This window comes from Rhinopithecus bieti, unplaced genomic scaffold (genome assembly GCF_001698545.2).
Source record: "Rhinopithecus bieti isolate Rb0 unplaced genomic scaffold, ASM169854v2 scaffold_19482, whole genome shotgun sequence".
Classification (NCBI taxonomy): Eukaryota; Metazoa; Chordata; class Mammalia; order Primates; family Cercopithecidae; genus Rhinopithecus; species Rhinopithecus bieti.
This window is the reverse complement of record NW_016809768.1, coordinates 866,763-928,370: the sequence shown is the minus strand read 5'-3', so window position 1 is coordinate 928,370 and position 61,608 is coordinate 866,763. Positions and strand designations below refer to the sequence as shown.

Genomic DNA, 61,608 nt, shown 5'->3' with positions numbered 1-61,608 from the left:
CGGGTTCCCGCCATTCTCCTGCCTCAGCCTCCCCAGTAGCTGGGACTACAGGCGCCACCACCCCGCCCGGCTAGTTTTTTTTTGTATTTTTTAGTAGAGACGGGGTTTCACCGTGTTAGCCAGGATGGTCTCGATCTCCTGACCTCGTGATCCGCCCGTCTCGGCCTCCCAAAGTGCTGGGATTACAGGCTTGAGCCACCGCGCCCGGCCAATTTTTTGTATTTTTAGTAGAGACAGGGTTTCACCGTGTTAGCCAGGATGGCCTCAATCTCCTGACCTCGTGATCCGCCCGCCTTGGCCTCCCAAAGTACTGGGATTACAGGCGTGAGTCACCACGCCCGGCCCTCAATACTATTTTTTGACAAAGAAGACTGACCCATGAAAGGCCGACCCTGTGGAGCTGATTCTACTAAGCATGCCTACTAAGATGGTGCTCAGCCCATCACTTCCACCTGATATCTCAGGCAGTTCCTTGGATCAATGGACTTTTTATTTATGACCTCAGAGGAGAGGGGCAAACTTGAACTTCCTTCATAGACCACCCCCTCCACCCAGTACTCTCCTTTCCCCTCTAATCATCCCTCCTTCTTTATCAACTTCATGGTGTGTGTGTGTATGTTTAATCTATCTACATACAGGTAGGAAGTGTCATCTTTTGGGGTCAGCTAAAACCCTTTTGGGTACTGATGAAGCTCCAGGCACATTCACCTTTGCCCACAGCTTCTGAGTGCCGGCTCTTCAGAGGCACCTAATGCAGCTTCAGGCCTTGAGGCCTCTCCAGTGTGAGCCATGCCTCCTGCACCCCGGATTCTGGAGGAGGGGGTCAAGTTTCTGGGCAGGCCCCATGGAAGCCTCACTCATCTGGCTCCAGGTGTACAGGAAGCATCCCCTCTGTCCCAGGCAGGAGAGTGGGGCAGACAGCAGGCCGACAACTCTCCCTCAAGGAGCCACCTCACCCTCTTTGCCCCCTGACCTGGCCTCAGATCACACAGGTTCCGGCTCAGGATAATGCTGGGAAAAGACACTTCATGTCACATCATGTCACTCCAGTGATCTGTTCTCTCCTCTACCTTAGGAAATGTATTCTCGGCTTGGTTGTGTTGTTCTCAGCTAAAACTCTGAGACAGAAAATTCTCATTTTAACACCCTATGATTGGCATGGATATCAACTAAGTGTTAAGAGCAGATGGTAAAAGAAGGTTTAGAGTTTCACATCGTTTTTGCATAATTAAATTAAATATTTATAGACATCCCCTAAAAAAGAGGTGTTAACATGGTGTGGGTAGTGGAGTTATGAGCGATTTCTCTGTATGTGACAATTACTTTTCACAATGGACACCTTTAGAATGACATACAGACGTGAAAATGTGGTTTTTTAAAACATGAACATAAAACACAGAAAAGGCTACAATGCTATTAAGGCTACACTACTCCACCTTGAGTGATTTCCTTTGAAAGGAAAATGATTCTCACGAATTCCCATGGTTGACAAATTCTTTCATCATAATGTTACTTAAATATGTACAAATATAAAACTAGCTATAAAAGCCGTATTCACTAGCAATGTGCATTTACAGGGGGAACAAAAGAAAGGCCCTAACTTAAAAACTAATAGAATTTAAATCAACGATACTCATTTGATATGACAGATTGCATTATCTGGCTAAAACAAAATTGCTAGTTCTGAGTTGATTAGAAAACGATGTGTTGGTAGCTTTCTGTTGACTTGTCACTGCCTGGAATGTGTTTTTATGTTCAGCTTGGTGGACCACTGTTTGCATCACCAATATTATCATTGTCATAATTTACGCTTTTTATTTTTTACATATTCTCCTAGTTATGTTTAACTGCCAATACACTTCTGTTGACAGGCCAATCATTTAAAAATATATTCCAAAATGCAATCACGAAAATAAAATATGTCATTGAATGAAAACTTCCTTGTGGGCCATCTCCTGCTACATTGACTGCAAACTGACTGTTGCAATTGCTTCTGATGAGGTTAGGACCCGGCAGACACATCCCTGGGAGGGGAGCGTGTTGGGCTGACGGCGGAGGCCCAGGTCCTCTTGGCTCCACCGCCAGTGTGAGGGGAGGTCTCAGTTCACCCAGCATGCTTTTCTGTCTAACCTCTGCTACCTTTATTGCTTAGGTAAAACATGACTTCATTTGGCCTTGTTGATGCAGCAGTATCACCTTAACATTAAGTATGCCTCTGCTGCTATTAATCCAGGACAATTAAAGAAAGCATCCATTTGCAATACTAGGTCTTTTAAATTCTGTCAGATCAAAGTCTTCGCTCACTAAGTAACTTAAGAAAGTGAAGTCTTAGTCTATAAAAATGCTCTATCAGTGATCTAGGAGAAATGTTTGCCCTCACAGCTGGTTAAAGAATTCAACGTGACACAATGAGAAACGGGGAAGGATGCTGCTCTTAGGACCTGGTACATTTTTTAAAACCACAGGGCACTGAAGTGGAGGCAAATGTAAGTGTGACCTTGAAATAACATGACAAAAGTCGTTGTCCTGATAATTCCAAGAAGGCCTATGATCATTTTTTCAGTAATCATCAAAATGGAAAACATAATACAAAATTCTCACGGAGAACTTGCCAATAGATGTGAAATTTGCACAGAATTAATGTTTTAAGCAACACAGTCCAGTCATTTGACTGTCCCTGGTGTTGCCTGGCTGGTGGAGAGGTCACTTCAGTCTCCGCCCCCATCTTCACATGGTGGCTTCCCTGTGTGTGTCTTTAACTCGATCACATCTGCAATGACCCTATTTCCAACTAAGGTCATTGTGTTAGTCTGTTTGTGCTGCTCTAAAAATTATCTGAGACTGGGCATTGTATAAAAAACAGAAATGTGTTTCTTCTAGTCTTTGCTGGGAAGTCCAAGGTGAAGATGCTGGCAGGTCCAGTGTGTGGTGAGAGTCCATTCCTCACAGATAATGCAGCCTCGGTGTCCTCATATAGGGGAAGAAGCAGGAGGGGCAAAAAGGGTTGAGCTCCCTCAGTGAAGCCCTTTTATACAGGCATCTACTTCCCTTTACCTCCTAAAGACCCTATTTCTTTGTATCGTTACATTGGGGATTAAGTTTCGACAGAAGCATTCAAACCACAGCAGTCACATTCACGGGTTCCACGTGGACGTGAACTTTGCGGGGGACACTATTCAACCCAGGACAAAAGTCCACACGTACTTCCTGAGCACCTGCTTAACGTATGAGAAACAATTGTGTCTCTTGATTTCCCAAATTTCATATTCCAGTGTGAAAGTATAAGGACACATACTCATACTATCTGGGCATGAAGGTCAGCTCTGTTCTCAAATTATTAAAGAATATATTATCACTCTAAAAGCATGCTACTTTGAGGGAAAAAGAGAAGAACTATTCATTCATTTCTCATTCAATTAGCATTTTTAAACACTAAGATACATGCTTTGCATGTATTTTGTGGGGAAAGATTTAAGTATACCTAAGACAAGGTTGTTGGCTCTTAAACCACTGATGAATCCAGTCTTGTCCCAGACCTGGCCCTCATCTCTGCTACAAAGCAGCAATAGCCCATTCCAACTCCAGGAGGAGACTTTCCCTTTCATCCTCCCACTCTAGGGCAGCAGGAACTTTTTGCAAAGAAAGCAGGAAAGATAGCGAGCAGAGAGCTGCTTTGTCTTTGGGACTGGTTTGCAAATAGAACCTCTCAAAGCAAACTCTTCCCCTGGAAAGTTTAGGATTTCTCCATGGGACAGAAAAATAAGCCTTCCTATTGTCAGATAGATAAGGCAGTGAAACGGTTTTCCTTCTCAAAAAGGAGTGTCCCTCCTTTGCCATCAGAAGACTGTCAACATTGTCTTAAGCAGGTGAGATGAAATTTTAACAAGAGGGAGAAATCGATCAAAGAGAATGTTTTCCACTTCGGGTGAAACTTGCATAACATTCCCACAATTTATGAGGTGTGCCTTGTCCGTGTGTCTCCTCTATCATATTAATCACTTAATGTTTTCTGTAAGTTGACTCATTTAAAATTTAAATACTTTTCCCATCCTAGGCAGTAATATCCATGGGAAAAAACTGATTGAATGCTCCATTTATATTTTTCAAATTCGAATTAAATACATAACTAAAAAATAAAAAATATTCATCCATCTGTCATGTAAAATCCTCCCAGCTAGCACCCATGGGATATGGCTGCACATGAGAAATACTGATTTAATGTAAGCTGAATGGCGATGAGTTCCCACAATGAGCAGTGATGACTCTGGACCCAACAGGAAGAGAATGTGGTCATAGGAGAGGAGGATGCCAAAGGCAGTTAGTGTGGCAGTCAACCACACAGAACTCCGCAGCCCTGCAGACCTGGCTTTGGTTCCAGCTTCACTACTGAACACAGAGCCTATCTTGTTTACGCCTCAGTTTCCTTTTACACACACTTGGAATACTATCTCCTAACTCACTGTGTTACTGTGAATGTTGACATTCACTCACTCACAGACATTTATTGAATGCCTTTTATGGGGTACCAGGAACTGTGCTTGGGTCCTAGTTCCAAGCAAGAACCCCAGTCCATGCCATATGCATGTTTCAGCAATCATCTCTAAGTTACTTGTTTAGTAAATCTCTGTATATACACTGTTATCCATATGCAATGTAGTTACTTTCAATCAATGTCCTTATTTCTCGTTTTCCAATTAAAGAACTGCAGAATACCTGGGCATGCATGGATCCTACCATGATCAGATGCTAATTGTAATGCAGACTAATTTCTGCCTGCATGGAGCTTCCCACCTGCTAGGGGAAAAGAGACATCAATTAAGTAATTTCAAAAGTGCATATATAATTACAAAGTGGGAAGAGTCCCAGGAATAGAGATGGCATTGAAGAATGTAACACAAAGAGTCCTAACCTGGGTTAAGAAATCAATGAGATAATGCATATGAAGTACTGTGAAATAGCCCATTGTCCATGTTAAGCTGGCGATGATGATAAAACTGAAACAAGAGTTGGAATTCCCAGTGTCTGATCCAGGCTAGGCTGAAGGCATTGCCAGTGGTCTAAGGAAGAACCCCACTCAGTCTATCTGCATGCATGATTAGTCATCTCAATTTGAAGTTACTTGTTCATAAAATCACTCCATATACATGGCCATGTACAGTACAGTTGAAATTTATTTTAATTATTGTCTTTATTTCTACTTTTTCAATGAAAGAACCACTTTGTGATATGGTCTATACAAGAATGCCTGGACAGTGCAGACTGTACAGATGATTAAGTCACTACACTAATGCTCAGTGAGGACTGACCCCAATAGAGGATTTAGGTCATGTAGCAACAGATGGTACATTCTCATCAAAACCTAGAGTGCCTCATCAACTGTCCAATGGAACACTGTGGAGTTTGCTGGAGATATTCCAAATGAATGCACATTACACGCTTCCGTCTCCGTTTATCTCACGCAGTTGTAGGGTGATTAATCTGATAATGTAATAGTGATTTAAAATATTTACTTTTACCATGACATATCATTTATTCAACTGTACTTCAAAGCATCACCTGGATGCTCCCATGTTGCTGCCGTAATCATGCAAATGTAAACATTTGGATTGTGATTGGATGACCTAATTACTTTGACATTTGTCATTTATTTTTTAATTTCTCTTTCTTTTACAAAGGCACGGGAAATGCAGTACTTGCCAAAAAATCACTGCGTACATCCAAAGGGGGAATTTATAATATTTAATGACTTCAGATTTTCCTGCTGCTGAGTCCACATTCTCCACTGTCAGCAGCAGAGCCAAGACAGGAAATCACAGAGGAATCTTTGATATCAAAGAAAAGCAACTTGAATGGCAGGGAGGGAGATAATGGGTATCGGTTTCTTAGAAAAGACAGGAGTGACATAAACTAGGACATGGAGGGTGGAAAGGAAGCCTGGCCTCACCTGGCATGCCAGAACTCAATGTTTACTTTATAATAATGTCAAATAAGCATCTCTGATATCAGACACCCTACAATTGTGCACTTTCTTTTTCCTGGGATATGCTTAGTTCCTTTACAAGAAGATGAAAGTGAACCAACTTTTATAGGAAAGAAATCTGAAAACCTAACAACCTGCCCTTTCAATGAAATAATCAAAGTAACATTTTTGGTTTAATACATTTTCCCAAAGAAATCTGACAATATGATGCTTACACAGTTTTCTTGACACTTTTTTTCAGTGTTCATTATTTGAATGATGCTGTTAAGAAGCCGACCAAGGCCCAGGAAACACACGCAATTTATATAACTTGCATAAAGGGAATTTGTGTTAATGAGACTTGAGAACTCCAGGAAGATCTGCTTCCTCTTAGAAAACTGTGCTGTGTTCTCCTTCATTCACGTGTTCAATTACTGAACTAACATTTGGGAAAATAGGTTAGTCTGGCTGGAGATGATGTTTTGTGGATCTCCTGCCCTTTCTCTCAAACTTCCTAGAGCCACCTCGGCTCTCCTCACGCCACTGTTACCACCTCTGCCTTCAGGGTGACTCAGACATCTTTGCTTACCTGGCAGCAGGCAACAGCCTCTAAGAAGGGAAATGCTCACATGGGCAAGAAATGCCAATTGATGCCGGGTAATAAAAGAAGTTTCAAAAGCGCAAAGGAAAACATTCAAAAGAATTCCCACTGAAGCTCCCCGGGCCAAAGAACTTTGGTATATAACATTACAACACCGAGCAGAGACCTGATTTGCAGAAGGACCATCATGACTCCTAAGAACAAGCTAGATTGGGCTTTGTTTCCACCATGTTCCATTTCAAAGTTTCCTAGAAGATTATACTGTGTCAAGGTTTTTTCAGAAAAATTCGGTGCAGTGATCTCATAGTTTTTCTCATGTGAAGCAATACGCCCCCAAGGATGTCAGATAACAGAGGCATCATGGAAGTTTATCCTAAGAAGTTAATGACGGGGCGGGCTGCTACTCATTCCTAGAATACTTGCATCGACTCGTGAAAACCAGAAACAGAGAAGAAATCCTCCACATATGGTGGGGCGAGCAGAAGTTCTTTGGAACAGGTGGAGTAGCATTTCAGCATCCCCAGAAGGGACCTGCATGAGGAGCATTTCAAGCATGACCTGAGAGGAGCTATGTAGGAGAAGGGGGATTGATTAGGATGTTCATAAAAACAGCCTGCTGCAAAGGGCAGGCCAAGGGTAGTTCCCTAAGGAAAACAGGAAGACTGTTACCAACAGGAGTGGGGAAGCAAGGGGAGAGCAGATGCTCCCCACAAAGATGGTGCATTTTCTAGAACATCCTTTCCCCTCCTGGAAGACTCTCGTCTGAGTGCTACACCTGAGTCCCACAGCCTTTCGAGGGGGGAGAAAGGGAGATGTCTCAGTTATGCAGAGGACAGGGCAAAGGGAGCCTGTCTCCATAGCATCGCTGTCCCAACAGCAAGCACGGCAAATCTCCAGGGTCCAGTGTCCTGCAAGATTGAACTTGAGGGGAGAGCGCCTGGAGCATTTGGTTTACACAAGAATGTCTAGGAGACATTATTGGAGGTCAATGTCCCGTCCAAATTCCTCCACCTGTAGAGGAAGCAAGGCCGCAGCACGGATGATGTGAGACAGAAAAGCTCTCCGCAAGAAGCCTGTCCCCAGCTCATGTGCTCACACTTACTGAATAGGCCTCACAGCTCTGTCTAAAGCTCTCACTTACTTTTGAGGAGATAAAAGCCATCAAAAGCCAGGAACTTAAAACATGTTTGAAGAGTCACCTTTACCATGTGGCCTCTTGGGGGTGTTTTGAAACCCTCAGTCAGCTCACTAATTTCAGAGAAAAAGGCCTGGGAATTCACTGCATATTTCTTGTTAAGTGGAGTCAGTACCTGAGGACAAGAGGGAGGTGCTTCCTTCCCCCAAGGATTCAGACGGAGAGAAAATCCTCTGAGGCTTGGGGAAAGAGAGGGTCTAGAAATCCGGCCTGGGTCCTCCTGGGAGCGTCCATGGTGTCGTTGCTCAGGGGCTATTTGTAATCTCAGCAATGCAGCAACAGAGATTGTAACCACAGTTACGAAGACTGCTCTTGAGTCTGAAAGAAACTGTGAGGCAATGGAGAAGTCGATAGACCTGGTGGCCTTTATCCAAGGCTTTCCAAGAACGAGAGATGTTAAATAAGGCAGACACCAACGCTGGGGCTACTCATTAGCTGCTTTCTATTAAGAATTGTTCACCATGTCCACCGAGATTCTTCCTGAAACCATGTTCACTTCCCCACTTCCATATCCCTCTCATTCCCAGGTCCACTAATCCTGAGAAGGAGGTTCCAGCTAGCAACCTCTAACATGGAAATATCACTTATGAAAAAATTAACCAATTGCTATTCTGGTTTATTTTATCCACTTATTCTAGCAATATTTGGAATCACTTCTTATATTCCAGGCACTGTGCTACCGTTTGATGGTATCCAAATTTGAATGAGATACAACACCATTTCTAAATGTCTCTAGCATTATAGAGACATTGAGAAAATGCTGTGGCACTGCAGTCACATGCTAGAAGAGCAGAGAAGAAAGCTACCTAACTCTATTGGTTGGGTGGTGGTCTTGGCTGAGGTTGGATTCCTGGAGGAGGTTTTGTCTAGGCTGAGTCTTTAATGTACCTCATCTTTTAATAGGTAATAGATAGATGAATGGCAGAGGGAACATGAAAAAGCATAGAGGTGTGATTTAACATGGTATGTTTGAGAAACCTCAAGAATTTTTGTGTTGTTGAAGTGAAGAGTTTGAGGCAGTGAGTCGTGAGAAATAAGGATAGAAAAATTTATACAGGAGCCAGAAGTTTGAGTGCAGGAGCTTTCAAAAAGGCTGTGTGAACCCCCTAGGTATGGAGGTTCTATGGTAATAAGCCAGGGGGAAGAAATTAATACATGGCCATTAGGAGTAAAATTTAAACTTTACTGAAAGACATAAAAGAATCCCTGAACAAATGACAGACCTGCATGATTATGAAAGAGAAGGCACGATGTCACAAATACGTCATTCCTCCCCTAATCAATCCAATGCAATTCTCACTTACAGTCCTGGTGGGCTTTTCTTTGTGAAACTTGAGAAACTGATTCTAAAATTCACTTTTGATGAAAAACTAAGACAGAGGGTATTATGGGCTGAATTGCATTCCCTCGAATTTCCTGTGTTCAAGTTCTAACCCCTAATACCTCAGAATGTAACTGCATTTGGAGATAGGGTCTTTGCAGAAGTTAAGTTAAAATTGTGGTCATGATGGGGTGGGGCTAATCCAATATTAATGAATTTTATAAGAGAAATTCACAAACAGAATACAGAGAGGAGATGATGTAAAGACACAGGGAGAAGGCCATCTACAAGCTAAGAAGAGAGGCCTGGAACAGATCCTACCTTCATGGCCCTCAGAAAAAAAGCCAACCCAGCCAACACCTTGATCTTGAACTTCTAGCCTCCACAACTGTGAGAAAATAAACGACTGCTGTTTAGAAATTTCTGTTTTTTATGGCAGCCCTACTACAATAGGGTTTATAATGGCAGCCCTAGCAAACTGATTCAGAGGGTCTTGTGCAATTGCTATTGTGAAACTATACAATTTAAACAGCCTAATATTAGTCCCATGATAGACAAAGAGACCAGTGCAACAGAACAGAACATCCAGAAACAGGCCCATTAGAAAAGCAAACATTTTAATCTGATAATACCAGTGCTCACGCTTTCCAGACACTTGGTATGTACCTTGGCAAAAACGGAAGATACACATCCCTTGTTACCCAACAATTCTCCCTTTGGATGCCTATTCTAGAAAAACTCTCATGTGAACAAAAAGTAATGTGTGTATGATGCTCATTTCAGTGCTGTCCAACAAACAACAACAACGAAAACCACCTAAATGTCCATCAATAGAAAAACGGAGGGGCAAATTTTAATATAGTCACTTGATGGAATTGCTTTTCAAATCTGAAAAAAGTCTTTATTCACCTTTGTTTTGAAAATATTTTCATTGGGTACAGAATTCAAGATTGGCCATTTTTTCTTTCAGTACTTTTAAAATGCAGCTCCAATGGCTTCTCACTTGCATTGTTTCTTCTGAGAAATCTGCTGTCACCCTTATCTTCCCTCCTCTTTATTTTGTCTGTCTTTTCCTTTTGTCTTTTTTTGTATGACTGCTTTTAAGATGTTCTCTTAGTCAATGGTTTTAGGCAATTTGGTTAGTATGTGCTTTGGTGTCATTTACTTAAGGTTCTCTGAGCTTATCGGATCTATGGGTTTATAATGTTCATCAAATTTGGAAAATTTTGGCCATTATCTATTTAAATGTTTTTTCTGCCCCCTTCCATTTGGTGATTCCAATTACATATATATTAAACCACCTGACATGATTTCACAGCTTACTGATGTTCTGGAGTTTTTTTTTTCTGTACTTTTCCCTCTGTTTCATTTTAGATAGTTTCTATTACTAGATCTTAAAATTTACCAAGCTTTTCTTCCGCAGTGTCTAATATGTTGCTAATCCTATAATTTATTTTTTGTCTTATACGTTGTATTTTTTCATCTCTAGGAGTTTGTCTTGTGTCATTTTTATATCTCCCATGCTTCTATTTAACTTTTTGAACATATGGAATACAGTTATTATACTGATATTTTAATGTCCTTGTCTGCTAATTTTAACATTGGTGCCAGTTCTGGGTCAATTTTGATGGACTGACCTCTCCATTAAGGGTTATATTCTTCTGCTTCTCTGAATGCCTGGTATTGAGTATTGAAAGCTGCTGTAGTCCTTTCAATATTATTGAGGCTTTATTCTGGGATGTAATTAAGTTACTGGAAATGGATTGATCCTTTTGAGTCTGGCTTTTAAGATCGTCTAGGTAGGACCACAGCAATGCTGACTCTATTTCTACTTATTCTCCACTGATTAAGGGAAGCCTCTCTGTGTATTCAAACCAAATGTCCTGTGAATCATGAAGCTCTTCAGTCTAGCTAATAGAAACAGGCGCTGTTCTCAGGCCCTGGTCAGCTCCAGTTACTTCCAGTCTTTTTGGGTGGTTCTTTCCCCAAAGTTGGGAGGTTTCCATGTGATCATGAGTACTCACCAGAACCCTCAGTGGTGACCCTCCACACCCTCTGCCTGCCTCCCGATCATTCTTTCTGTACAGCGCTCTCCTTGCTGGCATTCTGTCCTGTGAGCTCCTGCCTCCTGGATTTCTCTATACTCTCAGTTCTGTCTCCTCAACTCAGGGACTCCACTGAGCTCTGCCTGGGTTCCCCCTTCTCTGAATAGGAGCCTAGAAACACTATCAAGGAAGACAGGCTGAGCAACTGGAGGCCTCATTATTGTTCATTTGCTATCACAGAGAGTTCACTGCCCTTCATTGTTTGATCTCCAGTGACTTGAAAACATTATATCACATATTTTGTCTGTGTTTTGATTGTTTTGGGGAGGAAGGTAAATAAAATCCCCATCACTTCATTTTGTCTGGAAAAGCAAGTGCATTTGATAGAATATTGCAGCTTTCATAAATGAACTAGATTATTAGGATTATATGCAGTAACACAGATCTTGAAATTAAATATTGAGTAAAAATAATCCAATTTGAAGAAAAGTGTATTCTGTCTGAAACAGTTTACTTAATTTCAAAACATGCAAAGGTATGCTGTATACCAGTTTTATATAGAGAAACATAAACATATGTATGAGAAACACCTAAGCCAACATAGGGGAGGTGATGCATCAGGAAAGAGAAAATTGGAGGAGAGGACCAGGGGATAATAAAATGGGGTTTGAACTTTATCTATAATGTCTTATTTAAAATAAAAACATCAAACAAACATCTAAATATGTTAGTATATTAGCATTACTTAGAGCTGATGGTTGGCTAAAAGAATACTCACTATATATTTTTATTTCTCCCAATTATTTCTTAATTTAAAATATCTGTTATTTAGGTTATGAGCAGCTTCTACTGTCGAGAATAGATATTTGAATTTGCCTTTCGGGCTTACCATCACCCTGCTCACCATCCTTGCTCACATTTGCATAATTAAATAGCTCACAGAGGCGTCTTCCTCAGGAAAAAGAAAACCTTCTTCTAAGAAGGAAACACCCAATAATATAATTCTAAGGAGGTAAATTGTTGTGGGTGGTTATTGGAGAGGTTTTTTTAAGATGTAGGCAGAGTTCTAAATTCGCATCTGCAAAATAGAAAAATCTGTTTTGATAAATACTCATTTAGACTGACCTGTGCATATCTATTACTGCTCATTCTTGTGCTTTCAGGGAAATTAGTGGTGTGTGCGTGTGTGTGTGTGTGTGTGTGTACATGTGCACATTTTCTTGTTCAAGGATAACAGGAATAGAGAACCCCAAAGACTCAGGAGGATTTGCAGGCTCCACTCTCAGGGTGATGTAAGAAGGCACTGAATTCCCTTGCTGTCCATTCTGTAATATTATTTAATATTAATTCACGAACACCCCAGTGCATGAATTGCTGTTAGGGCTGTTGCATGATTACCTTGGGGGGCTAGTCTACACCCCTGTGAGAAATGTCATGTTTCTCTTGATGAGAGTCCGTGGTCCCAGTGTCACATGTGACAGGAAGAGGCCAATCTAGGGACAAAAAGTAAGGAATTGCATAATTTGTTTGTGGGAGCCTTTGCCAATCTGGTTTGGACTCAAAGGTAAACAGATGTTTTGAAAATTCACCAATGGAGTCCACAGGCTCCTGCCATGTGGAACAGGGAGAGGAAGCCTTCAGCCGGCAGGCTCTGAAGGTAACATATGCATTTCTTGTAATATTTTCCCCTTCCATTAACTCACAAATTTCCATACAGTTTTGAAGCTACAGGCTGATCATTGCTATGCTTTGAAGAATTAAGGGCAAGTGTATTCCACAGTCAAAGTGGGCCATGGAGGATGCTGTGCACCCAAGGCAGATCCCAGCTGGGCCCTGTGGAGCCATGTCCTCGCGAGAGTCACTGAGGCAGAGGCAGCAGAATGGCATGACCAGGAGACTCGCTGGATGATCGCGGGGCCCACTCCTGAACACACGGGGCAGCTGTCTCTGATACTTGTCAATGTTACTTGGAAATAATTTGAGAAGGGCTTTTTTTGGCAATTAAATTATTAGGCATCTCTCATGACATTAACATCTCATTATTAACTGAAAATGTGGTTTCATTTTATAGTTGTGGATTGGTGAGGAGCAGATATGTGGATGCCCCTCTCTGGGAAGGAACAGGAGTCGAAGACTGAACGTTAGCCCCGCTCGTTGCTCTGCAGCAGGACAGTGCAGCCTTTCTTCTGTTTCACACAAGCTGATCGGATGCACACTCCATGGTGAAAACAGAGCCAGGTGGATTCGCTCCCATCCCAACCCTTCCTTTTCTCCTCAAGAATCATGACTAAACTTTTCTGATGACAATATTGGACTGCAGGTGAGGGATGGTGTCATTGTTTCACAGGCTTGCATCTTAGATATTTATAAAGAAGGAAATTTTGGCACTTTAATACTGATAACACCTTATTTGTGTATGGCCTATGACAGATCCGCCTTTACAAGCAAAGGCAGTTGAGGAGAAAACAAGAGAGGAAACAGGCAAAGACAGTGTTTGACAGACTGAAGGAAGAAGGATGAGGGGGCTCTGAGAACTGGAGAAATAAATAGCAAAGCCATTCTCAATCAAGGGTTATTCATGGAAACAACAGCCACACTCGACATTTCAAATAGATGAAATCTAATACAGGAAATTGCTTAAACAGGTACTGGGCAAGTGGAGTCTCTAAACAGGGGATGGCAGACAATGGGAAGACTAGCAGAGTGGGCAGCTGCTGCCACCATCTCAGTGCTGGGCGGGTACAGGGAGGAACATCCTGGCAGCACCCGGGGATCCAGGTCACCCAGTGAAAACTGCAACAGAGGCAGGAAAATCCAGGCAGGGCCCGAGCCATGAAGACACTCAGTTGTGGCTGGGGACTCCACAAGAAGAACAGAAAGGAGATGCAGCCTGGCTCTTCCTGGCCTCTGGCCCACCAGTCTCAACCAAATTTATCCAGGATCTGAAGGGCAAGGTCGCTGAGAGGGAGCATCTCATGTGATGGTGATCAGAGTAGGGAAGCGCAGGGATCAATCCAAAGAGTGAGGTTGCCAGATCAAACACAAATGCCCAGTTTGAATATCAGATAAACAATGAAAAATTTTTATCATAACTATGCCTCATGCGATATTTGGTACTCAGTTATACAAACATTTATCCATTGTTTTTCTGAAATTCAAATCGACCTGAGCAACCTGTGTGTTTATTTAAAAATCTGAGAGCAAATGGGGAGGTAACTGGCACCTATGGCAATAAATGCTAACAGGGGCCCAGAACTCTCCCTGGCCCAGAGGGTTACACCCATGAAGGGAAGGGAATTTTGCAAAAGACTAAAGGTTCATTCCAGGAAAAAAAATGAAAATTATGGGAGGGAGATGGCTGAGGAGTTAATACATCAAAGTCTTCAAAATACCTTACAGTAAAGATCAAGGACAAAAGGATTCCCACAGATGCTGGAAAAGGAAGCCTGGGGCTAGGGGATGGGATTGTGAGTTTGCACTCAAGGATCCTGATTATGAGTCATGTCACTGATTGAAGCCTGAAACCAATTAGAGTCAAAATTATGCTTGTCCTCAAAATTAAAAATCTGAGGCATGATTTTTGAAGGATGAGAAAGCACAAGCTTTTATTGGGGTCTCTCATCACCTTGCTGTGCTGTGGTGGGAACTGGCACAAAACACAGGAAGAACTGGAGAAAAAACCATCACCCTCTGGATCCCAGGAGATTCTCAGGAGTTTGGATCAGTGACGAGCGCTGTCATCTGCTCTCGGGAAGGAGACTGTGGGGAGATAGTCGCTAACTTGGGGGTATTGGATTATCAATGGGCCTGCAGGCACATAGGGCTTTCTTTCACACACACACACACTCACACACACACATATACACACACACATACACACACACACTCACATACACACACACACGCATACACTCACTCACTCACACCCATACACACACATTCTCACACACACACACATACACACACACATATACACACACACACTCACACACTCACACACATACACACACATTCTCACACACACATATATACACACACATACACACACGCATACACACACATTCTCACACACACATACACACACACACACACAAGCATATATACACACACACATACACACACACACTCTCTCACACACACACTCACACACACACACACTCACACATACACACACAGGAGGCAGAAAAGGTAACTTGGAAATGACTCACACTGCCTGCCCAACCTGAGCAGACGGTATACCTCTCACTGGGGAGCAGCTGTAGCACCTCAATTTTCAACCCTCTCTCTACCATCAGTAACCAACACCTTAAAGCCAAGAGGGCCTTGAACACACTTAAAACAGTTATTGAGGACTGATTTGTTTTGACAGCAACTGAGGCAGGACTGACGGGAAAACTGTTGTATCAGTATTCAGGAGTGAACCATTTCTGCATGAAAGAGGTACTTCTGCTACCTCTTGGTTTTCAGTTACAAACACATACATGTTCAATGAACAAGAGCAGGCACAGTTAACTCCAAGAGAGTTATCTGCTCTGCCAGAAAGCTTTCTTGTCTACCCCAATTTTCATATAAAAATTCAAATTGTGCAAGAAGTTTAGTGACCCGAAAGCAATATGGGCTAGTCACCCACAGCATCAGAGGTTAAAAATGGCTGCTGCCCTCAGAGGTCATGCAATCTAAAGTGAGGTAAGTCTTCAGTCAAGTGAGTTAGGAGCTGATGGAGCAATGAGTGGGAAAGCTGCACGCTGAGCTTGTCATGGGATCTATGCAATTCAAGGGAGCAGTTCTGGGACAAAGAACTTTAGGAATTGAACCTCCCAGATTTGGATACCTCTTTCTAACTCCAAACTCTCGTGGGGAAACAACTCCACAGGCTGACAGTTCTGCGAGGAGTCTTCCTGAGGCTTCCTATTTGTTTGTATCACATTCAAGTGCTGCTGCTGCTGTTACTTTACAATCCTTGGAAACATAATACACATAGATTCTGAATCCACATGCTCAACGTGGCTGCCACTAGCCACCCGTGACTACTGAGTATTTCAAGTGTGACTAGGGCAACTGAAAAACTAAATTTTTAATTTTAATTTTACTTTAATTGTAAATTAAAACTGGGACTTGATTCAGTTATTGGAAAACTTTGAAGTATCTTTGGGGACACTTGAGTGTGTGAATTTAAGTTTTTAACTGCAAATCTTATGAAATTTAAATATAGATCAAGTAGTTTTGATGAAAATTTAGCATATGCCTTGAGATGTAAAATAAGTAGAAAATACACACAGGATTTTAAAGATTTGGTAGGAAAACTATAAAATATCTCATTAATAAGCTCATCATGTAATTGGTTACATGACAAAATAACATGTTGGATATATTGGGTTAAATAAGTTATAGTATTAAAATTAATTTTACCTGTTTTATATTTTCTGTTTTTAATATAGCTACTGGAAAACTCAAAGTTACTATGTGACTTATATTATATTTCTGTTGGATGAAACTTCTCTGAATTCCCATATCTTCATATGCTCTGTATCTCTATGAGCTTAAATGTATAGAGGCCCTGCTCTCTACCTCAGCCTTCTTCCCTTGTAATCTCCCTGGAACAGTTGGGTACAAGTTGACTGGGAAAAAGTGAGGATAGAGATGAGGGCGGCGCGTGCAATCACAGTGGGAGTATGAGGTGGACGAATGGACTTGTCCTCTCAGCCAACCTTTTGTTCCCTTCACTCTCTCATCCCTGGTAGGAAGAGGATCTTCAGTAACACAGAGTAAAGAAAGGGAGACTTTGCAAGCAGAATGCAACATCATGATTATGAGAGAGCCATTGTGTGCATGAGAAATGTTTGGTTCATCCCAAGTGACTCACCTTGAAGACCCTGAAGGGTTAGAACATTTGCTTGACTTCTAGATCATTCCCCTGATGGTCCCAGGGGCCAATGGTCTCCTTCTCTGTGCTCTGTGAGAACCTCTGGCCCCCAATGGAAGGGAGCCTGAGAGCGATCCATGTATGGGAAACTCTGGAAGGAATGTGGGGACAAGAGAGAAGAGGGAGGAGGACAGGACAGAAGGGACACCCAGGCAGTGGCCTGGTTCCGGCTGCATGTGGCGGACTGGATGAGACATGTATCTCAACAGGGTGCACCGTCTTCCAGCCTCCGTGTACGTCTGCGATTGTGCCTGTCTAGAAGCTAAATTATTTTCTTTCTGGTGATAGATATAGTAAGTACAACTCAGTGCTTTCATTAATAATCTATAACTTTGACCCCTAAAATAGGAATTTAATTGATGTTTCCCCCAGTTTTAGCCAAAAGACAGCTGTCCAACAGTATGAGCTAATGCTTTAGAATAAACTTGTCTAGGCGTTCCTAGCTTGGTTTGTACAGTTTGATTATCACGGCTTTTTGTGGAGGCCAACCCATTGCCAATGTCCACTTTTACTTTTCCAGTAATAATGATAGCGGCTAGAATATGTAGTGCGCACAAAAGACTGTCAAAATGAGACTAGGCCTCTAATTAAGCCATACCATATCCATCCCATTAAGCTGCAAAATCATGAAGCGGGAAAACTGGTTCTTACTATGTGAGCCTGGGAGCACAGTGACAGTTGGAATGGCATGGAATGAGGTGTACATGGCCAGCCAAGGCTTGCTTCTGCCAGACTTTTTCCCCTATGGTCAGAAAAGACAGGGGCCAAAAACCTTAGAGATGAAATAATCCATTTTTTAAAAATCCAGACCACTAGCAGGGAGATTACATTATAACCCAAAAGAGTAGTTAACATATTAGGGTCTTTGTTTATAGAACCTCACGGAGTCATGTGACAGGACGGGAATGCATTCACTGGACTTGCATTCCAACGAATCTGCTTAATACCTAGGTGTTGGGGTGTTGTGGGTCCTTGGACATGGTTTAATTTAACAGTGCTGGCAGTGGGGACATCACATGCATCTGTGCTCAGCTTGGAGTACAACCTGGGAGAACCTGCCCAGCGTGTTTTCGGGGGGCTGGGCAGCCTGCAGAGGGAGGGGGCTATTGGAGATTTGGCAAGCAGAAGGCGACTGCTGCAAACCATGCTGGGGGCAGCACTGGTTGACCCCAAGGTGGGTAACATGAAGCCCAGCGCAGCCCCTATCCAGAGGAGTCGGCAAGGGCTGTGAGCTCAGGTAGGCTGGCATACCCTGCCTCCCCCGTCTCTCAATCCCATCCCCGGGAGATGTCAATTCTGGAGGCGCTCACATTTCTGCCTAGAGGAGGAGCAGAGGGACAATAAGACCCCAGTCCCCAGTGGCTGGGGGCTCCCTGGTAAACTTCATCGCAGCGGAGGCAGCGGCGTAGGGAAGGAACACAGACTCCACTCCCCCCAGCAGTGCTGACCTGCAACCCCACGGAGGAGAGGCAGGCACCTTGACACACTAGGAGAGCCAGACCCATGCCATGGTGCTCTTAAAATCTCTTAAAGGTACAAAACAACATGTATTCCTTTTTTTAAGAAAATAGTAAAACACAAAAATCATCTGTAATCCCATCACACAGAGAGAACCACTGGTAAGAAGTTTTATGAAACATGACATTTTACTTTGTATTTACTGTTTTTCGCCTGTTATTTTCATTTCAGAACACTGTTCTATGCCATTGAGTATTTTTCAATATTACCTATTTAATAGAGGTATAGTGCTCATTTTCAGGTATGCATAAATCCATCTCTCTATTGTTTGGGTTTGAAGCAGACTTCATATTAAATATATATTTATATGTGTGTGTGTATATATATATATGCATGTATATATGTATTTATCTTGGTGTCAGGAGATTTCATTGCTGAAAAGAATTCCTTTTATATTATTTCCCATGATTTCCCTCTTCCATTGCATATGACTTTTCAAACAGTTGTTGATATGATTTGCCTCTGTGTCCCTGACCAAATCTCATGCTGAATTGTAATCCCCAGTGTTGGGGAGGACCTAGGGGAGGTGAGTGGATCATGGAGGCAGAGTTCTCATGAATGGTTTACTACCGTCTGCCGTTGGTACTGTACAGTGACAGAGTTTTCACAAGATCTGGTTGTATAAAAGTGTGTAGGCTGGGAGCAGTGGCTCACACCTGTAATCCCAACACTTTGGGAGGCCGAGGCAGGTGGATCACTTGCAGTCAGGAGTTTGAAACCAGCCTAGCCAAAATGGTGAAACCCCATCTCTACTAAAAATAAAAGAATTAGCTGGGTGTAGTGGCGTGTGCCTGTAATCCCAGCTATTCAGGAGGCTGAGGCAGGAGAATCGCTTGAATTCAGGAGGGAATGGTTGCAGTGAGCTGAGATCATGCCACTGCACTCCAGCCTGGGTGACAGAGCAAGTCTTCTTTAAAAAAAAAAAAAAAAAAAGTGTGGCACCTCCCCGCTCTCTCTCTTCCTCCTGCTTCTGCCAGGTGAGACGCCTGCTCCCTCACTGCCTCCACCATGGGTAAAAACTCCCGGGGGCCACCCCAGAAGTAGATGTTGCCACGCTTCCTGTACAGCCTGTGGAACTGTAAGCCGATTCAACCTCTTTTCTTTATACATTACCCAGTCTCAGGTATTTTTCTGTAACAGTGTGAGAACGGACTAACACGGTTGTGTGGCCATGCTTCCTCAGCTGTGGCTTACTGACTGTTAAATATTTGCATGGAGCCACGTTTCCCACAGGCTGCTCCCAGCCAGTGGCTGAGCAAGGCAGGTCCACTCTGGGGAGAGGTTGGGGCTGGGTCTTCTGGTTCAGGCTTGAGGATGCCCCGTGGCTTTGCAGAACTTTCCCAGGGCCACCTGCTCGCAACCATCCCTCCTCTCTCCTTCACTGGGGTCAGACTCACACCACAGTCTGAAGGCTATTCCAGTTCCACCCAGCTTCTCCCCAGTTTCTCTTAGGCATTTTCCCTGATGAAATGGTTGCCTATTTGATCCATTTCTTTGCACTGCTTCTTAGGGGACCTGGGGTAAAACTACCTGATTCCTACTCCTCGCCAGATCGTCCCTGTGGATGGCTGTTCTGCAGGAGGGGTCTTGCCTTGCCTCCTCCGCCATCATGGCTTCAGGGCGCTGGAAGCTGTCACCGCATGGAACACATCCCGGTTCCCAGGCTGCCTGAATGTGAGGGCGCCTCCCTTCTTCATCTGCATGGTGACTCCTGAGGCCGCGTTCCTGGGGTCCTCGGCAGCCCCTCCTTCCTGTCTCTGTGATGGTGCATCTTGGCTGAGGTGTAGAAGATGGGGAAGTGAGTGGGCTGAGAGCAAAGAGAGGTGACTGATGGAAATGAGAAGAAAGGCGTTCTGCTCAACTCACAGAAGCATCCAAGGAATGGAGCACAGGCGATGGAGCACAGGCACAGGTGTCGCCATCGGGGACAGGGGAAAAGTTAAAAACACAAACAAGAACAAAACTTTGTGTAGGTGGTCTCTGTGCTGGGACACAAACTGAGGCCCTCTGCGTTTCACACTGAGGCCATTCATGGCATCGGGGTCCTTTGGCTCCTCTCAGGCATCCCTTCTTCCCAGTGTCTGCCTTAAGGAAAGGTCGTCATCTCTGTTTTCCTCTTGCATTGCTTTCACCTTTATCTGTGGAAAGCTGGAAAGACTGTACAGGCAGCTTTCTCCAGATGACAGGCGAAGCAACAGCCGTAGGAAACTCTACATCCATCTGAAATTCTAGTTTCTGCTGAGGGTTCATATTTTAAATGGAACCCATGAGCCCACTGTAAAGCCAAGCCCAGCTCAGTGGTGGAGGAGCATCTACAGGAGCCATGAGGCACAGCATTTTCTAGTTCCTGCCCAAAAACAGAAAAGAAACCTTTTCTCTGCAGATTTTGTCAAGGGGTTCTGCAGGCAGTTGCACTTTCAACTCTCATTTGCCCATTAGCAAATGGAAAAATTATAATCATGTGAACTACTTTTGTTTTGTTTTTTAAATGTTGAATGATGTAGCAGTGTAGGTAAAGTCCTGCATTTGGAGGCCAGAACTGTAAAAGCCATTTTTGAAAGGAAGACAGTTCTCGACAATAAGCATCTTGATCTTGAAAGCCTTGAGGAGCAGGGACAGAGCAGATGGTGCAGGTGAGAGCAGGAACAAGAACAGCAAAAGAAAACGAGCAAACCACACCGGAAAAGCAACCCTTGACCAGCCCCGCCGGCTCTGAGCCCTGTGCCAGGTGGGGTCAGGGGAGAAGCTCTGGGCCCTGCCTGCTGTGTTCTGGCCTCAACCCCAAGCTGTCCCTGAGGGCTGCGCCCCAGAATCCGAGGATGTGAAACATGGTTTTGAGCCCTCCTCTGGTGAGGAAGGGATCGTCAGACTCTCAGATCATGCCGAGGCTGCTCTCGTTTGCTGTTTCATGAATGTGTGTTTCGTGTGCGTGTTGAAAGGAGCAAACTGTGTGTCGCCTATGAAACAGGGGTTTGGTTCTTCAGAAGAAATCCTTCTGGAGTTCTTACAAAGCTCCAAGTTATCCAGAAGCCCCAGGGACCAAACACGCATTCTGGTTGGAACTGTGATACCCAGACGGGCCAGTCGTGGAAATGGAGCTCATGGAACATGGCCTCGTGATGGCTGGCGGAGCAGGAAGGATGCCAGGCAGGGCTCCCTTGAATCAGCCTGGCCGAGAGAGGTGGGCGGGATTCAGTGAGGATATCTCAGACTGCACTGAAATTAGTATTTTATTTACACACATTCACACATATACAATACACCAAGAGACAGAAGAGGGAAAAAACTATGATACTTTGCTGTTCATGTGAGTTTCTACACGGATACAAAACACTCTTGTATGCAAAGTTCACAAGGCCTGGGCTCCTTCACCTAGTGTCCTCACGGCAATGCGCTGGGCAGGGTGAGTCCCATATCGCTCTCAACAGCTGAAGGGGAGCTGCTTGTCTTGGCAGGACCTTGAGAGTTAATGACGCATGTAATAGTGTGTGGGGAAAGTGAGAGACGATGGAGAATCATGCGGTACAAAAAAGGCAAAAATATGTGTTATAGAAATAGAATATTTTTCGCATCAAACTGAAATCTTCCCTATCCTGAGAATTTCAGGACAATGACAAAGTCACAGGTCACATCCTGAAGGACGCCCTGCCGGACTCTGGCTTTACCCCTCTCAGTACCCTGGGGTGGGGGTATCGATCTAGAAAGCCACCTATTGCAGGGCGTGCGTGTGTGTTTGTGTGTATTCATTAGTGCTTGCAGTCACTGTGAAGACACCAACTGTTCTGAACAAGACTTCCCAATAATGAAGGGCGAACTTGCCCGAAACAAACTAGAAAAACACCATAAAAGAAGAAAAGGGAAAGCATGCCCAGGAGAGCCTCAAATGTCTTTTGTCCATATTGCTGTTTTTGTAAATCCGGGGTGAATAAAAAGCTGGCACTCTCCGGGTTTTCACTGGTCCTGGAATTCTTTTGTGGTGAGCACCACCTTGTGGTCTGCTTTTTGCATTTCCCAAGAACACGATGTCACGGTCCCAGGCTTGCTGAAACCTGGTTACCACACTTGGGCTGGCCTCTCCTCCCCAGCCTCCTACGTCTGCTCCATCGTGCCCACATCCCACCCTACCAGAACCTTCCCACTCGAGGGCTCAGACCCATCTCAGGCTTGCCCCAGTAGGCTTGTCCCACTTTCTGGAAATAAGACTGAACATTAAGTTGCTGGCCTGAGCCCAAGGCCCAGGTGTCTTATTACAGCTGCTGTGCCACCCACACGGTCTCTCTGGGGCCACCCCTGGGGGACCATTGCCCTACACAGTGCCCACCCACACAGTCCCTCCATATGCCCATTTTGCTCAAAATTTCTCTCTCCTCACTCCTACATCCCCCTTCAGCAACTTGCTGGGATTTTTTTGGCATAATATAGTGGGTCTGGCCAATCCCCAGAACAGGAACCTTCCCAGCAGCCCGCCACCCCTAGTCTACGATCACAGTCAACTTCAACCATAAACGCCTGGAGCAAGGAAAGCGTTGCCCCACCCCCTGGGAAATTCCGCATCCCGCCACATGAGGATCCATTCTGCACCCGGGGGCAGTGGAGGCGTCTCAGCCAAAGCGACTGCAGATGCTGGCGTAGCTCCACGTTGGACGACCAAAGGTGCCTCATGGAGCGCTGCGATAAGCTCTGCCAAGGCCTGAAGCAAACAGGTAGAGCCGGGGTGTCATCCCAAAATAAAGCACAGTCAGAGAACAAGACGAGGAGATAGAGGAAGGAACCGGAACGAGGTGGCTGCATGCACTGGGTATAAGCAGGCACTTGGACTCTTGGTGTTTAATTCATTCTCATAGTAAGTTTTGGGAACGATTATTTTCCCATTGTACAGATGAGGATACCGAGGCTCACAGAGGTTGAAAATGTGCTTGTTTATCTTGAATTTCCCTAACACAATCAGCTTGCTGTAGATACTCAAGTTCTACAAGCTTCTAACTCCTCCCATGTAAAGCAGCAGCCAAGCTGCCCCACCAAGGCCTCCAGTTAGATGCATCTCTGGGCATCTTTCCTTGAACTCTCTTTGTTACCACCTGCTGGTCACAGAGCCAAGGAGGGCTGCACCCCCTTCCACCATGGCTGCAGATGCCCTCTGGGAGAACATTCGGGGCAGACTCCTGAGGACCCCAGGGTGTGGAGCACCTGTCCTTGCTGTGGCCAGGCTGTGCTCCATACCAAGGTAAGCAAAATGCCCTGTCGCCCACTAGGCATCATACCTGGGAACCTGGGCATACCCGAAAACTGCTCCATCACGCTCTGCCCACAGTCCCCTCGCCAAAGGGCTCAGGCTATGGGGTCTGAGGCAGGCACAGCTTTCCCCTGCACCCCTGTGTGAATCTTTGATTGCTGTAACTAATTGCCATAAACATTGTGGTTTAAAACAGCACAAGTTTATGATATGTTCTGCAGGTCATTACTTCAGTACAGATCTCATTGGACTCAAATCGAAGTATCGGCAAGTTGCATCCCTTCCTGGAGCTCTGGGGAAGGCCCGTCCCAGCTCCGTTAGGTTGCTGGTTGAACTCAGTTCCCTGGGTTCCCTGGGATTACAGACGTGCACCACCATACCCCACTAATTTTTGTATTTTTAGTAGAAACCGGGTTTCGCCTTGTTGGCGAGGCTGGTCTCAAGCTCCTGGCCTCATGTGATCCACCCACCGCGGCCTCCCAAAGTGGTGGGATTACAGGCATGAGCCACCGTGCCTGGCCTCCAATGGACTAGTTTTGAAGGAATCTCAGGATTTGCAACCTGCTGGAAGGAATTACTAGAGTCATTAAGGACCTCCCTGAAACCGCACGCAGTGATAGCATGGCACATGCTGACCCTGACTGAGCTCATGATGGCAGTTGTTTTGGCTTCTGTTTAGATGGGAGGCAACCCCCCCATGGCCCTTGGCTGAAGGTTCCTCCTGGAGTTGACCAGCACCCCCTGCAGGGGACGAACAAAGCTGACATCTCGTCACCCCAGTTCACACACAGTTAAGCCCCACTGATCCTGGGATGTAAGTCAAGGGGAGGCAGGACTACTCTGTTTAACTTCCCAGTCTCCTCTGATTGACATGATGAAAAAATCCTGATGTTAAGCTCCCAGAAAAGGGTTTTCAGTGCTGAACTTGAACTGGGCATACCATCTACATCCTGTGTTCTGTGTTCATAAACGCAGAACACATTCCTGTCTCATCTGTGCCTCATTTGCCTTTCCCTGCCCTTACTTCCACGTGAGAGCAGCCACTTGTGATCCTGTCCATTTACAACAATATGATCACAGGCCTGGGGCTCCAGACGCCGGACGCAGAAAAGAAAAAGACATGATAAATAACATTTAAAGCACTGCAAAGTTTGATTTTCATGTCTAATATCTGCCCCTGGAGATTCTGCTAAATGTCTTTTCCCCCTCTTCATAATCCTTATGATAACAACTTTATTTGGGAATTAATCCAGATTCCCATTATTCATTGAATTACACTTTCCCAGCATGTAAGTTCCTCCCTGGTTGTAAGTTACAAAGTCTTGGAAGCTACATTAACTCTTTCAGCTCGCTGGGATGACACGAAGGTATTACTAGTCCTCATGTTTCAGAATTGTATCTGAAAAGCACTAATGTAGTTTTAAAGGGTTTCCAAATTAAAACTAGAGTGAAAATTGACCACTGGGAGAATCCTATTTATACTATTTTATTATGGGGTGCTTTAAATACACTTCCGTCCAGCCTACTGCCATTGGCTCTAATATATAGAACGGGCATCTATACAGAATGGGCATCCCTCTTGCAGTAGCACTGTGGAAGGGTTAAGCACCCACACTCTGAGGTCAAACTGTCCTGGTTGACATCTTGACTCCATCCCTCACTAGTTGTGTGACCCCAGGTAAGTTACATAACCCCTCTGAGCCTTGGTTTCCTCATTTGGAAAGCGGAGAAAACAGCACCCACTTGATGGGGCTGCTGTAAGGATGAAGCAATATGGTGCAAGAGGTGCTGAGACTGCTGCTTGGCAAACAGTGGACATTTGCTGAGAGCTTGCTGTGCACCAGGCACGGTTCTAAGTACTTTACATGCATTAATTCATTGAACTCGCTCAACAACCCAGAGGTCGGACACCATTATCCGTATTGCAGGCAGTGACCACTCTACAAACGTTGGTCGTCATCTGCTGATCTTGACTCCTAAAACGCATTCTCTTGGTAACTCCATCCACACTTAAGTTGGGAAACACCCCGCCCTGCCTCTAAGCCCAGTAATCGACTCTGGGCAGGGTCGATTACCTGACCTAGGTCTAAGCCAATCAGAGCATCTCACTACCCTCGCCGCAGTGATTGGTCCACGTGGGCACATGACACTGCCGGGGCTGGGACTCCCCAGAAAGAGCCTCTCCCTCCTTCCTGCCGGACTAGCCTGAGAAGACGCGAGGCTGTCGCTGCTGCAGTACTGGGCGGAGGGCCTGTCTGAGAGGGAGCCAACCTCGAGGAAACTGGGTCAACCATGGACAAGGACACACCAGCTCTGTGACGTCACGTGAGCCCACGCAGGAAACCCGACTGCAGCCGGGACCCTATCTTGGCCCATAGCATCGGGGCTTCTCAGGGAAGCACTGGGGTGTAAGCTTCAGGCCCAAAATGCATCCCCACCCTTTTCCCCCTCCAGGCAGAGCAGAGACCACTGGGGCCTGCTTGCTGCGCGGTGGAGCCCATGTCTTCAAGGCTGGGCTAATCTTCACTGGCCTCTGGGCTCCTTCCAGCTCCACTGACAGAAAGAAAGCAGATTAGATTACCGGGCGAGGTAATCCTAAGGTTTAGAGACTCTTTTGAGGAACCTGCCACAAAGGCCAACCAGAATCCTTATTACACAACCAGCTACTGACCTCCCTTTAGGAGAACAGGGCTCTAGGATAGGAGCAATCACATTTAAATTCTGCAATGAGATTGCTATTTAATCAAACAGCAAAATCATCAAAATCCTATACTTGTATGCATAATGCCACTTTGGCCTACTCACTTGCTGTCAAGAACTTTATTTTCCAATCCCGTAATTAATATCAGTATCATATTCCATTGAAGACCATCTGTTTCACCAGAGCATGTTATCAATCATCTCAGATTTCAAAACTTCACCCTGCTTTGCCCCCTTGATAGGGAAGTGAAAACGTTACATCAATAGTCATCTAAGCTGGCATGTGTGTGGGTGGGCCACAGGATTTGCTGGTGGATATCAGAAAAGTCATTTACCACAAAGTTCTGCTCACAGACTACTGCAAAAGAAGTAGCTCTAAAAGGAAGTTATTATGTTTGTAAAAACATGAGCACTTTTCTCTTCCTTTGGGCAAATGGAACAGTGTTTTACTATCCACCCAAATTACGTCACCAATGATTGAATTCTTCAAAGAATTCAAATCATGTGGAATGTTCCCAGAGCCTTCTGGGAAGGAAAACTAAATGTAGTCACCTTGACTTCACAGGCTGGAGGGCTGGGTGTGACAGGGCCCTTCAGAGAGGCTTGAGACAGAACCTCAGCAGACGGTGGCAGCTGAAGACCCAGGTCAGTTCCCAAATTGACCAGACACCTCCCATCAGTCCATTCCTGCCTGTGGACGGCCTCCCGAGAACCAATTTCCAACCACAAGGTCATTGTGGATGGTACAGAGTGGGAATGAAGGACTGACTTATTTATTTATTTATTTATTTATTTATTTATTTATTTATTTATTTTGAGACAGAGTCTCGCTCTGTCACCCAGGCTGGAGTGCAGTGGTGTGATCTCAGCTCACTGCAGCCTCCACCTCCTGGGTTCAAGTGATTCTCCTGCCTCAGCCTCCTGAGTAGCTGGGATTACAGGCACATGCCACAATGCCCGGCTAATTTTTGTATTTTTAATAGAGACAGGTTTCACTATGTTGCCCAGGTTGGTCTCAGTCTCCTGACCTCATGATCTGCCCACCTCGGCCTCCCAAAGTGCTAGGATTACAGGTGTGAGCCATCCTGCCCAGCCAGGCCTTACATAATCTTAAAGGCCCCCACCACATTCCTCACCCCTGGCCAGGAGAGTCAGGGGCTTTTCTGTTTTCCCTCTGGGTTAGACTTGCCAAAGAGACCATGTTTTCAATGTCCTTGACCATGATACCTCCAAGACATTCTTGGATGAGTTGAGGCTCAGAAAACAGTACCTCAAAAATATGGCACTTTGGTATGCTGAGGGTTTTTGAGTTAAAGGAAATTAAAAGGCCTCAGAAATAAGCTTTAGAACTAAGGTCTCTCTCCAGTCTCCCTTCATCCCCCTGTCTAGTCTATCTGATCCTCTTCTTTCCTGAAGCACCAGGAGGGAATTTCTCTGTCTGAATAAGTTTCGCCACTGTACCTGGCCGGAAATGTAATTTAGATACCCTTCCTAGGAATCTCATCAAATAACCAGGAAAGATTAGCTACTAGAGAAGAGACTGGAATCATCACCATGCCAGACAGACTTTTCATCTGTTCTTCTGAGGACAGCTCTAAGAGATTACCTGGGAGACTTTATCTGCGAAAAAGACAACCTTTGTTCACAGCGTGGTTCTTCTGCCCCTCACCCTCCTGCCACCTGCCCCAGAACTCAGAGGAACTTTGTCCTAGGCTATTATCTATTCTTTGGGCTCACTCATTTTCCTTAGAAATCATTTACTACCCCTCTAAAATGTCCTACAGTCTGCCACTTCCCTGTCCCCTATGTAGACGGTATATAAGCCTCAACCATCTGGCCCTTCTTTGAGTCTCCTATTTGTAGGGCTTCCATGGCCATATGCACCGTAATAAATGTGTAAGCCATTTTTCTCCTATGAATCTGTCTATTGTCAGTCATTTCAGTGAAACTTCAGAGAGGGTGGAAGGAACGCTTTCTCTCCACCCCTACAGATGCACTGGCCATATTCCGTATCTTCCCTCATCTTTCATAGAATATCTGAGAGAGAAGGTAGCAGTTGTCAGTCCTTCTAGAGACTAGTTTTCTTAAAGAACTGAATTCACTTCTACATTCTGCTGGGCAAAGTAAAATGCAAGGTCAGCTCAGGCTCTTGATGTGATTAGCTGCACGTGCACAGGGCACCGTCTTTGGAGTCAATTTTTCACAGCTGATGATGATGTTGTTCACTCCTTTTTAAAGCTGTATAGCACTCTATTGAGAGAATGTGCCATGGTTCAACCAATCTTCTATGTCTCAGCAATTAGCCTGTTTTCAATTACATATAATGACTTAGTGAATACAAGTGTAATTGCTATTTTTGAGAAGAGGATTGTTGGGCCAAAGGGTAAATGTATTTGTTACCTGAGGCTGCCGTAACAGAGTGCCACAAACTTTGTGGTTAAAAATAACAGAAACTTATTCTCTCACAGCTCTGGAGACTAGAATTCCAAAATCAAGGAGTCAGCCAGGTTGTACTCTCCAGGAACTTTACAGGGAAGAATCCTTCCTTGCTTGTTCCAGTCTCTGGTGTTGCCAGCAATCCTTGGCATTCCTTAGCTTGTAGACGCCATCCTCTGCCCCTGTCATCACATGAACATCTCCCTGTGTGTCTGTGTCTGTTTTTTAGTTCCTATAACAACACCAGTCATATTGGGCTTAATATCCACCCTAATTCAGTATCACCTCATCTTAACTTGATTACTTCTGCAAAGACCCTATAAGTAAATGAGGTTACATTCATAGGTTCCAGGTGAGCTTGAAGTTGGGGGAAACACTCTTCAACCTCTTACAGGAAATGCATGCATACGGTGGTTATATGGTGTCAAGCTCCCCTTCATGGAATAGTACCATGTTGCTCTCCCCCAAGGATGAAAGGGAACAGCTTTGTCCCCAGAGCCATAGCAATGCAGCTTGTGGTCAAGCTTTTGAATGTTTGCCAGTCTGATATGTGAAAACCAACATCTCTGTCTTTTATTTTTTTTATGGATAAAGATGAGCATTTTTTTCTTACGTATTCATTTGTCCATTGGTGGGGGAAAATCTGTTCATGTGTTTGTCCATCTTTCTAGTGGGTTTTTTTGGTCTCTTTTCCTCAGTTTTTTATATAGAACTTGTATGGGATTTTCTATTAATCCGTTTCTGTTGTTTATTTTTATGTGATGTCGTTTCATTGACCATTTAGAAAGAATCATGGCTCACCAACTCTTCTGACTCCACAGAGCTCCCTCTGCTGTGCATTTTGTGATGTGTTTTAAAACATGGCAGCTTGGCTTCAGAAACTTCCTGGCTGTTTCCTTCTTCCAGCCGAATCTGAACCTTCTCTTTCCTGTTTCTCAACTGCCTCTTTTCTTCAAACTGTTTATTCCACCCCTAGATGTTTCTTCTGGGCATGGGGCCCTGTCCTGGAAGAAAGCCCTCGTAGGTACTTTTGAGGGTCAACAGGGTCTAGACAGCCCTGGTCCCTTCAAACTTTAGCAGCGACAACTGCAATCACTGCTACTAAAGTTGGCAATGCCCCTCTCAGCTTCAGCTGTTGTGCTCAAATCATCTTTCTATGCTTTATGGTGAAAACTTTTGGCTGCCTTGGGGTTCTCCCCTTCTTGGTCCTGTTGCTTTCTTATGTTATTTCTTGCACAGATACACAAACTTACAAGTCTTCAGGCTGTTAATGGTTTATTCCCATCTACTTATATTTTGATGTTCCTAAGAATGCCTTGTGACCTAGCTTTATTGTTTATATCATCCATGGCTTTCTGATTCTGTATCTAGGTTTCTATCTATTCTTATGGGGGGACTCAGAGAGTTTCAAAAACTATGCTGTCATCAGCATGGTAGTTCCTCACTTGTCTTTCCTCATCTTTAAGAATTCTTTATTAGTGAAATTAACCCAGTGTCTCTGATATACATTGCAGCTACTTTCCACTGTTTTTAAAAGCAGTAGCTATGGCATTTTTTTGTATACATAGGTGCTATGGTTTGAATATTTGTCCTCTCCAAACCCACACTGAAACTTAATCCCTAATGTGGCAGTACTGAGAAGTGGGGCTTTTAAGAGATGATTGGGTCATTAAGGCTCTTCCCTCTTAAATAGATTGATCCATTCATGGATTAATGGCTTAATGGTGACTTTACAAGAAGAAGAGGAAAAAACTGAGCTAGCACACTCAGCCCCATCACCATGTGATGTCCTGCCCCAACCTGGGCCTCTGCAGAAAGTCCCCAACAGCGAGAAGGCCCTCCTAAGATGCAGCCCCTTGACCTTCGACTTCTCAGCCTCCATAACCGTAAGAAATAAATTTCTTTTCTGTAAAAACTACCCAGTTTCAGGTATTCTGTTATAGACAACAGAAAATGAACTAAGACAATAGATTTCTTTGCAATGTTTATATGTCCAATTTTGCTTGTTTTTTCTTTCTTGGCATCTCATCTGGATTTTTTGAGTCATAATGAGAAAACTTTTCCCCATAGGTGAACTCACTCATGTTGCCTCCAAGCACCTGTTTGATGTCATCTTTTACGCTTACATTTCTAATTCATTTAGAGTTTATTGTGTATCATGTGAGATATGTTTAATTTTCTCTGTATCATTTATCAAAAAGCCAATCACTTTTCCAGCACTTGAAATGTCATCTTTATCATATATTAAATTTCAATATGTACTTGAGTTATTTCTAGACTTTCTATTCTGTTCCATTGATGTGTCTCCCTAGTCATGCACAAATACCATAAGGTTTATTTTTTTAAATACTTTCATTTAAAAACATTCATTATGAAATATAAAAAGACACACAAAAAAGTTCAAAGAGTAAGACAATGATGACCCATGTACCTATCACCTAATTTAGGGAAGAAATAACTACCACCACAGCTGAAACCTTGGTAGACCAAAACTAAAATTCTAAGCCCCCCAACTGACTGAATTGAAGCCCCCTCTCAGCTAAGGGCACTCCAAAGTAAACCTGAATAACTGGTTCAGGCCATAATGGGAAGGGGGTTCAGACATGCCGGATTATATTCTCCTCCCTTTGGAATTCAGGCACAACTAGCCAGCATTAACATTAAAACAGGAATATTAAGATAGACAAAACAGACTCTTTGTAGCAATAAAATAACCTGACTCTAGTATACCATCACATGACAGATAGCAGGCACTGAAAGAAATCAAAGCATTTTACCCCAAAATATTCCTTTGACGTATTTTTAATAGCCCTGGAAAGCTGTTTCACGTGGGAAAAATCTACATTCTATACAGAATCATCTCCCCTTTTCACATCTTTTCCTGATCCAGGAGAGAATTAACTGAGAGTTTGCACCTTTTAAGACCTAATAAGAGACATATACCATCTATTCTCCATAATAAGAACCTTGATCTCCACAGCTCCTTATCTTAACCTGGTTACTGCTTTCTGTTGATTCCAGGTCTTTAGGTAATGTAATAATCAATTGCCAATCAGAAAATCTTTTCATCTATGTATGATCTATAAGCACACCCCCACCGAGCTTTGAGTTGTCCTACTTTTCCAGACCAAACAAATGCATATCTTACCTGTATTGATTGATGTCTCATGTTTTTCTAAAATGTATAAAACCCAACCACTTTGGGCCCATGTTCTCAGAAACTCCTGGGGCTGTGTCACAGGTCATGATCCTCACATTTGGCTCAGAATAAATCTCTTCAAATATTTTACAGAGTTTGACTCTTTTTCATCAGCACCATTTTGTGTACCCTTCCCCCAGAATATCAGCAGAAATCCTGCTGGGGAAGGGTACAATGAATCCTACCAACAACCATATAAGTGATCTTGGAAAGGGATCCTTCCCCAGTTGAGCCTTGAGATGAGACCACAGTCCCAGACAACACCTTAATCACAGTCTCGTGAGTGACTCTGATAGAGAGAACACAACTAAGGTACACAAGGATTCCTGAACCACAAAAAGCATCAGATAACCCATGTCTGTTGTATTAATCTGCTAAGTTTTGGGATTGATATGCAATCTTAATTGACATAGAAATAGACTAGTAAATTCTAGAAAACCCCAAGAGAACTAAAGGCATTCCTCAAGGCAATATGTTTCACTCCAGTGTGAGGGCTGAATGTATTTGCCACTGTATCCCGGCAGTTAGTAAAGTGTCTGGCACTCAGTAGGTGCTTAATAAGAAAATGGCTCCTGGAAAGAGAAGAACAGACATGGGTGGGAATGAGTAGAACTTGGAATGGGGAAGTAGGCAGAGTGCATCCCAGCGTGGAGGCCATTTGAAATTGAAAGGGTTCTCAGGAAGAACATGGATTCACAGTGTGGCCTCAGATATTCTGCTGTGACTGGGTATAAAGCCATTTCCAGGCTGCCTCTGGAACTGATCCCCAGGAGTTTGGACATAACTGGGGTGAACACTTATTGGTGCTGTGGGGCCTCCTCAATCTGTGCAATGCTGCTGAGAACATGGGCTTTGGAGTCAGAGAGCCCTGAGTTTAAATCCCTGAGAGTTGTGTGACCTTGGGATAGTTATCTGACTTCTCTGAGCCTCGGTTCTTCATTTGGTGTCATGAGTATTGCAGATGAATCAAATGAGGTAGCTTAATAAATGGTCATGGCCGGGCGCGGTGGCTCAAGCCTGTAATCCCAGCACTTTGGGAGGCCGAGACGGGTGGATCACGAGGTCAGGAGATCGAGACCATCCTGGCTAACACGGTGAAACCCCGTCTCTACTAAAAAATACAAAAAAAACTAGACGGGCGAGGTGGCGGGCGCCTGTAGTCCCAGCTACTGGGGAGCCTGAGGCAGGAGAATGGCGTAAACCCGGGAGGCGGAGCTTGCAGTGAGCTGAGATCCGGCCACTGCACTCCAGCCCGGGCGACAGAGCGAGACTCCGTCTCAAAAAAAATAAAATAAATAAATAAAAAATAAATGGTCATTCAAATCCAGCCAAATCCAGTTTAAAAAGCATCCTCAACTCTTATCAGACAGGCATTTTCCAAGATATGCAACAGCCTCAAGCTGGTTCCTGTCGGCCCCTCCTATGGCCATGGAGGTTTTCTATAGAGGCCAGGGACTCAGTACCCCTGGGACTCACACACCCCTTTAAGAAGGCCATGAATGCTGTGGAAAGTGATGATGAACAAAAAATCTTTCCCCGGGAAGCTGCAGTAGAAGCCCCTGGCATTTCTGTAGGGACTGGACTGTGCTCCCTGCAGAACGCCCTTCCCAGTGCAAAGACACAGGGGTGCCCAGAGAAAAGCCTTCCTGATACCTTCCCCTCCGACTCTCCCAGGAACTTCATCCAGTTTTCCCAAGGATGCTTCAGGCTGATCATGACCTTTCCCCCAGCCTCAGGGGCAAGGACGAGGTCCACTAGGCTTGGACCACCTAATTCAGGATGGAGCCAAGAAGCGGATGCAGCCCAAGGAAGCCAGGCAAGACTTAGACATTAACATACAGCACCTGGAAAGGGACTCCCTGAAAGCACACTTAAAGGGGCTGCCACTTAAAAACTAATTTTGGGGAAAAGGAAAAATACAGAGAGGAGGAAGTTATGCCCAACCCAAGACCTGTCTGCGTTCCCTCAGCCAGTGGGGAATTTAGGATCCTGCACGGTGCCACACCGCCCCCTGGTGGGAAAGACTGAGATTGCACCGAAGGTCTCCAGACGTCCTTGTCTGGCTTGACCCTCTCACCTCTACTTTGGAGGGAAGAACATTGGAAATTATTTCCCAAGACTGCATTCCCTCAAGTTAAGTATAATGCTTGATTTCCACTATCAAAGGTAAAAAAGACATGTCTTACAACCCTGTATGAATAAGGTTGTGGGACATCCCAACCTGGCATTCCTATAAGTAACAAAAATCACCATTTATTTGCCCATGTCTTGAGCCAAGAATAATCTACTACAATGCTTAAGACAGCCTTACTTTGCAGCCTGGCTGTTAACTATAGTTTTACAGGTGCAGGCATAGACTCAGAGAGGGGCTATGGCCTTGCCTAAAGTCACGCGGTCAGTGCCAGGATTCTCAAGCCTGGGCTCTCAAACATACCGCTATAAACAGCCTAGGAAAAACATGACTGTCTCTGCTTGGGTCCCTCAAAATACATGATTAACTCTTTTTGATTCCCAACATTGTTATGTTTCTTTTCTCACTGAATATTGGCTTTCCATTAGGCAACTCCAAAGCCTAGTTTTTCTAGGAAAGTGTAAATCATCCCTTTGAGGAAGCTTATTGATCACATACTGTTTTCAAGGTGGCTGGGCTAGGCACTGTGGGAAGAGTCCACCGGCGGGAGGCTCACATTAACCTAAGGTGACTTTGGTGACTCTGACATAAGGCTACGCTGAGATGCTCTGAGCTCTGAAATCAATGTGTGTCGCTAGTATAAGAACTGGACTAGGCTTGGGGAGTCACTGTGATACAGACGGGCTTGGGTGCAAAGTGTACTGGGAGCTGGAGAGCTCTGAGTAAGCAGAAGGCAGGAGAGGCAAGGGATGGACAATGCTCAGGATTAGGGCCCCTGATCAAGCACACGGGACGTGGCAACCACAAGAAATCTGGGGCAAGTAGCTTGGCAGCAGCCTTCATTTTAGCACAGAAATGCCAACAGGTTTCTTCTTGCACACCCACTCTGATCTTTTGGTAGAAGCAGGCTGAAGTTATTTGTTGGGAGGACTCTGAAGCCATGCCCAGGCTCGACGGGAAAGTTGGCTGTGATTGACTAGTGATGTCTGCCATGGTCAGCATCTGGGGTAGTGGCAGGATTCATGCCATGAATTTGCAGTTTCTGCTTCTAAGAGGGCTGCCTGCACACAAGAAAACTATGCCAAAAGGCTGGGCATGGAGGAAATGACCTAACACAACAGGAGAAAATCCGAGAGAATGAGATAAGAGTACTAGAGCCGGAACCCAGTGGGAACGGATAGGGTTCTGGGTGATTCTGTAGGCATGGAAGAATGCGGAAGATAGAAGTAATCAGCATAAACAAGTAGGAAGTATTGCAGAACAGAGAACAGATGTCTCAGGCAGATATATCAGATGATACTGGGGAGAGCAACTACAAGGAGAGAAGGGGACTCCTTGGAGGTCAACATGGCTGTCCTGTCCCTGGCTCTCCTGGCCCAGGCTCTCTTGGCCCAGCCCCTGAACTGAGATCTGAGAGAGCAAGTTATGACGGGAGAGCAGCATCTGGACATGCTTTTGTCCTCTTTGTCAGAATTGCCATGGGAGCTGAAAGCATCAGCCCATCTGATATGCTTTGGATCTGTGTCCCACCAAATCTCATGTCTGATTGTAATCCCCAGTGTTGGAACTGGGGCCTGGTGGGAGGTGGTTGCATCACAGGGGCGGGTTTCTCATGAATGGTTTAGCACCCTTGCCTTGGTGGTGTTCCTGCGATAGTGAGTGAGTTCTCCTGAAATCTGGGTGTTTAAAAGCGTGTGGCATCTCTTCACTCTCTCTTGCTCCTGCTCCCACCATGAGAGACACCTGTTCCCCCTTTGCCTTCTGCCATGATTGTAAGTTTCCTGAAGCTTCCCCAGAAGCCAAGCAGATGCCAGAATCATGCTTCCTCTACAGCCTGTGGAACCGTGAACCAATTAAACCTCTTTTTAAAATAAATCATCCAGTCTCAGGTATTTGTTTATAGCAGTGCGAGAACAGGCTCATACAACACCCTACTGCTTGAGTCATAGAAGGCAAAAGGAAAAGAGCAAGGGTGGATGGAAAACAAGGAAGGCAAAAAAGCAAGGCGAGATCCTGTTCTCAGGGAATAAATGAAAGAAAAAGGAGCACACTTAGCATTCATTCAACAAACATTTATGGAACACATGCTATGTGCAGTGCTCATAATACACCAAGCTTCACTGAGCTCACAGAATTAAAATAAAACTAGAAATCAAAAGCATAATGACCTGTTCTATATTTCCACTCACGCCGTTAGCCACGACACATGTCCTGACTCAGGAAACAGCTAATGAGTGTGAGAGCGGCCTTCAATGATGTCATGTGCCTGGAAGCCACCCCGCTCTGGAAGCACCATCGCTCTGTTCTTGGGTCGCTGCGTGCCTGTGCTCTTCCTCCATGCTTTATTTATAACCCCGTTGCCTTTGCCTCTACCACTGCCATCATTTTTCGCGGCTTTTCTTTATTCCTCCAAACTTCCCTTAACAGGTATTTGCCCTTAGCTCCAGGGCCCTTCTGAAGTTTTGCAAAAATGTTCTCTTTTATTATTCACTTGCCAACACAAGCATTAGTAAAAAGGAGGAGAAAAAAGAAAGAAAGGTGTCCTGTTTTTAAAGTTTGAATTGTGAAAGTTGTCTGAGATTAGAAGAACAAAATCTTCATTGATTTTATAATATTATAAGGAGATATTTTTCACCCATAATCTAGCTCTTTAAGTTTATCGCAATGTTAATTTCCATGTTCCCTTTCAACATTTCCCCATGAATCCATGAATCTAGTCTGGATTGTGATATATAATAACCAAGAGGTATATACAATATTATTTTTCATGTTTTTTCAAAGTTATTTCAGAAACACTACTTTTATATAGACTTGATATTTATGAATTTAATAGCTATTGTACTTTATGCTGCTGTCCCATCTTTAGCTGTAGCTTATTTCCTCTTTTTAATAACTTCCTCAGGATAACTTCCCAGAGCCAGAATACTAAGTCCAAGGCTAAGACTGTTTCATTGCTCTCATTGTGTACTGCTACCTGCCTTTCCAAACTGGTAGCATCTACTGCCACTGGGGATGACGTTGCCAAGAGATCCACTGGAAAATTCGCTGGTCATGGATATGAATGTCTAGTGGCAGTGGTCCAATGGCAGCACCCCCCAAACTCCAGTTCTTCCAGAGGAGAACTCATCAGAATTAGTAATCTCCTCTAGTCTGCTGAGAGTTCAATGCCTCAGGAATAATAATAAATGTCTCCCATTCTTTCCCTACCTGTTCTTCTCACCCCAGGGGCCCCTGCTCAAAGAGTCAGCCACCTATGCTGTGGGGCAGGGTAGGTTTCCACCCTGAGCAGAAAGCCAGGACTCCTGGCCACCAGGAGGGCTGGTTCAGGGCCAGCCTATTTCTACAGCTGCTTTCCAGTAACTGACACAGATCCTTGTTGGCAGAGCCATCGTCATTGCCTGGGGCCCATCCTCTAGCCTCAGGTCCTGCTGCCTCCAGCCAGGTGATCCATGTGGAAATCCTGCTCACTGATATCCACGAACTCCACCTCTCGCCTGCCTGCCTGGCTGGACTCTAAACCTGATACACTTCATGGCTGCAAATGATCTATGTTGACTTTTCTTCTTGAGGGTTTGGCAGGGGCTAATGTCACATTCCTCTCTTCTGTAGGTGACCTTCCTGCATGGGGCTTCCGGGGGTTGGGGACACATGCCCTGTAGCACAGAGGCCACTCTACCATCGCTGGGGCCCCAACCACACTGTCACCACACTAGGTGCACTGAGTGTCTTCCATTTGTCCCACCCATCCACTCTCCATGCTCTCCTCCCCATTATGCCTCAGAAGGCCAGCTGTATAAGCAACTGCTGCAGACTTCCTGCCCTCGGCTTCCAGCTGCGCTCAGCCAATGGGGAGCCCCAGCAGGAGATCAGAGGGAGAGAGGGGAGGAAGGTCCTCTGAGTATTGACTCCTCATTCCCTCACTGCCTGGCTGGCCCTTCAATGAAAGATCAGAGTCCCAGCCAAACAGTCTTTGCTGGGCTCTACTACATATTTCCTCCGTTTCTCTTATAAGAATTCACCCACTGAAAGTTTACAATTGTACAACATCACCACAACAGAAGTTTAAAATATTTTCATCACTTTGGGAGGCTGAGGTGGGCAAATTGCCTGAGCTCAGGAGTTACAGACCAGCCTGGGCAACACGGCAAAACCCTGTCTCTACTAAAAATACAAAAAATTAGCCAGGTGTGGTGGTGCATGCCTGTAATCCCAGCTACTTGGGAGGCTGAGCCACGAGAATCACTTGAACCTGAGAGGTGGAGGTTGCAGTGAGACGAGATCGTGCCACTGCACTCCGGCCTGGGCAACAGAGTGAGACTGTAAAATAATAATATTTTCATCACGCCAAAAAGAAACCCCAGATACATTAGCAGTCATTTCCTATTTCCCCTGAACATCCCAGCCCATGGCAATCACCAATCTACTTCTCTCTATGGACTTGCTACTCTGGACACTTCATGTAAATAAAATAATACAATATGGGCTTTGTGCATCTGTCTTCTTTCACTTAATATATGTTTTCAAGAGTTAACCATATTGCAGCATTTATCAGCACTGCATTCCTCGTTATGGGTGAACAATATTTTGTTGTATGGATATACCACATTTTATTTAGTCATTCGCCAGTTGACGAACATTTGGGTTTTTCTTCTTTTCGGCTATGATGAATTAAGCTTGCTATGAACATTCATTTACAAGTGTTTGTGGGGATATACGTTTTCCTTTCTCTTGGAATGAAAGTGGAATATACCGATATAATATACCTACGAGTGGACTGCTACATCATATGGCAACTCTGAAAACTTTTGAGGAGTTACCAGACGATTTTCCAAAGCAGCACCATGGTATAGTCCTTCAGCAGGGCATAAGGGCTCTAGTTTCTCCAAATCCTCACCAACACTTGCTGCTGTCTTTTTATTATAACCACCCAAGTAGGTGTGAAGTGCTATCACACTGTGGCTTTGATTTGCATCTGCCTGATGACTAATGACGTAAAACATCTTTTCATGTGTGTTTGGACGTCTGTCTTCTTTGGAGAGACGTCTGAGCAAATCCTTACTCCATCTTAACATCAAGTTATTTGCCTTTTTGAGTTTTAAGAGTTATCAATATATTTTAAATTTTAAATTCAAGTCTTTTGTCTGGCATGTGACTTGTAAAAATATTCTTCCATTCTTGGTTCTTTCCACTTTTGATGGTGTCTTTTGAAGAACAAAAGTTTTAAGTTTGATAATGTCCAATTTATCGATTTTTTTCTTTTGTTCCTTGTGCTTTCAGTGTCATATCTAAGAAATCAGTGCTTAATGCCGAGACATAAAGATTTATCCTATTTTTTTCTAAGACTATTATAGTCTTAACTCTTACAGTTAGGTCCTAGATCTATTTTGAGTTAATTTTTGTAGGTAGTGTGAGATAGAGGTCCAACTTCATTTTTTTGCATGTGGATATACAGTCATTCAACCATCATTTGTTGAGAAGACTGTTCTTTCCCCCACTGAATGGTCTTGATACCTTGGTTGAAAATCAATTATCAATGCAAGGGCTTATTTCTGGATCCTCAATTCTATTCCATTGATCTTTATGTCAATTCTTATTATCCATTTACCGAAATGTCTATCCAATGTTTATTATTGTAGCTTAACAGTGGGTTTTGATATCAGAAAGTATGAGTCCTCATAGTTCTTTGTTTTCAAGATTGTTTGGGGGTATTCTGTGTTCCTTAAGTTTTTATATGAATTTTAGGATGAGCTCGTCAATTTTAGTATTGCAATCATAATATAAAGTCTTCCACTCCATGAACAAGGGATGTCTTCCATTTACCTAGGTCTTTAATTTCCTTCAACAATGTTAAGCAGTTTTCAGAGTTTAAGTTTTACACTTCTTTATATTTATTTCTAAGTATTTTATTCTTTTTCATACTATTACAGGTGATATGGTATGGCTGGGTCCCCACCCAAATCTCATCTTGATTTGTAGTTCCCATAATCCCCATGTGTCATAGGAGGGACCTGGTGGGAGGTGACTGAATCATGGGGGCAGTTACCTCCATGCTGTTCTTGTGATAGTGAGTTCTCAAGGTATCTGATGGTTTTTATTTTGCTGTTGTTGTTTTGTTTGTTTGTTTGTTTGTTGAGACGGAGTCTCTGTCACCCAGGCTGGAGGGCAGTGGAATGACCTCGGTTCAGTGCAACCTCCGTCTCCCGGGTTCAAGTGATTCTGGTGCCTCAGCCTCCCAAGTAGCTGGGACTACAGGCACGTGCCACCACACCCAGCTAATTTTTTTGTATTTTTAGTAGAGACAGGTGTTTCGCCATATTGGCCAGGCTGTTCTCGAACTCCTGACCTCAGGTGATCCACCCACCTCGGCCTCTCAAAGTGCTGGGATTACAGGCGTGAGCCACTGTGCCCAGCCATCTGATGGGTTTTATAAGGCAGTTTTCCCTGCTCTGGCTAGCTGTCTCTTTCCTGCTGCCATGTGAAGGTCTGTGCTTCCTTTTCATCTTCTGCCATGATTGTACGTTTCCAGAGGCCTCCCCAGATATGCAGAACTGAGTAAATTAAATCTCTTTCCTTCACAAATTACCCAGTCTTGGGCAGTTCTTTATACTAATAGTAGCGTGAGAATGGACTAATACAACAGGTGAAATTGTTTTCTTAATTTCACATTTGGTTTATTCATTGCTAATGTACAGAAATAAAATTGATATTTGCATGTTGATTTTGTATCCTGCAACCTCGCTGGACCCAATAGTATGTCAATCAAGGTAAATGACCAAGGCAAGTCTCAATCATTTTAAGGAGGTTTATTTGCCAAAGTTAAGGATGTGCCTGAGAGACAGGTCTATGCCTTTCTCGAGAGATGATCTTTGAGAGCTTCAATGTTTAAGGGGGAAAGGGTGGGATATTGAGAAATGCACAATTTTCATGTAAGAGTGGGTTAGAGGAAAAGAGTCATTCATGTCTTTGGCTCTGTGAATATACATTTTTACTTAAGATAGCATAGATGATAGGGCAGAGGAAAAAATTAGATATGAATTTGTCTCAGGTGGGCAGAGAGATAGCTTTGAGTTCTGTCCTATGTCCTCGCACCTGTGAAGATAAGCTATTAATTTACATTGTCATGGTGAACTTTAACAGAAATGCTTTAGGGTAAAGATCTTGGGGCCCACAGAGGAGGTGTGTAGCTTTTCATGGGTATAGCCATCTTATTTAGGAAACAAAATGGGAGGCAGGCTTGCATGACCCACTTTCCAGCTTGACTTTTCCCTTTGGCTTAGTAAGTTTGGGATCCAAAGATTTCTTTTCCTTTCACAATTAGTTCTACCTGTTTTTTTGTTTGTTTGTTTTTTGGTGGATTTCTCATATACAAGATCATGTCATCTTTAATAGATACAGCTTTACTACTTCCTTTCCAATCTGGACGCTTTTCATTTATTTTTCTTCTCTAATTTCCCTGGCTAGAACCTGTAGTACATTGTTGAATAAAAATGGCAAAAGCAGACTTTCTTGTCTTCCTCCTGATCATAGAGAAAAGCCATCAGTCTTTGACCATTAAATGTAATGTTAATTGCAGGTTTTACATAAGTGCCTTTTATTATTTTGAAGACATTCCCTTCTCTCCCTAGTTCATTAAGTGTTTTTATTACTTAAAAAAGTTGGATTTTGTTTTATAAATGTATTCTGCATCTATTGAGATGAACGTGTGTTTTGATCCATTATTCTGTTGATATGGCTTATTACACTGATTGATTTTTGGATGCCACGGTCATTACTCTGGCACATGGCAGGAGTGGTAGCATTTGGTCTTCTCAGCTTTTCTACTGTACACATAATATATGTTTACCCTAGAAAGCAAGCTGGAGTGAAGGCAATTAGGACCCCTGCTTCCGGGCCTGTTATACCTAGTGTATAGTCTCCATCCATGAGTGGGAGCTTAGTGAAGGAAGGGAGCCTCCTGCTTCTTGGCCACACTTATCTGGAATTTGGCCTTAAACTTGGAGTTGGAGTGGATGAGAAATGCTTGCATCCTTTGCCTTCTTGTGAGACACCTTATCCCTTGTTTGAGAGAAGAAGGGAGAGTGAGCCCCATCTTCTTGACCACATCCACCCACAGTGGAGCTTCTATCAAGCTGAGCTAGGTGTGGGGTGGGAAGGAGCAGGTTGCAGCTCAAATGCCACACACTCTCTCTGTTCTTACCAAGTTGTGATATATTTTATTGAATTGTTTTTTCATTTTTTATATACCTTTAAGATAATTTCCAGAAACTTTTAAGTTTTCTTAGAAATCATTTTCTTCAATGATGGCTGTTTCAGTGGGGAGTGTGTCCACAGAAGTAGAACTCCTCTTCACGTACTTTTTAAACTCTAGGGGTGGTAATGATGAGCCCTGGGGTGCTATCCTTTGTAGTTTTCCAATATCTTTGTAAATAGCCATTTTATTAAATTTTCCTCAAATTGCCCAATCTGAGATATGGTTTGGCTCTGTGTCCCCACCCAAATCTCATCTCGAATTGTAATCCTCATGTGTCAAGGGAGGGAGGTGACTGGATCATGAGGGCGGTTGCCCCCTGCTATTCTCCTATTCTCGTGATAGTGAGTTCTTATGAGATCTGACAGTTTTTTGGTGTTTTGTTTTTTGTTTTTTGTTTTTTTTGACGGAGTCTCGCTCTGTTGCCCAGGCTGGAGTGCAGTGGTGTGATCTCGGCTCACTGCAACCCCACCTCCCAGGTTCCAGGGGTTCTCCTGCCTCAGCCTCCTGAGTAGCTGGGAATACAGGTGCCTACCACCATGCCCGGCTAATTTTTTGTATTTTTAGTAGAGATGGGGTTTCACCGTGTTAGCCAGGATAGTCTCAATCTCCTGACCTCATGATCCGCCCATCTCAGCCTCCCAAAGTGCTGGGATTACAGGCGTGAGCCACCGCACCTGGCCGAGATCTGACGGTTTTATAAGTGTTTGAGAATTCCTCCTTTGCTCTTCTCTCACCTGCCTCCATGTAAGATGTACCTGATTCCCCTTCTGCCATGATTGTAAGTTTCTGAGGCCTCCTCAGCCATGCAGAACTGTGAGTCAAGCAAACGTCTTTCCTGTATAAATGATCCACTCTTGGGTATTTCTTTATAATGGTATGAAAACAGATGAATACACTGAGCATTCCATGTTTCTTGCTGCAATCCTGACTGACACAATGGGAGTGTTTTGAGCACAGAGGTGACCAGGGCTCATCCTCTGTTCTCCTCTCCTATGCTTTGCCCCACACTGGCCGACTTATCCATACCCCAGAGCTTCAAGAGCAGGTGCATGGGCCCAAGAGCCCCAGGAGGGGAGACGGGCCACTTGAGAAACGCTTGCTGTGGTTTCTTCATGACATGAATCAGACAGATCATGTAGCCGTAGACCCAACTATGGAAACTGTGATCCCGAAGCAAATGAGCAACCAGTGTGAAACTGGTGGGAGCACACCTGAGGCCCTGTGACATCACTTCTTCAGGGACCTTATTCATACTACATGACTCTATAATCCCCAGGAGCAAATGGAGCAGAAAACTTTGAAAGGGTAGAAAATAGGACCAAAAAACATCAAATTTCAGAGTTTTGAGTTAGCCATTGTGCTAGTCCATTTTTGCGTTACTATAAAGAAATACTTAGGCCGGGCGCGGTGGCTCACGCCTATAATCCCAGCACTTTGGGAGGCCGAGGTGGGTGGATCACGAGGTCAGGAGATCGAGACCATCCTGGCTAACACGGTGAAACCCCGTCTCTACTAAAAAATACAAAAAACTAGCCGGGCGAGGTGGCGGGCGCCTGTAGTCCCAGCTACTCGGGAGCCTGAGGCAGGAGAATGGTGTAAACCCGGGTGGCGGAGCTTGCGGTGAGCTGAGATCTGGCCACTGCACTCCAGTCCGGGCGACAGAGCGAGACTCCGCCTCAAAAAAAAAAAAAAAAAAAAAAAAAAGAAATACCTGAGACTGGGTAATTTATGGGAAAACAGGTGTATTTTGGCTCCTGATTCTGTTGGCTGTCCAGGAGGCATAGTGCTGGCTTTTGCTTCTGGTGAAGCTTCAGTACATTTCCAATTATGGTGGAAGGTGAAGGCAGAGCAGACACGTCACATGGCAAGACAGGGAACAAGACAGAGGGAGGAGATTTCGTGTTCTTTTAAACAACCAGATGTCATGTGAACTGCCGGAGTGAAAACTCACTCATCACCAAGTGGATGGCACTAAGCCATTCGTGAGAGATCCATCCCCATGATCCAATCACCTCCCATGAGGCCCCCTCCAACACTGGGGATCACATTTCAACACGAGACTTGGAGGGGACAAACACCCAAACTGTATCAGCCATCCTGGTACAATTTCCAACCTCCTCCATCACTGTGCTTCTCCCAGAGAAGAGTTATGGAAAAAGGGTCTGCCTGCACAAGGGGAAGACCAGGGGCAGTAACGGGTCTGAGACCCCCATCCTCCAGCTTTCGGAGTGCATGCCTCCCTTCAGCATGCTGACCCCATCCCTCATTGCAAGAGCAGAGAGAAACGCAGTCCTTCCCACTCCAGCGTCAGCATCTCCAGGAATAGAGGGTCCCTGTGGGTGCTTCTCATTGACTTTCTTGTTTCCTCCCAGTCTCGCTCCCTCTTCTGAGTCACACCTCCAGAGATGACAGCCTTTTACGCCACGCTGCCCTTTCCTGTACCCTTTCACTTCTCCCATTTACCATCAAAAGTCTGGGGGGAAAGGTGGCGCCAGCACAGTACAATGACAACTTAAAACTGAATGTCAACCATCACAGCCCTGAAGACACTTCAGTGCTTCACTGCCACTTGGAGTTTCCGGTGTCCAGACCAGGGTCTCACCTTAGACCCCAACTGCTCCCAGAGACTCCTCTCTGCCCCGCAAGGACTCTCTTCCTACCCTTTCTGGCACTCAGGCTCCAACTCCCAAATTCCCGTACTGGTCTTCTAAAGAACAGCTTGGTCCTTTAAGTGACTCCCCATCTCCACCTCTAACCTGTGATATGTATCAAAAGCCTCACCAGGATTTTCTATTCAGCAAAGAGCCACCTTTGTAGGTTTCCACCTCTTATAGGCCCAAAGCACCTGCCAAAGCTTTCACATTATAGTTTTCCCTTTAAATGATCAAATTGCCAAGCAGGGTTTCTATTGAATATTTCTTTGCCCCAAAAGGGTTAGAGACCAGTATTACAAGCTTCAAAATCCTGCTCTTCATAGTTCTGTCAAATGATCTGACAATCATACTACCCTCAGTCCTTCCTTCCTTGCAGCCATGGATGAAACTCTGTTGCTTTATTCCTCCAAGATCTCTCTAGTTCTGCTAACTGCCTATGTGCCCTTCTATTTAATGTTGGCAGTTCCATGAGGAACACCGTAGTGTTTTTTTTTTCTTACATTCCATTCAGGGAATTACTAAACAATCATTTCCACACAGAGATGTTGTGGATTACACAAAAATAATCAAAGATGGCTGTTTCTGTCTTGAAATGCTTAATAATTTTATCTGTAAACTTGTGGTTTGTAAGTGAGGTCCATTAAGACAATGGAGCATGAGCCAGGGAAACAGGTCTCTACGTGTGGCCACTGATGTTCCATACAGCATTCACAATGCACCATGCACACTGAATTCCCTGTGGACCCCTGATGTTGCAAGGCCAGCAAGACTCAAAGTGAGCACAAGGTATTCGTGCTGTATCTACAACTGAGTGAGCTGGGTGCTGAGCCCTGAAAGGCCACACTTTTCCCCTTAGAGGCTAAACTTGTTTCGAAGGCAGAAAGAAGGCAATGATGTCTTAAGAAACATGAAGGAACCATATTGTGTTAGGGTTCTCTAGAGGGACAGAACTAATAGGATATATATCTCTTTCTTTCTATCTATCTATCTATCTATCTATCTATCTAGAGAAAGAGAAGAGTTTATTAAGTATTAACTCACATGATCACAAGTCCCACAATAGGCTGTCTTCAAGCTGAGGAGCAAGGAGAGCCAGTCCGAGTCCCAAACTGAAGAACTTGGAGTGCCAATGTTCCAGGGCAGGAAGCACCCAGCACAGGAGAAAGATGTAGGCTGGGAGGTTGGGAGGGTAGGCCAGTCACTCTTTTCCCATTTTTCTGCCTGCTTTATATTTCTAGCTGTGCTGGTATCTGATTAGATGGTGACCATCTAGATTAACAGTGGATCTGCCTTTCCCAGCCCACTGACTCAAATGTCGATCTCCTTTGGCAACACCCTCACGGACACACCCAGGATCAATACTTTGCATCCTTCAATCCAATCGAGTTGACGCTCAGTATTAACCATCACACATATCATATCTTTTCTTATTCGTGCACTTCTTTATATTAAACACCTGATTATGCCAAAAGGCCAGTCCATAGTCCTTTTGCCTTTCAGTCCTTCCTTACTCATGAGTGAGTCCCAGGTCGAGAGTGGAGGCAGAATTCATGCATATAAAGTGCGATGAAAACAGGTAAGTTCACTTTGTGCAGCGTGGTTCTGGTAAAAAACAAAATACATATGCATGTATAAGCTATGAAGTACAAATTGTATCATTTCTGTGATTCCACATATGAGTTCAGTGCACTTATATTAGTATTTAAAACTGGCATTGCACAACGTCAAGATGAATGGTAGACTTCATGCTAACAATTTAAATCTAAATTTTTCTTGGAATGATATTAGATAACCCATAAAAACACTATGAAAAGGGAGAAACTGAGAGGAAAGAGAAAGTTTTATATTTTATGACCTTAAAGTCACTTTCCTTCTGTTTTTTGAACAAGGAAGCTCTGCACTTTTCTCTGAGCCCCACAAATTATGCAGCCAGCCTTGCAGCAGGGAACAATCAAAGCCTCTTTCCTGGGGGTCTAGTGAGGGATGTAAAAAACAAATATGTTAATAAACAATATGCAATATATAATGTTCGCTAACCATCAGCGCTGTGCGAAACTAAAACTAAAGAGGCCAGGATGGCTACAGCAAGCCGGGGGAGAGCTGAGAATTAGATGTAAATTCTGAGCGATGGGAAGGGCCCTGGATTTTAGGGCGTTGTGCATAAGAGTAACCAGATCTGCTCTACGTTTCAGGAAAGAAAAAAAAATTCCCTCTGGCTGCGGTTCCGAGAATAGCCCGGAAGGAGGCAGGGTCCCGGCTAGAGAAGCGTGGCTCCAGAGTTGGGGGGTGTGCGGGGCGAGCCCGGGCGGGGGACGCTACCCAACAAGCAGGTTTGGGGAGACTCAAACCTTACATTCTGAGTTTTTAAGCTTCTCTCCTCAAAGCGGGGAACTCACGAACGTTTCGTGAGCGGCTACGGTGTGCAGGGCACGGAGCGGAGCCCTAGGGTCACTGACTTGACCAGGACAGCCGAGCAGCTGCAGGATCCGTCGTGTTCCCAGCAATTTTCGTATTTAAAAATGCGTTACCGTTGCTGTTGTTTTCTCTATATTGGATGTCTTCGTGAAGAACCCTCAAAAGTGCGACGAACTCCTCCCTGCCAGGGGGCGGCCGTGCGCTCTGAGCACAGCTTCCAGCGTAGCCGGCCAGGTCCTCCAGGGCACCGAGAGAGCCGGCCAGAACGGCGGCGCCCTATCCCGGCCGCGGCAATGTCTGACGGCGCCCCGGAACTGACGGTCTGGTACGCAGGGGCGCTCGGCGGCAACGGCGGCTTTAAACGTCATCGCGGGCGCGACGCCCGAGGGGCGGTCTGGGGTTTGGCTGTCCGGAAGGTGCGGCGGCGAGACCGGCCGGGAAGATGCCAGTGGCGGTGATGGCGGAAAGTGCCTTCAGTTTCAAAAAGTTGCTGGATCAGTGCGAGAACCAGGAGCTCGAGGTAGCCCTTTGCGTTCCCTGGGAGAAACTGCGGAGTAGTCTTAGGCCCCGGGGCTGCACCAGTTTCCAGGGTAACGGGGTCTGAGGCTCGCGGGCTTTGGGAGCTCGCGGGGCGGGCGCGGGAGGTGGACGTGTGGAGCCCTGACCGTCGCGGCCTGCTGCGACCGGGCCCGGTCTCCCCTAACTCACCGGACCTTTTTGTTATATGTCTTCAGCTTGTGATCCCGAAAACCCTGTGCATCTTTGTTCCAGCACCTACCCATAAGCTCATATTAATTAGACGTCTTTCATTCCCAGTATCGGGTTGGGAGAGAGTAGTAATGTGGATTTTATCAAATATCTTTTTATACACACACCAACACACACACCCCAAAGCGCACACACACACCAAGAAAGACGTGACCATTGTAACCTTTTCTTCACTCACAGAGCCTTTCTCGTCATGTCAAGTAAGCTTACCGTTTTGTCTTTAGTAAGACAAATGAAAGTTATGCAGCTGTTAAAGTTAACGTTTTTCTTAGACACTTAAAAAGCGTTTATATCATTAGTTTTAAAATTAACTAAAGGAGACAACATCCAGAAGAAGCAGCTCACTAATAGACAATAGATACTTCCCAGTTGAGTTAAAAGTGAAAGAATTGTCTTTGCAACGCAGCTGTGGTGATTTTCTGTCTCTTACTCAGGACGCTTGATGTAATGGGCAGAATCAGAATGCTTCAGGAATCTGTCGAAATTGTTTCTTATACTAGTAAGATCATTTAAATGGGAATTTGAGAACTGGGGAAGGGGATCCGCTTACATATTCTTGAATGTATAGAGAAACAGGCCCAAAGGGAGATAAATCAAAGCTGATGACGAATATAAACTTAATACTCAGGATTTTCGTGTTTAATACTTTTCTAAGCTGTTTCTAAATCTATACTAGGACTATAAGATTATTTATAATCTTAGACTAAAAAGGCTTTTTAATTAGCATTTGTAAAATATTATTTCAAAAATGAAAGTTAAAGGGTAAATGAGGTTTTTTAAATTTTGTGTTGTTTTGTTTTGTTTTCATTTTTGGCCTTCTAGGCCCCTGGAGGAATTGCTACACCCCCAGTGTATGGTCAGCTTCTAGCTTTATATTTGCTCCATAATGACATGTAAGTACGTTTAACCTAAAGCCAAGAGCAGCAGGTTTCTCAAAAGTTATATGGAAATATTTCTGACCTGAAGTAGCACCACCAAACATAGGCACAACGAGCTACCTCTTTTATTGTAATAGCTATTACATCTATTTCCTATTGAATCATAGCTTAATGAATTATGATTAGGTCGTCATTGTCTTATATATACTTTCTAGAAAACATTTCAATTTATTATGAGAAACTATGTCAGTAAATTCATTTAATCTTTGTCTTTTTAAAATACTTTTATGATCTCTATTTACTTCATATTAATAAAACGAAAGAAGTGGAAAGAGAAGATTGCAGCCAAGAGATTCATTATAAACATGTATGAGATTTCTTGAAAGTTTTTTTTTATTTTTAATTATTCCTATTTCACGTTCACATGGAAAAGTCAGAAAGCGTAACTATGCTAGGCCGGGCATGGTGGCACACGCCTGTAATCCCAGCACTCTGGGAGACCGAGGCAAGTGGATGGCTTGAGTCCAGGAGTTTGAGACCAGCCTGGGGATTATAGTGAAACCCTATCTGTTCTAAAAATACAAAAAATTAGCTGGATGTGGTTGCGCGTGCCTCTAATCCCAGCTACCCGGGAGGCTGAGGTGGGGAGAATTACCTGAGCCCAGAAAGTCGAGGCTGCAGTGAGCCGATATTGTGCCACTGCACTGCAGCCTGGGCGACCAAAGTGAGACCCTGTCTCAAAAAGAAAGCATAACTGCAAAAAAAAAAAAAACAAAAAAAAAAAAAAAAAAAAAAAAAATCTCCTGTAGTTCTCCTGTAGACTCACTGATCATTCCTGATAAAATTTTGTTTTAAATTGTTCCAAAACCTTTCTTTTATATCTTTCTAAAACTAAATTGAAATTTTATTACACATGTAAGGTTTTTTTTTTTATTTTTTGTAAAACTATCCTTATATGTTTGTCATAGTTCAAGCCTCCAAACCCATACAAACTCCTGCCTCGGAAGCTTTGTACCCACTGGTAGGAGGGACTGTGACAGGGAGAGAAGTGTTGTGCACCGTGCTTATTGTCAGGAAATGCTGGAGCCTTCATAGTACATAAGTTTGTTTACTTTTATATCCGAATAAATCATTTGGGCCGTTCTATACGTCCTCGTGTTTTTAGTGTGCTGTTGCCTTAATTTAGGATATGGATTATTATTTTGAAAAGTTCACTAGAAATGGCAAAATATTACTTTGGTAAAATATTTCATGTCCTTTTATCTGGAAAACTATTGTTTCCCCAAAACAAATTCATATAACACTAAATTTGACTTTGTGTTACATAAAGTCTACTTCTGAATGTTTGCCTTGGGACCTGAGAGTTTTTAACATTTACGGAGATGATTATGTTTTTAATTGATGATTCTTCTTTGTGGTGGCGTAAATTAGGAATAATGCAAGATATCTTTGGAAAAGAATACCACCTGCTATAAAATCTGTAAGTATCCTTTAAACCTGCCTTACTGCTTTAATGTAATGACATTCCCTTAAATGGCAACCTTTTATAAGTTTCTGTTTTCAGTATGACGTCCTAGAAATAGTCATCAAACTAGTATTAAGGATTCAAAATAAATCTTCCAAGTCCTCTAGTCAGAAATTTGAATTTTGCTGGGATGATGTAGAATTTGTGCCCAGTTCCTACTGATTAGATTTCTTGAGACACTTCTATGTGCAGCTTCCCTAGTTAAACAGTTGAGCCAGTTTAGATGAAGGAAGGTCCTGGAGGTGGCGGAAGCAGCCGAGGTGGTTTTCAACCAGTTTATGTTGCTTCTTGTAATGGTACTTATTTTGAAACTGCCATTGTTTACAAGAATATTCTAAGAATGATTCACAGCAATAAGATTATTTTTGCTAATTAGGATTTTAAATTTCTTATTTTGGATGGGAGATTAGAAGAAATAGCCTGTGAAAAGGTTCTTCCAAAGTGGAATGAAGTAAAATTTTAATGTCAGATGATTCCATGTGTCTAACATGAGCGTAAAGTGAAATTTTTAACATTCTCAGGATATTACCAAGAATTCATCTGAACTTTTGTTCATTGTCAATATTCATCAAGAGATCAGATTAGTATTTTTACTTTTTTTTTTTTTTTCTCACACATCCTGTTAAGTAAGATTGAAATATTCCTCAACTTCTTTGGCTAAATAAAGAACAACTATAAATTATGCACATAAGTTTCAGTGATATTAGTGGAAACTCTGTCCTTAGAGAGGCTACAATGTGTGACATCTTAGATTGACATTCTCTATTGTTAACCATTTTGCTATTACTTTTGACCTAAATATATGTACATAATACATCTATGAAATACAAAGACAGCATCTTTAAAAACAATGCTTAAGCTAATTAGTCCCCAGGCTTAATTCTGAAATGGTTTTGGACTACTTTCTCATGCCTTAATTTGCTGTTGTAATTAAAAATGTGTATCAGGCCTACAGATAAATTTTACCTTACTGCTCATAGTGTTTAAAACCCTTTTGATAGTGATTGGGCTGAAAAAGTAATTGCATCTTTTAAAATAAATGTTGAATTAGGTTTTAATGATGTAGCTAACAAGTTTTTGTATCATTTCTGGTATTTTGTTTTAAGATACAATCATTGGTACATTTACAGAGTGAATACCCTCTAAGGCAATAATATTTATTACAGGCAAATTCTGAACTTGGGGGAATTTGGTCAGTAGGACAAAGAATCTGGCAGAGAGATTTCCCTGGGATCTATACAACCATCAACGCTCACCAGTGGTCTGAGTCGGTCCAGCCAATTATGGAAGCACTTAGAGGTAGTGTTTCTTTGTGATTAAAAATGAAACTAGATGAGACTTAGTCCGTAAGTGCTGCAGTGTTGAAGTGATAAATCAGTGGTGTGTGTTGAAGGAGATACTTTTGATAGGTGAAAAGAGCAGTTGCCCTCATCATGCTGCTTCATTTTTTGTTGGTTGAGATTACATTGGCTCCTGTGCCTTTGTTGTTTCTTAATTCTATATAGAAACTGCTCGTCAGTTTTAAGTTTTGTTTTGTTTTGTTTTGCTGTTAAAATGAGATCTTTAATATTCTAACAAGTTTAAGGGATGGGTTTGTAGAGATGTGACAATAGAGGCTGCTCTTTGAATTTTGTCAGCCTTAGCCTTTGATAGGTGTGGTCTTAAGCTTCTGGATTTTGTAACTAATCAGTTTAATACATAGATGCTCAAATGCATTTTTAATTGCTTTGAAAGATCACAAGCCTGGCGTGACAGAGCACTGACCCCACAGTAAAATCTCATTCCCTGCCTCTCTACGCTCTCCCACCCTTAACATTTGCCTCCAGTCATCCTGGCTCACTCTTTATAAAATTGTATAATCTTGTTTTATGTTGTGTACTCTTATTTCTTACTGTTACCCTTACTTCCACAGTTAATATCCATCTTCACTAGATGTCCTCCTGCTGTGGAGGAAGTCAGGGAGCAGGAATTTTTTTTTTTTTTTTTTTTTTTTTTTTTTTTTTTGAGACGGAGTCTCGCTCTGTCGCCCGGGCTGGAGTGCAGTGGCCGGATCTCAGCTCACTGCAAGCTCCGCCTCCCGGGTTCCCGCCATTCTCCTGCCTCAGCCTCTCGAGTAGCTGGGACTACAGGCGCCTGCCACCTCGCCCGGCTAGTTTTTTGTATTTTTTTTAGTAGAGACGGGGTTTCACCGTGTTAGCCAGGATGGTCTCGATCTTCTGACCTCGTGATCCGCCCGTCTCGGCCTCCCAAAGTGCTGGGATTACAGGCTTGAGCCACCGCGCCCGGCCGGAGCAGGAATTTTTTAATAACTGTTCATCATTTTGCTAAGGGATATCAGCTTTACAGGGCAGCAGACAGCAAAGATTGTTTCTGAGATGTACATAATTCCCTTGGAATGGTAAAATTCTTAGCATCATAAAACAGAACAATGTAAGTGACAAAACAGGAGGCAGCTTCTTTAAATGTGAATGAAATGAGCAGAATCCTAAGGCAGGCAGGCAGATGGGAAGGGAGGAGTGTGGAAGAAGATTGCACAGGTATAGCAGGGGCAGTTTCAGAAAGTAGCACCGGAAACCTCTTCATATAAGGCCTGAGGAATTGGTGTTACAGTGGACTTTCGTAGTATCCTTGTGATTCAGCCTTGTGATTGTGCTGGTGCGGTCACAGGCCATGTGCCTTTTCCCAGTGTTACACAGCGGGTTCATTGGCAGGGCTGGGCTTGGGGCTCTTTACTCATTCAGCAAGCATTCTGTTGTGCACGGTCGGGTCTGTAGTTTTACTCCTTCCCAGAGCCTCCTCTCACTGAATTCCATGAGAATGAGAATTGCTGGAAAGAAGTTCAGTAGACCCAGGAAAGGCTATTCAGCATACCATGTGGGAGTTTGAACTCTGGATCCGTGCTTCTGGAGTTTAAATTCTGATTCTTTCCCTTACTGGGGTGACTCCTCAGTGTCTCATTTTCCTCCTTTGTGAAATGTGGTTAGAAGTAGTACTTTTTCCGGTTATAAATGAGTTAATATATAATCATGTACATTATTCTAAAGTACTACAATATTCCTGAACATATCCTGAGACTTCTGCAAATCTCCAGATTCATGAATGGTACTGTGGTTTCCTTTGTAAAATGCAGCCAGGGCAGGATAGTCTCTTAACAGATTGGTCTTACTGATGAATTTAACATTTTGCTTCTTAACATATTAGAAACTTATTTTCTAGCTAAGATCTCTTTCCATTCTATTCTAAATTAGGCACAGTCCTATTAGAAAACTGAAAATAACTTAACTGAAGAGAAGCTAGCAAAAAGTATTTTTGCAGGAAACAAGGGCTGAGGAAGTACCCAGGAACTAGGGAGACAGTAGCCATTCTCATCTGAGGCCTGAAAGGGCAAGGCGAGGGGCCAGTGTTTCTGGGGCTGCCCCATAGGATGGATACAGAAGGTCAGCTGGAGCAAGGCAGGGAAGGGACATGGGAAGTAAATTCCCTGACCTTCTTTCCCAGCCTGTGACCTGATAGACCCCCGTTTGCCAAAGCCAGAGAGCTCAGGTGCCACAAGCATTGGTGGCCAGCCTCCCTGGCTTACAGCATGGCTGGGAAAGACAAGAGGATTCGAAAGGATGGGAGTGACTAGCTCCTCTTCCCTTCTGTCTCCAGCACAGGCAGAGATGGATGAGCGGCACTTGAATATTTGTTGAACAACTGAATTTGCGTTCTGTTAGCATTTCTGTTTTCACCAAAAATGTGTTCCATCAACAACTACCGCAGATATTAGGTGCTGGCTCAATTTATTCCACTTTCCAGCATGTCATTCTGGGGCCTGAGGTTACAGATTTCACAACTTGGGGATCACAGAGTGACTAGTTGGAATGTAGATGTGATTCATGCCAAGTGGATATTGCAGCTTCTGAGACTAAGAACACTTAGCCTTTATTTTTGCTTCGTCAACTCACTTCTGCCTCCCATTGCATGTTTTTCTTTCCTTTTCCAGTTATATCTTTTACTTTTCTCTCCCTTTTGTTTATCTCCTCCATTCTTATTGTATTCCTGTTTTATTCCCCACTCTAAAAATATGATCAGAATATTTGAACTGAAGTAAATGTTTTTGAAATATGGTTGGCTTACCAAATGAATATAGTTTTATGGTGTATACTTTTGTTTCTCTAAAAAAAAAAATATTTCTTTTCCATTGTTGGCTCAGTTCTTTTCCATTGAATGTCTGCAGCCTTAATAGAAAACGTTTCTTGGTGTTGTAAAGTCTGTTAGGTTACAGGCTGGTTAAAGGAAGGAAGGAACCTACAATAATAAGTGTAAAGCCACAGAAGGAAGAGCGGACAGACAGTGGCTGAGTGAAAGCTGGAGAGGATGTCGGGCTCAGTATGAAGGGAAGGCATGGGAGTGTCAGCAGTTTTTAAGGAATCTGAGAAAACAAAGCCTGAGTGTTGGAGTTGTGCCCCATTTTGGTCCTTGTGATACCGTCAACAAGCATGTATTTGGCATAGATTTCACTGGAGATGCTAGATGTTTGGGGGACTATCAAGATAAGAGATAGCCCTTCCTGTTGAGAAGTTTGGAATATAATTGAAAAGAAGCGGGTAGGTGGAACAGTGTCTGCCACGTAGGTGGAAAGTTGCTTGTTAAAGTAGAAGTGTAAACGATACTGCTGAGTTTAGAGAAGGGCAGAGATCGTAATGAATTATAAACAGACTTAGGAATGGTAGAGAGCAGACAGGAGGGCATTTCAGTCCACAGAACAGCGTAAACCAAAAGCCCCAGTGGGAGAAGGTGTAAGACTTGTCTGAGAGCCAGTGGACTAGTTTGGCACAAAGGGTATCTGAGGGAATTGGTGTAGTTTGACAATGTCCCAGGAATGGAGAGAAGATTTTAAATACGTTAGGGTGTTTGTTTTACATATGTCCACTGGCCTATTAAATATGGAAAGTAAGATCCAGAATATTTCCTAAGCATGTGGACAGCCAGGTGGAGGAGCTCTTGCATTACCACAAAGCACTGCACAGGAAGAAAGCCCAGCTGGTTCCACAGTGCTCAACTCCGCATCACTCCTGAATTGATTTATGTGGGTATGTGAGCCTGGGGACAATCCTAAATGCCATTTTCAGGAAAGTTTTTGTTGCTGGTGTTGTTTGGCAGTCTCTTCTTAGACTCATTCTTTCAGGGTGGGAATTTTAGGAGTTTGAACCTTAATTCAGTCAAGAGTTTAATGCAGACTTGAAGAGTGCCCCAGTTACTGGATCTGTTCCGTGGCTCCCAGGTGTGGTCCTGTATTAGAGACGTTTTTGAAAAGGACAGCTGATTACACAAATCAGTTTTCTGCTGCTTTGATTCCAGCATTTGTGAATAAAATAAGTACATTTATACCCCCATTGCGTAAACGAACTGTATTTTCTTAGGATTAGAGCCTTGTGTTTAGTAACCCTTTTCCATCTTTGTGATTTTCATTATCTGAGAGTTTTCATCCGAGAAGAAGTGCAAGAAATGTATTTTTTTATTCAGCAATATTTGAACCCCCTTTACATACTGGACATATATATTTGTATCTATAGGCACAGAAATCTTTGGGTTCATCTGGTCTTGCTTGTGAAAACTGGACAAGGACAGTGGTGTGATTTAGCGATGTGTTTTGAAAATACCTGCTCCCCTGGTTCACTCTTTGCCAACCCTCCACTCCCACAATAGATGCAACAAGGAGACGTGCCTTCGCCCTGGTCTCTCAAGCGTATACTTCAATCATCGCTGATGATTTTGCAGCCTTTGTTGGACTTCCTGTAGAAGAGGCTGTGAAAGGTATTTTTGGCTTACTTTTTACTTTACAAGGAAAATGGAAAATAGAAGTGTGAATTGTAGGTTCACAGTCTCCTCTGAAACGCTTGAAACAGAATATGCTTTTGGAGTCCAGGCCGTGTTTTTTGAGAGGTGATATGAAACAGGTGTTGTGGAACACCCAGCAGGCACCCTGCAGTCAAGCATATTAATAGTTCTGTGGCAAGCAAATGCGTGAATATCCACACAGTTGATTACAAAAATATGTCTTAATTGGCCTCTTTACTCCTATCTGGAAATCCTTATTTCGCCCTTATTTGGTAAAGGCGGCATCATCCCCACATCCCTTTTCAGCCCATTTTCCCTGCCATTTCTGACCCATACCCTAGGCGCTTGCTTGCTCCCCACTCACACCTACCTGCTGGTCTCTCCAAATGTAACTTCGCATTTTCATTTCTCAGCTGATGCCCAGACTAATCCTTCCTCTTGCTCGTTGCTATAGAATATTGTATACACCTGGCCGGGTGCAGTGGCTCACACCTGTAATCCCAGCACTTTGAGAGACCAAGGCAGGTGGATCATGAGGTCAGGAGTTCGAGACCAGCCTGGCCAACATGATGAAAACCCATCTCTACTAAAAATACAAAAAATTAGCTGGGCATGGTGTTAGGCACCTGTAATCCCAGCTGCTTGGGAGGCTGAGGCAGGAGAATCATTTGAACCTGGCAGGCGGAGGTTGCAGTGAGCCGAGACTATGCCACTGCACTCCAGCCTGGGCAACAGAGTGAGACTCCGTCTCAAAAAAAAAAAAAAAAAATATTGTATACACCTTGTTGCATTGTTTTACCATGATTGACATTTTTGATTCTCCAGCTACAATATGAGCTCCATCAAGCACCACATCCTAAATTTCCAGGGCCTAGCATAGTTCTAGATACATGAAGATAGGTTAATGAAAGTTCTTATACTAAGTTACTAAATACTTTTATTTATTCTTTTGGCTCTTAAAATTGATCCGTCATTTATTTTCTATATATAAAATACTTCAGAGTTCACACTCTCAGCTGACCACCTGGATGTGAATCCTGGTACCACCCATCCCTGATGCTAGTGCCTGTGTGACTTAGAACAAATCACTTGAATTCCCTCAACTTCATTTTCCATACCTGTCAAATGATGGCCCTGTATCCCACTTCATAGAGTTGTGGTGGTTACATAAAATGATCCCTATAAAAGCACGTAGTCTGATACCTACAGGTAAACCTTCTGTATATGGAAGCTGTTTTTATTATTGCCATTTTTGTTATTACTGATACGATGATCACAAAAGGCACTATATGAGTTTTCCTTATGTTTGCTTTAAATAATACTGATTAGGTTAATACTATAATGTATTCTTGACAGAAAACTAACCATCTTTTAATGATTATAGCAGCCTAATAGAGTAAAATGAGGCTTTGATACCTGTTTCAGAAATATTTCAATAATAAGTTTCCATGTTCTTTGTGATATACCTTTCTAGTAAAAATGCATATGGTGGGTTATACTAAACACATCAGGTCTTCTGTACAACTAATGTCATGGACAAGTTTTGGATTTTGTGGGGTGTTTTATTCTTTCCGCATCTTTATGTATAATATACTTTTTTAGGTATATTAGAACAAGGATGGCAAGCTGATTCCACCACAAGAATGGTTCTGCCCAGAAAGCCAGGTAGGTGGAGCTTTCACACATTTATGTAGCATTGAACTCTTCTAAGACTGCTTCCGGTTTTCAGGCTTTGATTTTTGATAATTGGATATAAAATTCTGCTATACTAACTTAATGGAAATAACTCATTTTAAATAAAGCGTCGACAGGGTAGAAAGAATCTTTTAAAGATCGTGATGTATTTTCTAATGTCAGTTATTTCTAATGATGGAAATAACACATTTTAAATAAAGCATAGTAGACAGGGTAGAAAGGGATCAGCTAGTTTAAACTCTTAAAAATGTATTTCCTGTATATAAATGATTTTATATAGGTGTTTCATGGTCCTTCTTACACCATAGGTTTTACTAAATACTAATCTCCATCTTATGGAGCCATTTGTAACTGAGCTTATCCTTCATATCCAAACTGTTGTCTGTATTTAAAAAAAAGCTTAAATATTCAACTGTCCCCCTTTTCTGCTTGCTCTCAAGTCATACGGGCACTTTTCCTGTGGCTTCCACTTTCACAGAGTTAACTTCTCTAGCCCTCCTTTTAAGGCCTTAATTTCTGTGACCTGCCCTTGTTGTCATTATCTGAATTCCCAGCCCCTCAGTCTTGCTGTTGGAAGTGAGCCACACTCATTCCTGCCTGATAGTTTCTCTTCCTTCTGCTGACCAGGAGTGTCCTTTTCTGCCAGGTCTTTAGAGCCAGGCTTCATGCCCACTTCCATAAACCCGCCTGCATCCACGTCAGCCCAAATTTCCTTCCACCTACTCGGAATGCCTATGTTTAGACATTCTTGAACGTACAGTAAAGGATTCTCAATGTGCTCAGCCCTTTGAGTTACAAAGAGTGGGAAGACATGATCCCAGTCAAGTGAGATAGTGGGGAAGAGTAACATAATGAAGACTTATAATAGAGGACGGTTATTATCCCTGTTTGAGAAATAAATGGCCATAAATGCATGTTGTGCTGAAAATCGCATGTTCTATGAAAGGTCTTTACAATGACTTTTGTAAACTGAGCTGTACATTTTTTTTTTTTAATTTAGTTGCAGGGGCCCTGGACGTTTCCTTTAACAAGTTTATTCCCTTATCAGGTATGTATTTTCATATGCACATTTTTAAAATGTCTCATTGTTCCTGATTTCTTTTTTGTAGTATATATATGTATGTGTGTGTGTGAGTGTGTATCTATTTCTTACCTTGTAAACAGAGGTTGAATTTCACACATGTGTAATAATACATCTGGTTATGAGAGTGGAACTGGGCTCCCCAGAGCTTGCCTCCTCTGGGCCAGCTGCAGAGCCTTCTTCCTCTCATGTTGGGGAGGCCCGCCAGAGCTGCTCACCAGCACTGTCATTCAGAAGGCATCCTGAGGCTGACATGTAGCAACTTCAATGTTGGAATGTGTAAATTCCTTGAGGTTCTTTGTGGGTTTTTTTTTTTTTTTTTTTTGGTTCATTGACAATTTAATAGTCTTCAATGAAGCCTGGGGCATGGTAGGCCTGGTAATTATTTCTTGAATTTAATGTTTCATAAGTAGGGATGTTTTCAAGAAGAGCTGTGATCTTTTAAACGAGATGTCGCTTGATAAAAGTGTCTTTAACCTTTACATAGAATACTTCAATAACAACATCATCAGACATGCCTTTACTACCAGTTACGTAAAACCATACTCATAAAAGTTGAGACTTCTTGACTTGCTTTTCAAAAATGTCCAAGGCTCTATGATGTAAGATTTTGTCTAAAACCAGGACAAATCTAAGAAAGTTAACTTACTGTTAAAAATTGAAGGCATTAGGGGAGATAGGTATGGGGCCAAAGCTTTGTTACAGTGGTATCTAACTTGAAGTGTGTTCATTTCTTTAATGTACAGAGCCTGCTCCAGTTCCCCCAATACCCAATGAACAGCAGTTAGCCAGACTGACGGATTATGTGGCTTTCCTTGAAAACTGATTTATCACTGAGTTCAAGATTCATCTTCAGAATCCTGTATACTGACAAATATCGAAATGTAAAGTTTGTATTTTCAGTTTATTGGATGGCTTAAGCACCTCAGCATTCCTTACTGAGTATGTGATAAAATACATATAGAATATAAAATATACTGTATACATTTCGTCCTTAAACATTATGCTGAATAGTTGTTGAAACAGTTCTCATTTTGTCATACTTAATAATCTGGATGGAGCCCGTCAGTATTACAGTTAATTTGTTTTCTGGTGACTCATAAAATAAGATTTCTTGTTTCATGTAGAATAGTGTTTGTCAACTGTCTTTTGTCTGCCCCAGCACATGCCACACTCTTACCTGTACCATTGGTTGATAATTGTCATGACTCATTTGGACTTGAAGCAAGACTGTCCCCAGGCACAGTATCGGGATCCCTGGGGATTATGAGTCACGCTCTTTGGAGAACATGCTCTCTTTTCACCCCCACCTCCTGAGAGCCACTAATGTAAAATACAGAAACATAGCTGAGGAACAAATAGACTATTTCCATACTAAACCAGTTTGTTGACTTTAGATTTTTTCCAATAGTGTGAGTATATCCATTGCTGGCAGTGGAGGGCTTGCCATGAAAATGCAACTTATTTAAGACATTCATGAGATGTATTAACTTGTGCTGTCTCCTTTTAGAAGGGAAAACAAGTGTGGAATGCATTGTATGGGCAAAGAAGCTATGAAGATACATGATACACTTTGTACAACTATCCTGCAGCCCATTGGTTGCTTGTATTTATCCCTTGGCTCAAGTTCTGCCCTTTGGAGAAATACTGAGCAAGTCTTTCATTCTGTGTGTGACAGCCCTCTGAATATTTGAAGTTGTTTGTTGGAACTTCAGGTTATAACAGCCCTTAGTTCATTTATTCCGCATTTGTTCAATAAATATTTAACTGAATTCTTCAACTATTTCATCTAAGATAGTTTCTGGAAATTTCACTCTCTCGATCTTTCTGTGGACACAGTCTATTTTGTCATTGTCTCAGTATGAATCTCTTAAATAGAAATGAGCTGTATGGTGAATGTGTGTGGTGATAATTACATAATTTATTTATTTTAAATGCATTTTAGTGGCTGTTTCAGTTTTTCTTAACATATATGGGAATACTTTTTGAATTGCAATTTTATTTAACCCGGATAGGTAAGTCATATTACAATTCCTTGTTTTACGGTTGAGGAAATGGAAATTTAAGAAGTCAGAGGATCAGTAGAGTGGTCAAGAGAATGACAGTGCCAGTTTTTTTAACTTCCAGACATTAAGTACAAACTGTACTCCTGGTTATTTTTTAAAAGTAGATTAGAGTCAATCCAAATGTTCATTAATAGGCAATTGTTTGAATAAACAACAGTGTAGACTACGCAAGTGTAAAAGGAGTGAAGATC

At 43.3% G+C, this 61,608-nt stretch overlaps 1 protein-coding gene and 1 long non-coding RNA gene across 4 annotated transcripts; both read left to right on the top strand.

Annotated features, from left to right (window-relative positions):
* Window positions 1-25,275: 25,275 nt before the first annotated feature.
* Window positions 25,276-28,592, top strand: LOC108540982 (uncharacterized). Its single transcript, XR_001888822.1, has 3 exons — window positions 25,276-26,384; window positions 27,061-27,140; window positions 27,991-28,592. It is a non-coding gene; the product is annotated as an uncharacterized LOC108540982 (long non-coding RNA).
* An 18,779-nt stretch (window positions 28,593-47,371) lies between these two features.
* Window positions 47,372-61,131, top strand: COPS8 (COP9 signalosome subunit 8). 3 transcript variants are annotated; one of them, XM_017890356.1, is made up of 9 exons: window positions 47,503-48,101; window positions 48,784-48,848; window positions 49,172-49,242; window positions 50,659-50,707; window positions 51,919-52,051; window positions 56,444-56,551; window positions 58,178-58,240; window positions 59,271-59,318; window positions 60,098-61,131. In XM_017890356.1, coding segments are annotated over exons 3-9 (483 nt in total). In that variant the 5' UTR covers window positions 47,503-48,101; window positions 48,784-48,848; window positions 49,172-49,240; the 3' UTR covers window positions 60,178-61,131. The 3 variants fall into 3 exon arrangements, with proteins under 3 accessions (XP_017745844.1, XP_017745845.1, XP_017745843.1); XM_017890355.1 differs by lacking the exon at window positions 48,784-48,848 and having other exon boundaries at window positions 47,372-48,101; XM_017890354.1 differs by lacking the exons at window positions 47,503-48,101; window positions 48,784-48,848 and adding an exon at window positions 48,118-48,549.
* Window positions 61,132-61,608: the final 477 nt, after the last annotated feature.

Bases quoted from the DNA above. Each gene is read 5' to 3' on its own strand.
- COPS8 (XM_017890354.1), top strand. From the start codon at position 48,421: ATGTGGATTTTATCAAATATCTTTTTATACACACACCAACACACACAC. The intron at 52,052-56,443 runs GTAGTGTTTCTT...CTCCCACAATAG, and splicing joins AATTATGGAAGCACTTAGAG to ATGCAACAAGGAGACGTGCC. The intron at 56,552-58,177 runs GTATTTTTGGCT...ATACTTTTTTAG, and splicing joins TGTAGAAGAGGCTGTGAAAG to GTATATTAGAACAAGGATGG.